The sequence below is a fragment of the Leuresthes tenuis genome, unplaced genomic scaffold, assembly GCF_036924035.1.
Source record: "Leuresthes tenuis unplaced genomic scaffold, fLeuTen1.0.hap1 SCAF_17, whole genome shotgun sequence".
Lineage (NCBI taxonomy): Eukaryota > Metazoa > Chordata > Actinopteri > Atheriniformes > Atherinopsidae > Leuresthes > Leuresthes tenuis.
The window spans coordinates 2,479,387-2,547,479 of record NW_027325371.1 but is presented as its reverse complement, the minus strand read 5'-3'; the positions used below and the strand labels follow the sequence as shown (position 1 = coordinate 2,547,479).

Below are 68,093 nucleotides of genomic sequence, written 5' to 3'. Positions count from 1 at the left end.
CCTATGTTCTTCAGACCTGGTTCTACTCGATGACGCCCTCAATGTCAAAGCCACCTACATTTCTGGAGAGGAGGTTTGGAAAAACGGACCATAGAAGAAGAAGCAGCCTGCAGATGGGAGCGGGTCCTTCAGCTGGGACACTCTGTGCCTTCATTCTGTTTTATTGTGGGCTTTACTCTCTTACATCCAGACTCTTTACAGTTTCTTTTCATGAACTTTTTTGGTATTAAAGAGCAGCTACACAACACAGCTGAGATGATTTCCTTTTTTGTTTTTTTTACTGACAGATATTACATTTCCTGCTCTCAAACAGCCACAGTTTTCTCTTTATTACCTCCCCGGGGTGAAAATCAGGCTCACAGACACGGGATAATCCATCAGTATGTCTGCTCTGTTGAAGCCGCTGTTTGTGCAGATTAAAACAGGACGATTCTGCATCGGCTCACCAGGAAGCAACAGAGACAGCAGGAAAATGTTCCTGCAGATCTTTTTCCATCAAAGCAGAGTTACTTCCACTTCTGAGAGGAGAAAAATCAGAGCAGGTCTGCGATGATTCAGAAAGAAGTCAACAATAACAAGTTGCCATCAGCGTTTATTTCTAAGCACAAAGAAAGAGATCACTGACACGCGTCAAAGTGGGCAAAAGGAAAAGTAGTTATTAAAAGGGTCACAGGTACAGAGGGAGGGCCCCTGAGAAAGAAAGAACTTCCTGTTCAGCCACAAATGGAAGCTAAACACAAAGAAATGAACCCCAAACAACCACAGAGATGCAGGAAAAATCTGAAAGTGAAGTGAAGCACAGCAGCAGAGAGATTATCTGTCTGCACAGATTAAAAGTTAGATGAAAAAATGTATCCCAAAGGAGATGATGTAAAAAAAGATCTAAAACGATCCTAAAACACATACAAAGACAGAGAGGCAACGAGTGATTACAAAGAGATGCGAAATGATTTCAAACGGACACGAAACAGCAACACAGAGAGGTCTCAGGAAGTCAGAAAACATCCCTGAGATGTAAGAGTCGTGCAAAACAATGAAAAATGAGAGAAAAATGAGATAAAAAGCAGTGGCAGAGACAAAGAAAATGTCTCCAAACTGACAAAAACAACCACAAAGAGACTAAATGAAAGAAGCAGAATCAGTAAAGTAAAGATGTAAAACAGATTCAAAAGAGACAGAAGACAGATTTTAAATTACTGACTAATAAAAACCTAAAAAAGATAATTAATTAACCTGAAGACGAGCACAATGATGCAGAGACCCTGAAAAAAACAAAAGACTCAAAACTAAATACAAAAGTGAACACGAACGGACACAATAACTGCAGGAGACTCAGAAGGGGCCTTCTTCATGGTTCTTCTTCATGGTTCTTCTTCATGGTTCTTCTTCAGGGGCCTTCATGGTTCTTCTTCATGGTTCTTATTCAGGGGTCTTCTTCGTGGTTCTTCTTCATGGTTCTTCTTCAGGGGCCTTCATGGTTCTTCTTCATGGTTCTTCTTCAGGGGCCTTCTTCATGGTTCTTCTTCAGGGGCCTTCTTCATGGTTCTTCTTCATGGTTCTTCTTCGTGGGTCTTCTTCATGGTTCTTCTTGTGCTCAGGGGCCCGCTGGCTCTGTCTAACACACACAATAATCTCTGAGACGTATCATCGTACTTTAATCTCAGATCATTGGACCGTTTTGTGAGTTCCTCACTGTTGTTGCACTCTTTCAATAAATGTTCTATTTGCAGCTGAAAAGCTTGTTTTTCCATCACTGACGCCACATTTTGTGTTTGTTCTTCTTCACTGAAAGCGTCGTATTCAGGCTTTTATCTTTACATGTTGTGGAGGAGATATTAAGATGATCGTTGTGTTTATTCATCAGCTCATGTTCTGATTTGCTGTCTCTCACTGTGGATCATTAGAGAGAACAGTGACTTCCACACAGATCTGTTCAGAGAGCTAAAAATACTCATATCCTCCCAAACATTAAAGAAAGAGTCCTCGCTTTCATCACTTTTGCAGACTAAAAAAAGGAGGATTTTGACAGAAAAGTCATGACGACTGAATTACGACATAAAGGATAAAATCTGTCTTAAATTATGCTGATCAGCTAAAGAAATAAACAGTAAAGAAATCAAATGATTGCACATAATTTACCACAGAATGTTGAAAAGGTGCAGAACTAATAAAGAGAATAAAAAGCAGAAACACAGAGAACATACTATGCTTTACCAACTCAGTCATGCTTTGTTTTTAGGTTTAGTCTTTGTTTGGAGGACTGGACTGTTGGGTTTCAGGTGTCATCCTCCAGCATCTGAACCACAGAAGAAGAAGAAGAAGAAGTTCCTCTCAGCTCGGTGAGAGTCCCGGAGGAGAAAGACGAGTCCAGCAGCTGAAGTTCTGCCAAAGAGGAAGTGACGACTGATGATCCTTTGATACCACGAGCAGATTTACCTTAATTAGCAAGAGTTTGGTTGATATTATTTCATCAAAGTTTGATAAAATGACAGATTTGGGTGTGTTTGATGAAGTGAGAGCAGAAAGGTTTAAACTTTGAAACCTTTCTCTTTGAAACTCATCTTTCAGAGTTTGTTGAGCTGTTTTTCTGGAAATAATTTTCTTTTTAGATCTCAGAGCTTGTTTTGAAAATATTGGGGCAGTTCAGTCTCTTATTTTGGTGATTTTCTGTCTCTCTGCAGTGGTTTTGTGACACTCTGGGTTGTTGTTTCCTGACACTTTCTGCCTTCTCCAGTCATTTTATCTGAAGTTGTGTCTCTTTGTGGTCGTTATCTGATAGTTTTGTCTCATCTTCAAGGTTTTTTTTCAATTCTTCACATTTCTTTGTGTCTTTTTCTGTAACTTTTTACTGTTTTCACGTCTCTAAAATCACTTTGTGTCTCTTTGTGTTCTCGTTTCTGTTCTTATTCTTTATTCATCTCTTTTTCTTACTTTCTTAGCTCTTCTGGCAGATGCTTCTTTGTGGCCGTTTTTTTGTATTGTGATGATTTTTAGCCTCTTTTGTGTTGTTTTGTGACCCCTTTTTCATAATTTTCTCTTATTCTTCTGTTGTTTTGAGTCTCTCTCAGCCCTTTCCAGTCATTTTGTCTTGAATTGTGTTCATTTTGCTTGTCTGTTCAGCTGTTTTGTGTCTCTCTGATCATGCAGCAGCACATTTAGTTGAATTTAATCATCCCGTTTCCTCTCTGAGATGCATTGGGACTGAGAAGGTAACTATCCCTCCAGGAGGAGGTAAGTTGGATATTTACTGGATTCATCCTGTGAAAACTCTCACCACATGGTCTGAATATAGATTTATATAATGTAGATGATTTTTAAGCACTTTATTTACACTTTATGAAAACACATTTCACAACTTACTCAACAATAAAAGGATCAATAAATTATTTTAGAAAATGTGCAAATTGTAGTTCTTTTTCAGCCACCTGGCATAAAATCAAACCCAGTGATGTGCAAATTCAGCAATGTTGCCGGTGACTCTGTGGAAGCAAAACTCCAGCCTCAGTCTGGCTTTAACTCCACAGAGTCACAGCATCCAGGGTCGATCCTCCCTGCAGTTTGTCTCTGCGGCTCAGATATATCGACAGTTTGGCTTCTCCTACGAGAAAATTTAATAGTTGACACTTTTGTTTTTCAGTTTTTCTATATCTGACACCACAAATAAAACCAGGGACAGTAAAAGTAGCACCAAATAGGTTAAAAACACGAGTTAAAACGATAAAAACTCTGTTAACCTATTGCACTCAGTAAAAACATGAAAAATGTTTTCTGGCAAACCACAGAAAGGGCACTCGTTTAAAACACTTTGAGTAAAAACAGATAAATAGGCATTTGTGGCTATGGCACCATGTAAAATCCTCCACTGGAGATCTCCAGTAATGTAGATGTAATGACCTGCCAGGGTGGATCCACCTCTGGCCTCTTTCTGAGACAAATAAGTGGGGTAAGGAATGTGGGGTAATGACAAATATAGGTAGAAATAAATGAGTATCAAGTCAAAAACACCATGTAAACGAACAATATGAACGTAAGAGAAGAAAAATGCAGTTTGGATGGTGTGAGTATTGTCAGGATGTGCAAATGAACAGCAAAGTGAGTCGCTACATATGCAATAAGTTGTCTTAATCCATCGTTTATTAATGAACAGATTTTGACTCCTGTTCATTTTAGAGGTGATGATGTAACCACCAGGTGTGAGTCAGAACAAAGAAGCACCTTTATCTTCCCAGGAGTGACCCTGAGGAGGGCCTTGAAGCTGAAATGTTGATCTCTATGGATACATATGGAGCCTTTTTAAGAGCTTTTTTCATCTCTCTGGTCCACACCTCCATCACTGAGTCCATCACACAGAATAAAAGCTGAACAGTCACCTGAATATGTTTAAAGTTAGTGTTTGTTGCTGTGTTTCAGGGTAATTAGACATGCTTTTGAATGATTTACAGTCAGTGGGTGCTGTGATCTGTTTGGTATAGTGGGGTTTTATTTTGAACTTCCTGACAGGAAGTCGCCGTGCCTCCCTGCAGCTGGACGGCGGAGCAGCCAGTGGAGCGGCGGTGACGGCGCACATCGTGCATCGATCAAAGAGGGCGCATGGAGACCTCCGACAGCTGGCAGGAACATCCGTCTCCCCGCTGCACGAGCCGTCCTCCCCGCGGTCAGGTGAGTCCAGGTGTCCTCTGCTGCCGCCGCGCTTTGTCGTCATGTCCTCGTGCTGCAGGTCCAGCTGTACTGCAGGTGCGCCAGGTTGCCCAGAGTCAGTGGGAAGTTCAGCATCAGCAGAGCAGCATCTGCAGTGAGGCAGGGGACTCTCACACAGCTGTTCGCGTGTCACAGCTTTAGAATGGATTTCTCTCTTTTATTATAATTTTTGCTGCTGTGTAGAAACGAGTCAAAGACACAGCGGGATGAAAATGAGATTTTCGGTGAATCAGGGGAGAGTTTTTGTGGAGAAGATGTTCCCTGCAGTCAGTTTGTCCCGATGATGAGCGCCTGAAGCTCCAGACTGTCTGAGAGACTTTGAGTCCTTGTTCAAGGACAAAACTGTAGACTGAGGAGGACGACATGAGGCCACCAGGCAGGCAGCAAACCCAGGAGATCTGCAGAGTATCCACACACAGCCCTGCATGCTGCTGCTCTTTGCAACTTAACTCCACCTGTACTCAACTGTAGTCATTAAGAAGGCATATGAGGTATGTCTGAGGGAAAATGAGGTGGGATGCATCCATGGACTCTGTTTGAAGTTCATAGATCTGAGTCGGTTCGGTTTTAAGCTCATCACTAAATTCTCAGCTGATCCCAGAACCTGTCGTTGTAATTTGTCACCTTGTGAAATTCATGTTTGTTTGCATGAAAACAGGATTTGCATTTGTTAAAGGCAGTGAAGCTGCATAAAGATGCTTTAAAAAAAACTAGAAATGATTCTTTGATGTGTTCAGGTACGCAGCGGAAACCCGGGTGTTAATCTCAGAGCTCAAACTTCCCACACTGAGTGTGACTCTGAAGCTTCCGGTGACATCTCTGACCCTGCTGAATTGTTCTTTTTTTGCTGAGGAACCTTCCAAACCGAGCGAAATGACCCAGATATATGTGAGCGGCAGCCAAGATGAGATCTGTTTGAACTCTCCCAATGCTAAGCCTTCAGAGCTCCAGCTCTTCCTTAATTATCTCCTGTAGCAGAGCACACGCTGAACCATCCTTTATGAGAAAAAGGAGATAATTCTGTCCCACAGTTCCCTTCATAGTGACTCATTTTCATCCAGTCAGTTAAATAGGAAACATGTGGATAATTATCAGAATGAGGGGTTGAGTTAGTAGCCTGTGATGACTCTGTATTTCACTTTTAATCCTTTTTTTACTCATCTCTAAGATGAGAAACCTTCGTGTAACTGTGGGATAAAACTGCACTTTTTGTAGAATATTTACTGAAGGTTTAGTTTCAGAGCTGCAGACCCACATCAGAGCTGAGTGTGGTCGCATTCTGCCGACATCTTTCCTCAATCTCACGACATTTTCCAAAGACCTCAGGAAAACACGACGCTGTCACAGATGGCGGATGAGTTGGACCTAAAGAGCAGACTACTCTGGAATACCAGAAACCGAACAGAGAAACAAAACCAGGAACAAGAAGTAAGAGTGAGAGTGAAACACGAGGAGAAACGTCCAGGATCTGGGAATCAAGAGAGAACCAGAGCTTAAATGCAGAGGAGAGCGACTGATGGATGAGAACAGCTGAGGAGACGGAGCACGGGTGGAAAGAGTGGAGCTAACAGCCCGAACTGAGGGAAACCACTGAAAGAGACTGTGAAACTAAACAGGAGCAACAAGAAGACAAAACAAGACATTAAAACCCAAAAGACAGAGCACAGAACCACAGAGCATGACAGACAGAAGGTCAGTGTGTTTTTAGCAGGGCCGGTTCCAGGCTCAGGCGTTTAGGGGGGCCCTGCCCACAGTGTTCTGTTTAAATACTTTAAATCAGCATCAGATTCATTTACGGAGCATATTTTAGAACTAAAACGGCTGATTACTGCTGGAAAGTGTTGAAATGTTGTCAAACCTTCAGTCTGTGGCGTCACATAGTAATAGTTTGGACTGAATAATCAACATATTACCATATAAAACACCTGTTCTATGGAAACGTTCGGCAGATATGAGGAGATGGTTTCTGTCTCTGAGTTCACGGCTCATCAGTGAAAGGAGCTTCATTTGAAACAGATGTGTGCAGCTGAGCAACAAGTAGACGGGTCAGATGAGTTTTTAAATGATTTCCTGAAGCCTCTCCGGATGATCAGAGAGCTAAACGTTAGCACCGGCTGTTGTTTTTCCCTCACACTCTCGCTGTTTCCCCAGGGCCCCTCCACCTGAGTGTGCCGCACCATGGGAAGCTCCTCCTCCTCGCTGGTTGAAGATGCAGAGGTCGATACGGCGCCCCGGGGTGCGGCTCTGCCTCCGTCCCCCATCATGGGATGTCTGAGGAGCAGCCAGAGCACCTTCATCCCGCGACAGCTGCCCAGACCGGGTCGACACAGAGAGCGCAGGTGAGACATGAAAAGAGGCGTGGCCTCTTCTCCAGCAGTGGAGGCTTTGTCTCCCCCTGCTGGTAGCGGGGCTAACTGCACTAGCTCTGCAGGTGCCTCGCTGCTAATGGCTTCCTTTTTAGATCATTATTCTATCCCAAACCTTTCTGTTGCTGCTGCTCCTTTCTCCAGCTCTGGTAAACCAATCATTGCTGGTGGACGTAAAAGACATAAAAGACGTAAAAGACTTCTTTCCAGACGTGCCATCATGGAGAAGTCGACTTAGCCAAGCAAAGGAGCTCCACTTCCCTCATTATCTCCTGTAGCACTGATGCACTGAGGCATCAACCCTGAGAGTAAGGAGATAATTCCATCTCTCTACAGTAAAGAGAAGGGCTTAATCAGCACCTCTTTAACTTGTTTGAGATTTATCAAATAGGTTGTTATTAGAGTAAAATTAAATGCAAAATAAATTAAATCGGGAAAATACGTTTTTTTTACAGTCCCACAGATTTCATTTGAAGTCAGCAGGAAACAGAAAAATTTAAGCCCCAGCAGCAGACATCAGAGCCCTTTAAACCTTAAAGGATTATTAAAGGAGTAATAATTAAAGAAATTACTAAACCTACACTCATTTGAGAACCTCGAGGGAGTCTTTAAGGAGCAAAGATGTTCAGAGGATCTCTAGTTTGACCACAAATGTGAGAAAATCATTGAAGTGATTAAAAACAATGTTTCTCAGAGAAAGACTGGAAGGGATCTGCATATTTCTGCCTCTACAGAGCAGAATATCATGAAAGCATTCAGGGAATCTGGAGGAGTTTCAGTGTAAAGGACGAGGGAGCAAGCCTAAGCTGGACCCCGTGACCTCTGACCCCTCAGACGCTGCATCAAGAACCGTCATTCATCAGCAGCTGATAGAAGCACCTGGACAAGGGATTACTGTGGAAACCTTTGTCAAGCACCACAATACAGAGTTCCATTCACAAGCTTTACTGTGCAGGAAAGAAGCCTGATGTTAACCTCGTCCACTTCTCTGGGCTCGGAGGCGTCTGGGATGGACCGTCACACGGTGGAAACGTGTGCTGTGGTCAGACCCATCAGTATTCCACATCTTTGGTGGAAGAAATGGAGCAAAGAGCAAAAGCAGCATCCAGCCTGCTGTCAGCAGCCAGTCCCTGCAGCCAGGCTCTGTGATGGTATGGGGTTGGATCAGGGGGCAAAGCTCATTTCCACTTCTGTGACGGCAGCATTAATGCAGAAAAGCTCCCTGAGATTTTACAGCAACATATGCTGCCTTCAAGGCCACATCTTTTCCTGGGACGTCCCAGCATTGTTCAAGCAGACCATGGAAAACCACATTCTGCCACAGTCCAAAGGCCTGGCTGAGGAAGAAGAGGTACGGGTGCTGGACTGGCTGCCTGCAGTCCTGACCTGTCCCCAGCAGAGAAACAACCACCCCCCCCCGCACTGCTGCACACCTTAACACCTGTTTAAGGAAGAATGGGACAAAATAACAGCTGGAACTCTGCATCACCTGGTTTCCTCAGAGTCAGAACGGCTTTAAGTGTTGGCAGAAGGAAACAAAGTGTTTGGTCATTATTTGGTATATTTGGTCATTATTTGGTATATTTTGATCATTATTTGGTCATTATTTGGTATAATTTGGTCATTATTTGGTCATTATTTGGTGTAATTCGGTCATTATTTGGTATATTTTGGTCATTATTTGGTATATTTTGATCATTATTTGGTATAATTTGGTCATTATTTGGTATATTTTGATCATTATTTGGTATAATTTGGTCATTATTTGGTGTAATTTGGTCATTATTGGTATTCAGACCTGTTTGCAGGAAGAATGGGACAAAATAACAGCTGGAACTCTGCATCACTTGGTCCCTCAGAGTCAGAACGGCTTTAAGTGTTGGCAGAAGGAAACAAAGTGTTTGGTCATTATTTGGTATAATTTGGTCATTATTTGGTCATTATTTGGTGTAATTCGGTCATTATTTGGTATATTTTGGTCATTATTTGGTATATTTTGATCATTATTTGGTATAATTTGGTCATTATTTGGTATATTTTGATCATTATTTGGTATAATTTGGTCATTATTTGGTGTAATTTGGTCATTATTGGTATTCAGACCTGTTTGCAGGAAGAATGGGACAAAATAACAGCTGGAACTCTGCATCACTTGGTCCCTCAGAGTCAGAACGGCTTTAAGTGTTGGCAGAAGGAAACAAAGTGTTTGGTCATTATTTGGTATATTTTGGTCATTATTTGGTATATTTTGGTCATTATTTGGTATATTTTGATCATTATTTGGTATAATTTGGTCATTATTTGGTATATTTTGATCATTATTTGGTATAATTTGGTCATTATTTGGTGTAATTTGGTCATTATTGGTATTCAGACCTGTTTGCAGGAAGAATGGGACAAAATAACAGCTGGAACTCTGCATCACTTGGTCCCTCAGAGTCAGAACGGCTTTAAGTGTTGGCAGAAGGAAACAAAGTGTTTGGTCATTATTTGGTATATTTTGGTCATTATTTGGTATATTTTGGTCATTATTTGGTATATTTTGATCATTATTTGGTATAATTTGGTCATTATTTGGTATATTTTGATCATTATTTGGTATAATTTGGTCATTATTTGGTGTAATTTGGTCATTATTGGTATTCAGACCTGTTTGCAGGAAGAATGGGACAAAATAACAGCTGGAACTCTGCATCACTTGGTCCCTCAGAGTCAGAACGGCTTTAAGTGTTGGCAGAAGGAAACAAAGTGTTTGGTCATTATTTGGTATATTTTGGTCATTATTTGGTATATTTTGGTCATTATTTGGTATATTTTGATCATTATTTGGTATAATTTGGTCATTATTTGGTATATTTTGATCATTATTTGGTATAATTTGGTCATTATTTGGTGTAATTTGGTCATTATTGGTATTCAGACGTGTTTGCAGGAAGAATGGGACAAAATAACAGCTGGAACTCTGCATCACTTGGTCCCTCAGAGTCAGAACGGCTTTAAGTGTTGGCAGAAGGAAACAAAGTGTTTGGTCATTATTTGGTATATTTTGGTCATTATTTGGTATATTTTGGTCATTATTTGGTATATTTTGATCATTATTTGGTATAATTTGGTCATTATTTGGTATATTTTGATCATTATTTGGTATAATTTGGTCATTATTTGGTGTAATTTGGTCATTATTGGTATTCAGACGTGTTTGCAGGAAGAATGGGACAAAATAACAGCTGGAACTCTGCATCACCTGGTTTCCTCAGAGTCAGAACGGCTTTAAGTGTTGGCAGAAGGAAACAAAGATAAAAATGGATGTTTGTTAACAGATGAAATGAAGCTGATGAAACATGAAGTGTGCTCAGATTGTAGCAGTTTAACTGGTTTTATACAGAATCTGAGGACCTTTATAAAGCCAGACAAACACAAAGTTACGTAAGAGTCGTTTCTGGGCTGAAAAACACGCACTTCCTGTCAAATACGACCCAGAAGAAGTCACTCAGTCCTCCTCTTCTTCCATCCTAATGAGTTATTATGAAGTGGCAACAGACCGGTGAGCACTGAATTTATGCTCCAGTCACGTGGACGTCCTGGACTCACTGTCATGAATTTTTCATGAATTGGTCGATATAAATTAAACCAGAGCCTCCCTTATTAATTATTACTGCATCTCTGTCTCATATACTGTGTATATCCCCCCCCCCCACCTCGTAAGTCTCCGCTCAGCCTCCTTCGGGCTCGGCACGGAGTCGAGTTTCTAGCTGACAGGAAATGTAACGACACTGGGGAAATCCCCGATGATTGAACTGGTCTGGAAAAGCACTCATGAGCCTTCTGCTGGGAATTCAGATCTGATGGCACAGAGATCAAATCCCTCTAAAACACTGTAAAGCAGGAGAAGGAAACGGAACAAAGGAAGCTCGAGATGTTCTCTGCTTTTATTTGTTGTTCATGTCGCGGTCAGAGCTTCTTCTTCACATAAATAAAAGAATTTATCAGGACCTCCAGCATCTCTGCAAGTGTTAAACTTACCAGGTAAACTGGGTTAAATTTCCTCTTCATAAACCAAACATCCATCTTTCCTAAAGCTAAACAGTTGGTTTTACACTGAAAAGCAGTTTTAACAGGTTTAACTTTAGTTAAACGGCTGCTGGATGTGAGGTTTGAAACAGCTTCATCATCCAGGAGGATTCATGCTGCCATGCAGACTCATGGCCCTGAATGAGAGAAAAGGAGGGACGTTTAGGAGATTTGATCATGAATTTGGGAAGACTGTGAGTTTCGTTGGCATTTAAAGTTTCAGAGGTCTGTATTTTCACAGAGAAAAGCTCCCGATGCCTGAGCTGCAGTCAGAGTTTGTATCTGACCAAACGGATGGAAAACAGTGAATGAATGAAAACCAAGAAGCCGAAACTCCAGTCTCCTGCTGTTTGGAGCCATGGACTCAGGACGCAGATGCAGGATCTTTTCGGAGTCACAGAGGTCTTTATTACTTTAACAAAGCACAGCAAGGCAGGGCAAAATAACAGGCTGTGGAAATCCTAACCGCTCTCCTCAGTAACTAAGCTGAAAAGTAAGCTCTGAAAGTTACCAACATAAATCTCTCCAAACTGGGAGGAAAACAGAAAAGCTGTGAACAGTAACAAACAAACGCACTCTTTACAAAACAGAGGCTCTATGAAACTTTAACGATAAACTTAAAGCTTTTCTTTAACTATGAAAGGTTGCAACAAAAATCTCTAAAGGCTATGAAACTTACCGTATTAAGATAAATAAACTAAGGCTATGAATAAGAATAAATAACAAGTCAAGATAGCTCTGCAGGAGGATCTCTCACTGCAGGCTCGTGGAAACTATGGGTCAAAGTAAGGCTGGGAGTGATGCTCATGGGGAGAGACAACAAACTGGCACAAGACCAGGGAAACGCAGACTATTTGAACTCATGAGGGACCAAGAGGAACCGGTGGAAAGACTTTGGGAATCAGGGAAGACAATGAGACGCCTGACATGGGAGGAAGGGCAAGATACCTGAAACGAGAGGAGAAGGTCAGTGCTTTCAAAATAAAACAGGAAGTGACGAGACGTGGAACAGAACGTAAATCGTGAGTAATCAGGGTCCGGTTCTGCCCAGAGCTCCAAAGAGCTCCATGGATGAACCCGTGTGCTTTGACAGAAGAGAAGAAGAGTCCTGCTGCCTCCATCTTGGCTCTGACATGGATGAAGAACCAGACCTATCAGCAGCCTCCCTGAAACCTGAAACCTGCAACAAACGTCCAAGAAAACAAAGCAACACATCTCTGATTAAAGTTCAGTTAGTTTCCAACGAAAGAAGAGAATCATTTTATTATTATTATTACATGTTACAGAAGAGTGTTTCCTTCTCTTTGCTTCATTCATCTGAGTTCAAATCTGAATCTTTAACATTGAATAGAAATATATTTATGAAGCAAACATCATCTGTGTGAAATTAATATAAAAACTGTTTGTATTGTTGAACGACTCTTTGGCAACAGAGGCACAAAAGACAAGGATACAAGCTAACTGGTCTCATGTTAAAGCTGTGAACTGGTCAGACTGGTGCACTTCCTGTAGCTAATGTCTGACTGATGGAGGAGACGGAGGTCGTCGTTCTGCTCGTCATTAACAGAGAAACGGGGTTGAGTGGAGGTGTCGAAGTGTTCCTCTCAGCTTTTAAATGTAACTGCAATCACAAACAAGCTCTGACAGCTTTGGTCTGCAGCCCGGGTCTCTGACTCCGGTCGCTCAGCTCTTAATGGGTCCAGAAAACCCAGAGCTGAAGAAGAAGAGCCAGATGTCAGTGTTGTGTTTCGAAGTCATGGAAAACTGTGGCTTTGCACGCAGTTAAACCCGAGAACAGTTAAGCAAAGTTAAATGTCTCCTTCTGCAACTGTATGTGTGTCAGGCCTGAGACCCAGAGAGTCCAGGCCCGGTTCTGACCTTGAGAAACAGCAGTTTTTGATGACTTGTCTGCTTTGGTATGCGTCAGCTGGCAGTCAGATGTTGCAGTCGTTAGCGGCGGGTTCGGCTAACGAGGAATCTTCTGCAGGGTTTCTTTGTTGCTGCATTGTAAAAGTGTTGTGGCTGAGCTGGTTTTCTCCACAGCTCCTTTCATGTCGTGTTCGCAGGATCGTGGCACGGTTTCTGATACCTCTGTTAGCCGTAGCAGCACCGTTAGCATCAACAGCAGAAGCTGCATGTTACAGCTGATCAGGTCCACTTACAACAAACAGCAACACACTTTAATTCAAAGGTATTCATTGGTCCGTTCTCTTACCTTCACGCAGCTTCTTGACCTTTTAGGAAATCTGGACGCGATTATTTGATGTGGATGTCAATATATTGTGTTTGAACATTGATTTTTGATGCCAGTTACAGTTGGTTTATCTCACAGGTGCAGCTTCCAGGGTGAGGTCTGGAGCACCTGAGCCCCGTGCCCCTGGGCCCCGTGTTGGTTATGGATTTCTTTGTCATAAGGTGTACAAACACTTCCTGATATTAAAATCCAAGCCTGAGTATTTCATTGCCCAGCCCTCCTCTCAGGTGAATGAGACACGCTCTGATTAGATCTCAGCATGGAACCAAATTAAAATGAGACTTTTTCATGTTATGCTTTTAGCCATAACATGGCTTTAAGTAAAAATAACCAGCTGGATGCACTGTGAGGGAGTATTTTATTCTCATTAGGGAAAGCTTGCTGTACAGCACATATGTCAAAGTCCGGTCCTGGAGGGCCGCTGTCCTGCAGGTTTTAGATGTTTCCCTGCTTCAACACACCTGAATCAGATTAAATGGATCCCTTCAAAAGATTGTTAAGTTCTGCACAAGTCTGCTGATGAGGCATTGATCTGATTCAGGTGAAGCAGGGAAACATCTAAAACCTGCAGGACAGCGGCCCTCGAGGACCGGAGTTTGACATCCCTGCTGTACAGGGAATTGGAGCAATGTGTGGAGGTCAGAGGTCACATGACGCCGGAGTCGTTGGCTTCTGTTGAGGCTCCATCTGAAGACGTGAGATTTAAAAATGTATTTCGCCAAATCAGTGACGATATGATTAAAGTTTGTGGGAAAGAAGGGAAAAACCCAGTGAAATTGATCATTTATCAAAGCTTTATTTTCACAGGATAATACGAGTATTTATTGTAGTTTAGTTCTTATTTTTTCCTTCTACAGTCTCACACTTTACAGGTGAACAAATCAAGCACAGCGTGAAGGTTTGAGTCCAAACGTCGTCCTTCCTAACAGTAAATCCTCTCATTGTAGCAGAAATGTTTAACTTTGTCTTCAGCGAGCTGGAGGTGGAAGTCAGGTTACAGGCTGGAAAAGTCCAGTTTTACTCTTTAAGGAGTTCAAAGTGAACCGTTTATGTCTAAAAAAGTGAGATTGGGCTGTGCAGGAAGTTTCAGGCTTGATGCCAAACTATTTAGAGAGCAGTGAGAAAATGTGGGACAGCCTTCACCCAGATGTGGTCCCAGAGGTTCCTCCAGCCGGACGGCACAGAGCAGATAGTCTGACAGCAGGGCAGGAGCATGAATCTCAGATGGACTCCATCCCTCTTTGCTTGGTGCAAACTCAGCCTCAGTAAGATTAAATCAGCCTGCGATGCACCAGAAGAAGAGCAGTTATTGTTACTGTGCTGCAGCTTCTTGTGTCATTTCCATATTCATGCATTTTAATGTCCTCCCTCCAGGCTACGTGGAAATGTTGGGTTCATCCTGTTATATTTGGGTTTCTCTCATATCCTTATTCTGAGGCTTTTTCGGTGACATGAAACAGACTTTGTGCATCATACGTGGGATTAACTGGCGTCTGTGATGTCACAGAAAATGAACCAAACCGGATCAGACCGTGTCGGGCTCAGAAAGAGGAGCCACAGAATTAAAGCTCATCACTTCGATCAGTAATTAGGCAAAAATGCCTCATGTGAATATTTTTATCCATTTACCAGAATCAGACAGTTTGTATGGAGGGTTAAACAATGTTAAACTAAACACTGAAATTATATTAAACACAAAGTTCCATATTTCAAAGTATGTTTTTATTTTTATAAACATAAAACATTTTTCTCCTCTTTATTTTAGTCTTTATGTGTTATTTATTTAATTTAATTCTGATTCTTATTGAGCTGTTTTATACTGCATCTGGGCTGCTTTCAAACTCGGTTTTAGACTTGGATCTGATCTTGGTTTGATTTTGAGAGGATTTATGCTGTTTCTGGACCAGATTTTGACCGTTTTCAGTCGTTTTTGGAGCTCCTTGCCACAGCTCTTCTGTGGATCTCACCTGATTTCTGTCTGTTCAGATCATCTGAAACTGATCTGTTCTGTTACTGATCTTTAAAGGCTGTGATCTCACACCTGCTTTTGGTTTCAAACTCGGCTTTTCAGCTCATCTTGAAGCAGATCTGTCTCATCTCGTCATGGCAGGTTCCTCATATCATTCAGACTGAGACCTTGATGTTGAGTTCAGGGTTCACACCTGCTGAAAGATCTTCTTTCAGACGGTTCTTCGTGACTTTGGTTGGATATTGAGGCTCGTTCTGCTGCTACAGAACTGTGGGACATCGACTGCCTCCTGATGGTGCTAAACACAGAAATGTTGAGGTTTTAGAAGTGACATTTAGCTTGAATTGAATTTTTCTTCTGATTCAACCACAGCAGACGTTTAACATATTATATTTTCTTTCCTGTTTTTTTCTTAAATTCGCCATTTTTCAGCCTCTCTTTGAGCTTTATTCAACAGTAAGACTCCAGCTGGATAACATCTGTTGTGTTTTCTCTGCAGTTTCTCCTCTGGTTCGATGCCCCTGCACAGGACCCAGTGGGCCTGTGGCTGCTGTACTTTCCTGAACGCAGCCGGAGCCCCCCGCTGCTCCATCTGCGAAGCCCCCCGGCGGGGCCCCGACCCCCGCTGGGTGCTGCCCGGGACCGGCAGGGGGGTTTCTGGATGGTCCTGCCCACGCTGCACGCTGGCTAACTCCCGTGGAAGCCCGTCCTGCTCTCTGTGCGGCTACACCGGACCCCTGGACCCGCCCCAGGACTCGCCCCGACCCCAGCGCTCCAGCAGCTGCTCCGGGCCCCTGAGGGCCCCGTCGGCTGAGAGCAGGAAACAGGCGGGAGATGCAGATAGGAGCAGCCTGGCTTGGGACTGCTTGAGGTGCACACTGCAGAACACACCTACCTCCATGTCCTGCTCTGCGTGTGGCGGGCCGCGCAAACTGTCTCTCCCCCAGATCCCCGCCGAGGCGCTGCTCATGCCTGAGCTGTGCGACGAGGCGGGGGCACAGCAGCCAGAGGCTGCCGCGGGGGCGCTTTCTCTCTCCATATCGGCCGGGGGGCAGTGTTTACCTGGGGAAGCTTCATATCCAAACACAAACTCTGCTGCGCCCAGTCGGCCGCCCCCGGGCCACAACAACCCCGTCCCCTGCAGCCGCAGGGAGGTGCCCCCTCCAGATGCTGGCCTCACGCAGGCCCACAGCACAGCAGCTTCCCCTTCAACGCTCACTGCTCCACACCAGAAAGAGCTGCTGGCCGGGAGGAGGCTCAGCATCCTCAAGGAGGAAATGTCCCTGCTGCCGCCTGCATCAGACGCCGCCGGGTCGCTTCCTCCCGCCGCCGCCGCCCTCTCAAAGACAGAAGAGTGGTCGTGTCCGGCGTGCACTCTCATTAACCAGGTCAAAGCCAAACACTGCCTCGCCTGCCACACCCCCCAGCATCATGTGGCACATCAGAAACCCGCGGCGTCCCCGAAGAGGAAGGAGAGCATGCTGGTGGAGGCGCTGCGGCAGAGCGATGAAGGCGAGGCCAAAGAGCTGTGGGAGAACATCGTCAGCTTCTGCAGAGAGGTTCGTGTTCGCTGGCTTTGAGTTGCACTGTGCAGAAGGACGTGTCTCCTGACAACAGCATGGTTCAGTTTGTGTTCCATGCCAAGCACTTTGAATCAGTGTTTAGAACTTTTGTGGTAAAAATCCAGGAGATCAGCAGCTTCAGAGCATTTAAAGCAGCCTGTCTGACTTCAACACGTTCGTTTTAATGTGGTTCAGTCGTGTCTTATTTCCTGTCCCAGAACTCTGTGACGTTCGTGGACGACAGCTTCCCTCCTGGTCCCAAGTCTGTGGGCTTTCCGTTGGACGACAGCGTCCAGCAGCGGGTCAACAAGTGGCTTCGTCCTCAAGAAATCAGCTGCGCCAACTTCAGGGACCGCGGGGTGAGGTGGTCCGTTTTCCGCACGCCGCGGCCGTCTGACATCCTGCAGGGACTTCTGGGTAACTGCTGGTGAGAAAAACACACAAACAGAGCCTTGATACCCAAAAATAACATCCTTGATTAAGTGTAAAAAGTCCTTAAAGCAGAATGCAATGAAAATGGAAGAAATATCAAATGTTAAAACTTAAAAAAAAAAAAAAAAAAGGGTGGAATGCTCTCTCCGGGTCGGGAATGAGATCTTTCCCCAAGTGGAGGAGTTCAAGTATCTCGGAGTCTTGTTCACAGTGAGGGACGAATGCAGCGTGAGATTGACGGCGGATCGGTATGGCGTCTGCAGTGTTGCTCTGCACCGACCCGTCGCTGTGAAGAAGGAGCTGAGCCAGAAGGTTCCTACCCGCACCTATGGTCATGAGCTGTGGGTAGAGACCGAAAGAACGAGATCGCGAATACAAGCGGCCGAAATAGGCTTAGGTTTCCTCCGCAGGGTGTCTGGGCCTCCCTTAGAGATAGGGTGAGAAGCTCAGTCATCCGGGAGGGGCTCAGAGTAGAACCGCTGCTCCTCCGCATTGAGAGGAGTCAGATGAGGTGGCATCTGGTTAGGATGCCCCCTGGACGCCTCCTTGGTGAGGCGTTCTGGGCCCGTCCCACTGGGAGGAGACCCGGGGAAAGACCCAGGACACGTTGGAGAGACTATGTCTCTCGGCTGGCCTGGGAACGCCTCGGGGTCCCCCGGAAGAGCTGGAGGAAGTGGCCGGGGACAGAGACGTCTGAGTTTCTCTGTTAAAGCTGCTGCCCCCGCGACCCTCGGATAAGCGGCAGATGATGGATGGATGGAAAACTTCAAATATTTGCTCTTTTTTAATTAAATGTTGGGTGGAAGTCTGTTTGTTTTAAAGGAAGAATCCACTAAAAGTATCCTCTCTGGAGAGCAGGTTCCTGAGTGCCCTGGCTGTTCTGGCTGAGCGGCCCGAGCTGGTGGAGAAGGTGATGGTGACGCGCTCGCTGTGCGCTGAAGGAGCGTACCAGGTGCGTCTCTGCAAGGACGGCTCGTGGACCACGGTGCTGGTGGACGACATGCTGCCGTGTGACGAGAACGGACACCTTCTGTTCTCTCAGGTGAGAGTGCGCCTGGCCATGTGGAAACGCTGCCCAGTGAGAGGTGAGAAGGAACACTAGAAAAAAAGCTGTTCCTGCGAAACAGCTGTGAGAATGCTTTTTAAGTTGAATGGATCAGTTGAACATGCTCAAAAAGCTGAATCTAGTGAAAATTTAGCAGAAATCAAGTGAGTGATAGTTAAAATGGCTTCAGTGTAATATACAGCAGGGAGTGGAAGAGTGATGTCAAGGACAAGTGTACCTACATTTTAAGTTAAAATGATCAGTCTGCCACTCTAATCTTCTCATTCATAAAAATCAAGAAGGAGCAAAAATGTTCATGTTTTTAAACTGTCATATTTCAAAATTGGCTTAATATTTTAAAAAGCTGAATCATTTGGTAGTAGTTGAATGTCTTGTGAACATTTTAAAGTTTGAATGGTGTCTCTAGATGAATGTATGCTGAACTAGTTAAGTTGGAAAGAGGAGGAAGTTTTTGAAGAGTTGAAAGAAATTTCTATTCATTTGAATGACGGGAACATTTTAATGAAAAGTTAGATAGTTTAAAAAGTATAAAAGATATAAACACCAAAAGTCATAGCATAAATCACCTGAAGGAGCTGACCGTTTTGATACCAAAATTGTTGAAATCGGTGAAAGATTGCAGGAGTAGTTAGGTGCCAAAAAAGATAAACTGGAAAACAATAGTGAGAATGCCTTAAAGCATTCTCACTATTATATATCTGTGCTGAGTTACAGGTTTAAGGTCAAGCTGCGAGTTTCCAGACGGCACAGATTAAAAGTTTAATCAGAGAGGTGGTACTGTCACGGTTTGTTGGAGAGGTAGGACCCAGATGCAGTTCTTCCAAGTAAAACTTGATTTATTTTCAGGGAGCAAGAACAAAAACAGCCGGATCAAAAATACTTAACTATGAAACAAAACAAGACTATGAATAACCAAAGGAACATGACTAAACAAGACTATGCGGCAAAACGAGACTTATCTGTGTGGCAAGGCATGAAGGGTTAGTGAGGATTCTGCAGTGACTGAAAGGAAACAAGGAGACTAAATACTGTGGAGGGATCAGTGAATGAAGTGCAGCTGTGAAAGAAGCAGGTGAGGTGAGTGAAACTAGGTGGCAGGACCAGAACAGAACCTGAAAACGTGACCAATAAAACATAAACTGTGACAGGTTCAGGCCATCAGGACATGTGACTTTAGGTGTGACCCTGAACCTCTTCCTCTCCTCCCTCCCTCCAGGCCCAGCGGAAGCAGCTCTGGGTGGCTCTGATTGAAAAAGCTTTGGCCAAGCTCCACGGCTCCTACTTTGCTCTGCAGGCAGGCCGCGCCATCGAGGGCCTGTCCACGCTGACCGGGGCCCCGTGCGAGTCGCTGGCCCTCCAGGTCAGCACCACCAACCCCAAGGAGGAGCCCATCGATACGGACCTGATCTGGGCCAAAATGCTGAGCTCCAAAGAGGCGGGGTGAGGAGCCGGCGCCAACCGGGCTGAGGAGGTTCTGTTGGTTTGTCACCTTAATGCTCGCTGTGTTTCAGGTTCCTGATGGGGGCGTCCTGCGGGGGTGGAAACATGAAGGTGGATGACGTGGAGTACGAGTCTTTGGGTTTACGCCCACGACACGCGTACTCTGTCCTGGATGTGCGCGATGTGGACGGCCACAGGTGAGCATGCGCCTGTTCTGGACCCGGTTCTGGGGGATTTATTGCTTTTGTTCGTACCGAGACGTCTTCAGAAGAGCTTTATGACCTCAAATGATGTTAAATCCTGCTTCAAACCAACAGGCTTGGGGGGTGAATGTGTCTCCATGAATATTCTGTTGATGAAAGTCGTCCCAGATAGAAAACCTGCAGTCAGATAAAGAGTTAGACGGTGGAATTTCTCCATATATTTTAGACAAGAAAATACTGCTGAAAACAAATAGAATTACTTCAAAATGACCAAATAAATACTTTAAAACACTTTTACTTGTGCTTTAATTTCTTTTACATTTTTTTTCTTTTACTATTGAAGATGTTGGGATTAAAAAAAAGATCTAATATATGAGATTATATTTAAAAATACATATTTTGTTGTAAATAAACCATAAATTTGTTTTTATATTTCCACATTTATTAATCTTTTTACTTTAATTTTTGATTACTTCATTTATTAGATCTTTTTAATTTATTAATTAATTATTTTTATTGATTTACCAAATTCTCGTGATGCTTATTCCATAAAAGATATAAAATCTAAAATAAAATGAATTATTATTATTTACTTCTCATAGAAATAAATGAAAAAACATAGAATATTGTCTGATGTTTGAATAAATACATAAAATTTTTTCTTTCTTTTTTCCTCTTTTTAGTTTTAAATGTATTTTCAGGCCAGTTTAATGATTTATTCTTTTAAATCCTTTTAAATCCTTTTAATTAGTTTAACAGGTGGATGAAAGCTGTGGTGGTTTTAAAGTGAATTTTATTTTATTTTCAAAAGCATTGATGTCAGAAGAAGGAAGCGTAGAAGGATTTTGCACGTACGTGCACGTGTAAACCTCCAGGTTTGCACGTACGTGCACGTGTAAACCTCCAGTTTTGCACGTACGTGCACGTGTAAACCTCCAGTTTTGCACGTGTAAACCTCCAGTTTTGCACGTACGTGCACGTGTAAACCTCCAGTTTTGCACGTGTAAACCTCCAGTTTTGCACGTACGTGCACGTGTAAACCTCCAGTTTTGCACGTACGTGCACGTGTAAACCTCCAGTGTGACCCGTGTGCTGAAACGTGTTTCAGACTGGTGCAGCTGAGGAACCCGTGGGGTCGATTCTCCTGGAACGGCGCCTGGGCGGACGACTGGCCCCGCTGGCCTCTGCAGCTGAAGAGGGAGCTGTGCACGCAGCGAGCCGAGGACGGCCTTTTCTGGATGGACTTCTGGGATTTTATCAGGTGCAAACCTTCACTGTTCCAGGCTAACTGCTGCCTTTGGACTAAAGAAAGCCTGAAAGCAAGAAGTTTGATCAGATTTTTATGTCTGAGTCGTTATAAAACTCTTAGTCTTCATTTCTGTTGCATTTTCATCATTTAAACACACAGTTTGAGTTCTTTGTCATCATGAAATAAGACAAACGGGTAAAACTAACCAGGTTTGTTGTAAAAACCTTCATTTGACAGTCATCTGACGTTTGACAAACTAATGAACAATGCTGTCGGGACTAGTTTTTTCCAGCTCCTGGCCAAAGTTAGAATGTTTTTAAGCCTCCATGCCCTAATAAGTTCAAGGTCAGACTGCTGTAATGGACTTTATGTCGGCGTCTCCCAGACTTCTCTCAGTCGCCTTCAGCTGGTGCAAAACACTGCTGCTGCCCGTCTTTAACCAACACTAACAGATGTGTGCACATCACTCCTGTTCTTAACTCCCTTCACTGGCTTCCTGTCCTTTATAGAACTGATTTTAAACTTTTAATGTTTGTTTTTAAAGCTCTTAACGGCCTCACCCCATCGTATTTATCTGAGCTTTTAACTGTAACCCTGGCAGAGCTCTGAGGTCAACAAATCAACTTTTGTTGTTGGAAGTGTTCAGGTCAGAATAAAAGCCCTGGGGTGACCGAGCCTTTTCTGTTGCTGCCCCCAGGCTCTGGAATAAGCCCCCCCCCCCCGAGATGCATCTTATTTCTGACCTGGGCCTCTTTAAATCTAAGCTAAAAACATATTTATTTCAGATGGCTTTTAATACCCAGTAGTATGGTGACACTTTTATATTATCTTATTAAATTTTGCTGTATTTTATTGCGTTTACTGTTATTTTATTGTTTTGTACTTATTCTTTTCTTTATCTATTATCTGCTGTAAACCGAAATGGATTGTTATAAAGGGCTGTAGTAATAAATTACATTTACATTTACATTTAAACTATCTTCTCAGATGACTGGAATCAGGTGTATTCACCTCCAAAATGTTTAATTTCTGAAACAGAAACACGTTAACAGACTCTTGTGTGTTTTAACGCAGGTACTTTGACTCGGTGGATATCTGTAAGATCCATTCGGACTGGCAGGAGGTTCGTGTTCCGGGCGTCTTCCCCCGAGGAGCCAACGTCCCGGTGATGGTGGTGTCCATGACGGTGCTGGAGAGGACGGCCGTGGAGCTGGCTTTGTTCCAGCAGGGCAGCAGGTGGGACTCTTCTGAGGAGGAGAAGCATCATTTCACCTCCTGCTTGATGCTGTGCTGCAGTCTCAGAGGACGTGTCGGGTTTCTGTTCATTAAAGATCCTGATTGATCCAGCTGGACATGTTCAGTTCTCACAGAGACATTACTGTGATGAAGAAGCAGCTGCATCTGTTTCTGTCATGACATCAGGTTTGTTTAGGAATGGAGGATTTATATCAGCGATGTAGGAATCCTGGTTGAAAAAACAAACATAAACCCGGAATCTGAGGCAGAAAAAGAGTTTTTCTCAGTTCTCAGCAGCTTTAAAGTGAATCTCTGGTCTGAGCTCCTTTATTCTCCAACACAGCCTGAACCCTCTGAGACAAGCTTTCTGTCATTTCTTTAAGGAGTCTTCAGGAATAGTTCTCCAGGCTTCTTGAAGGACATCCCAAAGCTCTTCTTTGGATGTGGGCTGCCTTTTGTTCCGTTCTCTGTCAGATGATCCCACACTGCTTCAATAATGTTGAGGTCCGGGCTCTGGGGAGGATTCATCCCTCCATAAGACCTGTTGCCACTGATTTTCAGTCCACTTCTTGTGTCATTTGGCACAGCTCAGCCTTTTCTCCCTGTTTCCCTTCCTTAAGAACGGCTTCTTGACAGCCACCCTTCCATGGAGACCATTTCTGATGAGGCTTGGGCCAACAGTAGATGGATCAGCTGAAGGTCCAGATGCATCTCTCAGGTCCTGTCAGGTCACAGCTGGATTTTTTCCTCTTTCTTAAGGACATCACTTTCAGATCCTGTTCATCTGCTGTAGATAGTTTTTTAGGCCTGACACTTCTTCTTTTGTCCTCCACTTGTCCAGTTTCCTCAAATGTTTTAAGGACACACTGCACACCATGCTGAGATATGCCAAGTTTTCAGCTAATAGCTCTTTGGGAATCACCTTGTTGCTGCAGAAATCCTATTTTCTGTCTGTCAAACTGTGTTTTCTTTGCTGTTTTTCATAGATGCAGCTAAAGAAATGGGAACAAATGATGTGTCTTTGTGACAAAGTGCCTAAAGATCCAGTTTAAAATGGCTTCTTTGCTAAGTTGTCTGTTCTGTGTCGACACAACACTGGTTCATCCCTTGAGTTAGGAGCCTTTTTTCTACCTGATTGGGTCAAAGGTCAGAGTTAAGTGGCTGAACAAAGAAAAAACACATTCCTCTGAAAATGCTCAGGAACAAGGACTGAAGATGAGGGGAAAAGCAGAAAATGTCCAAATAAAAACTCTGAAAGAGCTTCAGAAAGCTGCAGAAATATAGAATATTTAGAAATAAAGATAAGATAAGAGCAGCGAAACACTGAAAGATAACTTCTCGTCGCCCACATGTTTGTAGCTGCTGAACAGTCTGTTGATCCAAGACTTCAGGAAATCTGAAAGGTCTTCAAACCCAAACTGAGCCTGTGTCTTTGTGCTGTTTCTTCAGGCGTTGGGACACAGCAGAGAGCCACCTGCTGGATCTGTGTGTGCTGGTTTTTCGGGCCGCCTACGACAGCTCCGGCACTCTGACACTCGGCCGACTGCTGGCCCACAGCCGCCGCTCGGTCAGGAGATTCGTGGGCTGCGACATCATGCTGGAACCAGGCGAATATGCTGTGCTCTGCTGTGCCTTTAACCACTGGCACTCCTCCGCCACAGAGGGCACAAGTAAGCAAGCCAAAAACCTGGTGCTGCCTGCGTTTTATTAGCAGTATTTGCAGAGTTTGACTCACAAATATGCTGATATCCATGAGGTCTAAAGCCAAGTTTGAGCTCAGATAAAAGACTCCTTCCTGAATGATGAATGATGTGTTTTCAGCGACTTGTGGCAGATCCGAGGCACCTGGTTACATGCTGGCCGTCTACAGCTCCAGACTGGTGATGGTGGAGCAGATAACCGCCTCCAACACCACCATCGCCGACGCCGTCACCCAGCTGGCAGAAACCAAAGGAGAGCGGCACGAGGTGATGCTGCATTCACTTATCAGATCATAAAAAATGACAAAACGGCGCTCCAAAGTCAACGATTTCCCCCTTTAGAGCCATTTAGACCCTTTAGACCCTGGGGTTAAGTATTTATTTAACCATGATTTAACCACGTCCCTGAATACTTGGTCCTCTCAGGGTCGAGAGGGGATGACCTGCTACTACCTGACGCATGGATGGGCGGGGCTTATCGTCATGGTGGAAAACAGGCACCCGAGACATCACCTGCACGTTTCCTGCGACTGCAGCGACAGCTTCAACGTGGTGTCGACGCGCAGCAGCCTCAAAACCCTGGACAGCATCCCTCCTCTGCACAGGTTCAGCACCACACACGTGCACGTGTCTGCAGGTGCACGAGAGGAGCGAGCACCAGGCAGAGATTCGGTTCCCCCAAAGCGACCAGAACAGACGCGACGATGTGATGCAGAATCCGTTTATAAAAGATCGTCATTAGTGAGAAGTTTGGAGGTTTTGGAACTACTGGAACTTTGTTCCGACATAAAACTTCAAACTAAATTTCCTCACAACATCTTCTTAAAGTTGTTTAAAGAAAAAAAGCATTTATGGATCCAAAATCTGAAATATTTGAGTCGAGAGGCAACGCAAATAATCTGCTGAGGGTTTTTCTTCAGTAGAAGTCAGAAAAGACAGAATAATCCAAATAATATCTGAACAAAAAGTCAAACTAATCAACATACCTGTTCTCTCCCCCTTCTCTGCTCTAACTTCATGGTCTGCTCCGGCCAGATGATAAATCAGGCAGTTTAACTCCTGCTTAACTCACCTTAAAAAGAGAGAGATGCTCGTAGACTTCCAGAATAATCTAACAGCAAATAGAAAAGTCCTAATATATGCACATTTTCACCTTAGTGAGAGCGATGCTGCAGTAGAAAATCAGTAGAGAATATACAGACGTAAAAAACCAATCTGAAGCACAAGCAGTGACGGGAGACGGCACCTGCTGTGTCTAACTGTGGGAAATAACGGCTCCTGAACACACCACAAAGTTCAATGTACACGTGCACATTTACCGTGCAAAATGGAGCAGAAAAGGTTATCCAGCATCAGTTATAGACACTTATAATGTGTTAAACTAGCACCTCATGTGGATTATTTTCTACATTTACGCTTTTTTCAGCTTTAAACACTAAAAACTAACAGTTAAAGTGCCGTTAACTCACCGCAGGGTGCATGAACGACTCCATTCAGAGCGACGTCTGTCTCTGCCCAACCCGGCAGGGATTTAACGTGACGGATCGGCTGAAAAAAGCCTCAGAAAGCCTCTAAAAGGAGTCTTTTTGGTGTGTACGCAGAGACAGATGGTCACAGATGCTCCTGAAGTGTGTGAAAAACTCCAAACATCTTCCTTTAACCCCCTTTATGAAGCCTCTCACTGGCAGCTTCTGTTGGTCTTTAAAACAACTTGTGTGTTGATCTCATTTGGCCTCCTGGTGCAGCACAGGATACCGATCCTCTGCCTCCCCACAACACTAATTATAAAGATTATTAAACTAATTTGTGTTCTGTGGCATGTTGGTACACATTCCTAAAGTCAACACTGACCTTTCTACATCGTGTTATGAAGCCTTTGGAGGTTCTGTGGGATTTGGACGACTTCACCTGGAGATAAACGCCTCTCAGGTTTATGGAAACGCTTCATTTGCTTTAACTCTGTCGGCCCAAAGCTAACATTAGTTTCTGCTGTTCTAACCGGTTGTATCCTTCATCCAGAGTTCCCCCTGCAGTTAATCCTGCATCTTTCTGTCTTTTCAGACAGGTGCTTGTAGTTTTGTCTCAGCTGGAGGGAAACGCCGGGTTCTCCATCACGCACAGACTGGCTCACAGGAAGGCGGTCCAGGCTTCTTTGGGGAACTGGAGTCCCTTGAAGGCAACGCACAGTCCGGCCCTGAGCCCCGAAACTGCAGGTCTGCATCAGCCTCGACCGCTATGACCCCCAGTCAGAGGAAGTGGGAGGAGCCAGAGGACAGGCAGCTCTGGTCAGACTCAGAAAACAGGGTTATTTCCTTTAGATAAGGGACTGTTTCCTCAGACACAGCATCACACTGAGCACAGCAGACGTTTCTTAGAGACAGAGCTCCTCGTATCAGAAGTACAGTCAGAATGAAATAACCACTTTCTATCATTAAGATGTGACCAGAGGTGCAACGATGTGCGTTACTGTCCAGATGTTCGTGTTCCAGACGTGCACCTCACCTCCTCTGAGGCGAGAACTCCATAAACAGGACATTTTTATTGTCATCTTTTCATCAAATAACCTTTATTCTTCACCCTCTGGTCGTTGTTCGAAGCATCATCAACGTGCACAGTTACACCAGCTGTTCTTCCAGACATTTAACTTGGAACATGGCTGGAAATCTCTGCTACAAGATGTTTATATTCTCACATTCGAGCCCTGTAGAACAACTCATTAACATTTCAGGCTGCAGTGCCTCTGCAGAAATACTTAGATTTTCTGCTCAGAAGCAGGGAAGGAGGGGGCTCACTTTACCATCTGAAGGGTAGGAATGGTTTATTGACCGAAGGTAGATTTAAAACTAACATTTATTCAACAACTTTACTCATCAAAATCATCACTGAAATATAAAAGATTTCCTTTTTTTCTCCTTCCTTATATGAGTGAACAGCTCGTTCAGTTCGCTGTGAGCTGACATTCATCTTATGAAGGGTTTTAAAGATTAATTCAAATCATTAAACAACTAAAAACCCTTTTGTTCAACATTTTAGAGTCTGAAAATGAACAAAAAGGCCTCTGACTGTTAGAATCTGTTTGGTCTTTATTTGGTACAAAGATCATTCAGAACAGAACCAGAACCAGGATTAAATGTGACAGAATGAGACGGGTTCTGGTATTTTAATGTTTAGTTTTTTTTTTAATTTTTGGTGTCTAATATCCAAAGTTAAAAAAGAGGCTGAAATAAGAACACAAAAAACAACTAAACACATCATGATATAAAGAATAAGGAGAATAAATAACGTTTCAGAAGACGATAAATCAAGAAAAAAACCTAAAATATCTGAAAAAACACAGCATTTAAAAATATTTATCAGTTTTTAATAAGAATGACGTGTTTTCTGAAATATTTTGTGTTTTCTTTGCGTTGTTTTTGCACCTCAGGGCCACCGTAGGTGTGATTTAGGTTAAAAATGAAGCTGATTTTACAGAAACCGGACCAATCACGGCGTCTTTCACCTTCTACGTTACGTTTCCAGCAGCTTTTAAAAGAAGTTTAACGGAGTTTGGCCTCATAGTTCCGACTGTGGGTTTTTAACAAAGAGTTTTATAAATAAGAGGATAAATGTAATGTGTGTTAGGAGCAGCTCTGCCTCTGAGAAATGACTCTGAAGCTGCTCATACCTCCACAAACACCAACATGTAGAGCTAGAAAAGACATGATGCACTTTATATCTCACACCACAGGGAGGTCTTCAGGTCCAAACTGTCTTAACTGCACTGCTGATGGATCTAATGAATCCTGGGGAGGCGTTTACTGTCCTCTGTATAATTCACTCTTATTACATGTAGACCTGTACATAAAGTGTTTAGACACACAGTGGAAACCTGCTGCATTAGCACTTTATGAAATTATGCTGGATTATCTTTCATTTTAAAGACGTTAAAGTTTTATTCTCATGAATCCATTTTAATAGAAGATGAAAACTATGCAAATGTTTGAATGCTTGGATTTATAAAAAAGTCTTGCTCTGTTGGTTTATCTGATGCATCTAGATCTTTTTGTTTATTGTGATTGGTGATATATTTTCATCTTTTATCATTCAGGTTTGACTCTTATCTGTATTTACTGTATTAATATTTTATTAGCTGAATGTACAGGGAATAAGACGAGGAAAATAAACGTGAAAGTTACATTTCTGTCATGAAATGGTGCTCCTTTAATTCACAAAGGGAGGAATATTTACAGCCTCATCCCATTTCTTCTGTAACTACTGTTATTAATGTACTTTTTATATGTACCAATAGATAAGTGAATCCCTTTAAAATACTGAGTTTTACAACCCAGAGTTCTGTTGTCCTGCTGGAGGTGAACGTTACATATGCTGCATTCAAAGACTTCTACCTCTTTTTTTCACCAGGTTCACTTACTTTATGTGACTTTGGGTCACATTTATGGGACTTTTGGCTGTGTATTTTTCAGGCTTGTTGCTGAAGTGTAACTTCCTTTTTGGGATTCCTTTAAAGACGCATTTTGCTGATGGACTCTGGTTTTATTTCCATGAAACTTAAGAAACAAAAATAAGAATTTGAGAGAAAACAAACCAAATATTTGCCTCATTGTATAAACTGTTGGACTTTTATAGCGGCTGAAGGTCCATCGCACCATGTTGCGTGCTGGAGTTGTAGCGCCGCCATGGTTATTTCAGCTAGTTTTTGTTTGTAGTTGTAGTTGAATTGTGCTGCCAGATGAAACTTCTGCTGAAATAATACGCTGGTATTGTGTCATGGTACTGGGAGCCTGTCCCAGCTGCTGTCAGGCGACAGGCAGGATACACCCTGGATAGATTGACGGGATGTTAAACAACACCTGTGGTTGTTCCATTTAAGACTAAGCAGCTCGTTTAGTTCGCTGTGAGCTCACATTCATCTTATAAAGTGTTTTAAAGATTAATTCAAATCATTAAACAACTAAAAAACGTTTTGTTCAACATTTTAGAGTCTGAAAATGAACAAAAAGTTTAGGTTTTTTTTATTTTTGGTGTCTAATATCCAAAGTTAAAAAAGAGGCTGAAATAAGAACACAAAAAACTACTAAACACATCATGATATCAAGAATAAGAAGAATAAATAACGTTTCAGAAGACAATAAATCAAGAAAGAAACCTGTAATTTTCAGCATTTAAAAAGATTTATCAGTTTTTAATAAGAATGACGTGTTTTCTGAAATATTTTGTGTTTTCTTTGCATTGTTTTTGCACCTCAGGGCCACCGTAGGTGTGATTTAGGTTAAAAATGAAGCTGATTTTACAGAAACCGGACCAATCACGGCGTCTTTCACCTTCTACGTTACGTTTCCAGCAGCTTTTAAAAGAAGTTTAACGGAGTTTGGCCTCATAGTTCTGACTGTGGGTTTTTAACAAAGAGTTTTATAAATAAGAGTTCTGGTAAATAAGGTTCTGGTATTTTAATGTTTAGTTTTTTTTATTTTTGGTGTCTAATATCCAAAGTTAAAAAAGAGGCTGAAATAAGAACACAAAAAACAACTAAACACATCATTATATAAAGAATAAGAAGAATAAATAACGTTTCAGAAGACAATAAATCAAGAAAAATAACTGAAATTTTCAGAAAATATCTGAAAAAACACAGCATTTAAAAAGATTTATCTGTTTTTAATAAGAATGACGTGTTTTCTGAAATATTTTGTGTTTTCTTTGCGTTGTTTTTGCACCTCAGGGCCACCGTAGGTGTGATTTAGGTTAAAAATTAAGCTGATTTTACAGAAACCGGACCAATCACGGCGTCTTTCACCTTCTACGTTACGTTTCCAGCAGCTTTTAAAAGAAGTTTAACGGAGTTTGGCCTCATAGTTCCGACTGTGGGTTTTTAACAAAGAGTTTTATAAATAAGAGTTCTGGTAAATAAGGTTCTGGTATTTTAATGTTTAGTTTTTTTTATTTTTGGTGTCTAATATCCAAAGTTAAAAAAGAGGCTGAAGTAAGAACACAAAAAACAACTAAACACATCATCTCTGAGGACATTTAAAAGAAAACAGAAGAACAACCAGATATGATATAAATAATAAGAAGATTAAATAATGTTTCAGAAGACAATAAATCAAGAAAAATAACTGAAATTTTCAGAAAATATCTGAAAAAACACAGCATTTAAAAAGATTTATCTGTTTTTAATAAGAATGATGTGTTTTCTGAAATATTTTGTGTTTTCTTTGCGTTGTTTTTGCACCTCAGGGCCACCGTAGGTGTGATTTAGGTCCACCAATCCACCAAGCATGCACCACAGGCCGATCATCACCACCATTTTAAATTAGTTAAAATACTTCCAAATACAAAACAAGTATGTCGCAGGGTATCGACTCCATCCTACCTGCCTGAACAGTTTCTAGACTCAGGGTCCTGAAGGCCCTAAAGCAGGTGAACCTCCACAAAGTATCACCGAGGGGCCTAAAGAGCGGCGCTCAACAGCTAGCAGGTGAGAACACTGACATCTTCAACCAGTCTTTAACACGTGCAGAAGTCCAACGCACTTTGAAAGCATCTGTCATCATTCTGGTTCCTAAGAAACCAGCCGCATCCATCCTGAATGACACCAGGCTGGTGGCACTACTGGCCATGAAGTGCTTTAAAAAGCATCATCTCTCTGGTCTCTGATGCCTTTGACCCTCCACAGTTTGCCCAACAAATGGGTGGATGAGGCCCTCCACCACAACACTCAGACAGCAGCAGAACCTACGGCAGGATGCTCTTCTGTCTGGCTGACAGGGAGTCCCGACCTGCAACTGGATCTTGGACTTCCTCACAGACAGGCTGCAGGTGATGAGGATAAGAAAAGATCCTTTATCAGTCACACAGTGGGGAAACTCCCAGTGTTACAGCAGCAAGGATTTAAGATAGAAATAACAGCATGAACATAATTTAATGTTTGTGAATGTGCAGATGTTGTGCTGTATTGGTTATAGACAAATGAAAAATAAGAAACCATATTCAATATGGAACAAATCCCTTCAGCAGCCAGAATATATACAAACAGAATAAGGATGGATTGATATTTACAATGATATGTATCTACAGTGATTCTACATGGAGATATTCCACAGGATCGGGGTGAAATTGTGCCGTTTTTAACTGGTAAGATGTAAATGTAGCCTGTCAGAGAGGATTATTAGGACTCATCTACCATCAATGGACTCGTGTGTGTGTGTGTTGCAAGAAAAGAGCACAAAATATCATTAGAGATGGTCATCATCCAGGCCACACCCTCCTCAGACACAACAATCAGCAGTCTGACAGTCTGAGGTCGGACACACACAACAGACTAAATAAAGACCAAAACACATGAATCTACCTCATTTCAAAGTGTAATACTGAGCATATTATAGTCATTTAGGTGCAATAATAACACGAACAGTGCCATATAAACAGCGTGTGAATTACTGTCTTTTATCTCAGAGTGAACTTGGTTTTATATTGTAAATAATTAGAAGTTCTGCTTTAAAAATGCATCACAGAGTTCCTCCACAATCACCGATATCACAGGCAGGTCCAAACTGTCCTGACAGCACTGCTGATGGATGAGTTCAAAGCTGAATGAACACTGAAGGGGTGAAAACATCAGGGTTTTTACGTGTTTATATGAAAGCTTTTCATATTTGTTAATGCAAGCTAATTCTGCAACTTGGACACAGACTAATCTTGAATTAACACAATTAAATGTTTTGTCACATGTTCGGTGGACTCAGCAGTGCCTGTGAACATTTATTTGGCTCAAATGGAGTATTTTTTACAGGAAATATGTGGCTCAGGGGGAGTTGTGGCTGATCCATGATGCATTCCTGCTGATGGTGAGATAACTGCAGCTCAAATCGTCAAGTTTTACCACTGCGTGGCTCACAAAGGTGAGCTTGTACCACCAAGGTTGCAGCTGTCATTTTTCCTGAGATAGATTTTTTAAATAATGCACATTTGTTTAGTTTTTACCACAATTAGCGCATATTTTCTACCCTTGTGGCCTGTTGAGTGTGTTAGAAGTTAGACATAATACACGGTGTTAAACTATCTGTTACATATAACAGCAGATATTAAAACTCAATGACGACTAGGCTAATTTGTGCCTCCTCCGTAAGCAGGTCTCTGTGGCGCAATCGGTTAGCGCGTTCGGCTGTTAACCGAAAGGTTGGTGGTTCGAGCCCACCCAGGGACGAAGCTCGTTTTTTTAATTATTGAATTAATCATTACACACCACACACCTGGATTGGCTGGTTTATGGAAAAGCCGAATGTCAAAATAAGCGTTTGTTTATAACCCAAACATGTATTTTGGGATTACCTTGATAGATTTACATGTTTGTTTCTGTAACTAAATCTGATAACATTGTCCTCTTTGATGTTCAACACTAAGCCTATCCTTGTACATTTATAGAATTAAATGCCTTATTTTAGTTACGTTAAATTTAAAGCTCCCAGTGTGCAGCTTTTTTTTTTCTCGGTAATTTTGTGCAGTGAACGGGTCAGAAATAATAATTTCCCTTTTTGCGAGGTACAGCGAATGCAGCATTTTCAAAAACAAAACATCTGCTAGCTGCATCAGAGCTACTCGCAGCTAGCTGTAGTCAGATAGCCTCCTTTAAACATATCAGAAAAGCTGCTCAGTTGTGTTTGTGCTACCTGCCCGGTGAATATACCCGCTCCACGGTCCAGGTGTTAAGCCTTCAGCATCTCTCAGGTACGTAATTCAACAGGGAAATAAGTGCGTCGCATTAGTTGGTTATTTAGCTAGCTCTCAGTCAACAATGTAACGACACAACTGTAAGATTAATGTGCCAGAGAGTGGCCTTTTTATTGTTTACTAGCTTTATAATTACTCACAGTTTGTTTTACTCACTGCAAATTTGATGAAATTGAACGTAAAACGACAGGAACGGAGCCGTTAGCATGCTAACGTTAGCTACATGTTAGCAGTGATTTAATAAAAGCTGTTATTGGCGCATGTTAGCCTGATGGAAATATGTCAAAAGGCTGCAAAAATGAGCAATGTTGTAAACGTGCTCAATGAAAATGGCTTCTTGGAGTATTTTAGTATGTTAAATAATTAGGTTAATGTTTGTGTCACATCGGAAGTTTAGCTGATTTTGTGTTTTGTTGACGTGTTTCTTAACGTAAAGGAACCGTTTCGGTTTGTAAAAAGTCCAAACCTTCGAATGTAATCAAGAACTTTAAATACTTAAGAATTTAAATGGTCATTGTTTTTTTCACATATCTGTACAGTTTGGGCCTGGTCCACTTTAAACACCACAGAAATTAGATGGAATCTGGATGGGATTAAGCTACAGAAGATGGAGATTCCTTAAAATTTAATGTGATTCTGGAAAACTTTATTCATGAAAGTTAGACAAAAGGCCATTGTCCTGCTCTTTTTTAATCTAGGCCACAATAGATGAGGTCCAGATGAAAAGCTGCTTTATTTAGTCCAGTCACATCTGCACCTCATGATCTTTTACAGACTGGAAAAGTTCTTTTATCCTTTATTTTGTTTGTAAAAATAAAAAAAAACGAACCATTAAGTTGCCTTTTTTTCACAGCGAGATCACTAAAGACCAGATCCAGATTTAAAAAGGGTCTTTTCACTGTTTTTTGGTGCATATTTAAAAATAACATGACTTATATTATCCTTCAGACACTGAAGACTCTTTGCCATTTGAATCCTTTACTTTCACTTTAGAGTCTTTGTTGTTTGCAGGATAATCAAGTTCAGGTTTGACTGAAAAACACAAACACTGAAATGGACTTTTTCTGCATTTGCAGCTGTTTGTGAATCAGAAGCAAACGTCAGCTTTGTGTCATGAATGTTAGGTTTCAGTTTGTTTCCTGTTTTCATTTCTTTCCTGGTGTGTTTTGTCATGTTTTACTTCCTCCACTTTTTTCCACCTTTTCTTTTCATTCCTCTGCTCTGCATCTCCTCCGTTCTCCTTTTCTTTGGTGATCTACGTATCGACAGACATGACAGGAATCTGCTGTTTCTGTCTCTGCTTTAATTTACTGTAAAAATTTACTGTGACAGATTATTTCACATACAAGGCATCTTTCAGAATAAGATCTGTGAAAAAGCTGTTCTTCAAACACTGAACTCCTTCTCTGTTTAACAGAGTTGTTTTCAGCCCGGCCTGCTGGATCTGAAGCTTCAGGATCGGGAAGCACCGTAAGGAGGCAGCTGCCGGCGGCGCAGCGGGCCTGGTGGACAAGATGTCCGAGAGTCCGGAGAAGAGTGCGTCGGTGTCGGCTCAGGAGCTGAAAGAGCAGGGCAACCGGCTCTTCCTGAACCGCAAGTACTCAGAGGCTGCGGCTTGCTACAGCCGAGCTATAGTAAGGACCATGTGATGGGGAACGAGGGTTAAACTTTACCAAGGGGCTTTATTTTAAAGGCTGACACAGTTGATTAGTTGGTTGTGATTTACAGATTATACATTTATACACAGAAGGAAGCTAGCAGAGGACAGAAGGAAGCTAGCAGAGGACAGAAGGAAGCTAGCAGAGGACAGAAGGAAGCTAGCAGAGGACAGAAGGAAGCTAGCAGAGGACAGAAGGAAGCTAGCAGAGGACAGAAGGAAGCTAGCAGAGGACAGAAGGAAGCTAGCAGAGGACAGAAGAAAGCTAGCAGAGGACAGAAGGAAGCTAGCAGAGAACAGAAGGAAGCTAGCAGAGAACAGAAGGAAGCTAGCAGAGAGCAGAAGGAAGCTAGCAGAGAGCAGAAGGAAGCTAGCAGAGAGCAGAAGGAAGCTGAGGCAACTTGTGTTTATCGTGTTGGACAAATAGTGGCTAATTTCTGTTGAAATGTCACCAGAACTGCCCCGTTAGCACAAGCACACCATCCTTAATGTGCCTCTGCCCATCAGAGCAGCTTCCTGTAAGCTGTTAATGTGAACTAATATTCTGAGTCCCATCAAAGTCCAACCAGAATAAAAACAGCTCATTCTATCAGACCGTGTTGTGTCTAACATCAGAAACTGCTGGTTAAGGTGTCGTGTTAACTGCTGTTATTCTGAGTCACTGTGTTGTCTGATAACAGAGAATAAAACAGGAAATAAGAGGCTTTATGAGGATTTCAGCTGCATTAAAATACAGTTAATGAAAGCAGAGACAGTAGAAGAGAAGCTAACAGATGTTAGCACAGCTGGATGTTAGCTTGAAAGCTAATAGCTGCTGTTCTGTTGTCCTGTTATCAGTATCAGGAGGAATGTTGTGTTTCCAGCCTAACTGTGGCTGCATGTAAAAACTGGTTCAGATTTTCCTCTTCTAAAGAGTTATTGTTGTAAAAGTATTTAATATCCGATTAATAGATGAATCGATAGAATACTTGAATGATAGTTTGGGTGTTCGGTCCCCCTCCAGAGCCTCTGTCCCTCGGTGCCGGCTCACCACACCAACCGAGCGCTGTGCTACGTGAAGCAGCAGCAGTACGACAAAGCTCTGGCTGACTGCAGACAGGCTCTGGAGCTGGACAGCCAGTCGGTCAAAGCTCACTTCCTCATGGGCCAGAGCCACCTGGAGATGGAGAACTACGACGAGGCCATCGGCAACCTGCAGAGAGGTAAGAGAAACTCTGCTTTCATTGCATTAATGCACACTGTTTAAAAATGTCAGCACAGGACTTTTAGTTAAGTGTAAGACTGTGATATAAAAGCTTCCTCTTGGAGAACGATCTGCATGGCAGATGCTAACAAAAGAAGCTTCAATGCCTCCTTTAATATCCCCTTTAGCATCAGAAACACTGGAGCATTGTTTAAGAATTTAACCTGTTTCCCTCTGGGATCAGTAGAGCTGGAGTGTTTCTGGTCTGACTGGAGGAGCAGCTTCATTCTGTCTGTGTTTCTGCATTAAATCTCACAGCAGCTGTCCAGGTGTTGATGATATTCAACCTCTGACAGGTTGCATGTCTCAGCAGCTGTAAATGGCCCCCAGGCTTCTCCTCGGTCACTTCTTCCTCCGAGCTCTTAAAGGCTTTATTAAAGACTCTATTTAAAACAGAATTTCTTCAGACGGCATCGTGTTGTTTCTACCAAATCTTGAATCTTTTCTAATCTCCTTTGTGCCACATCTGGAACATCTGGTACCGTATTGTGGTCATGTTTTTGATGATGGGATTGGAGGCGAGCGCTCCGAGTCCGTTTCTGTCCAATGCAGGATGTCTCGTTGCCAAATAAAACTTAACTGATGGAAGTCATTTAAAGGGCATTTAAACCCTCCTTCATCATATTGTAAGTGCAGTTGGATCAGTCCAATTCTGTTGCTTTTCCACATGAACGATTGAATGATTTGCTTTTGGAGCGTTCTGGAAAGAATAAAGTATTTTTGTTTGTTTTCAGGGTGTTTATTCTTCCAATCAGAGATAGAGGCAGGTTTTATCTGCTTATGGGTGATTCTCACGAAATGTTGACGTGTCTGTAAGGATTTGATAGCCTAAACGACTAAAACAATCAAACTTTTGTATTATATATCAAACTATGGTATGTACTAATTGTAGGACTACTGTTGTCATTGCATTTGATGGATTCCTCTATATTTTATGACAACATTTCAACCTTAAAAGTCACATTGAATGTTTACATTATGTGACTATTCTGAACTATTAATAGAACATGCATGAAAAAAATAAAAGCTCTACCTTTCATACATATTCAGTTACCATCAATTGAAAATGTGTTACGGTAATGAATTTATTTGGTCAACGACTCAATAAAACATTCCGAAAATGTAGTAAAGAACGTGTATTGATCACTAATTTTAATTGAGACCCTGCTTAATACTAATAAGAGAAAAAAATAGCAAAATTTACATTCATTTGTTTTTGCAAAGGTTAGGACAGTTTCGTGAGAATCACCCTTAAATGTTCGTTGATCAGTATCCAACCAAAGAAACGTCTTCTGTTGATTTAATTCTAACTGAAGCCCGCTCACAGCTGCACTTCATACAGCCTGCAGAACAGAGGTAGAAACCACTGTGATAAAGATTCCAATGTGAAGTAACCAAGGCAACAATGTGTCCGACTTAAGCAGCAAAACAAGCCAGAACCTAACAGGCGGTTCTTCCTGTTTTTCTCCAGCTTATTACTTGGCGAAAGAGCAGCGGCTGAACTTCGGCGACGACATTCCCAGCGCTCTGCGGACGGCCAAGAAAAAGCGCTGGAGCAGCATAGAGGAGAGGAGGATCCACCAGGAGAGTGAGCTGCACGCCTACCTCAACAAACTGATCCTGGCTGAGAAAAAGAGGCAGGTGGAGTCTCATTTAGTGCTGATCAGGACCCAACTCTCTGTTTAACAGCGGCTGCTTCAGTGTTTGGTTCAGACCAAAGTCACCTGCAGCTCAGCCAGATGCTTCTTTAATGTTCCTTTGAATAAACTGACCTTCTCAACGTGTTAAAGGGTTAAACTGGAAGGAGGATCCTTTGTGGAAGTCACATAATCATCATCATCGTCTCCCTCAGCTCTGAATTTAAAGTAACTGGATACTTTTGAACCAGAAAAGAAACAGAATTTAAAGTAAATGGATACTTTTGAACCAGAAAAGAAACATTTAGGATGCAAACAAACAGCAGATGATCACCTCAGATTTAAAATGACACTCATTTGTCCCTCATTTTGTTAAATTCTGGTTAGCTCTACGTGTCTCTTTGGGTCCACAACAAAACCTTCTCCTGGTGTTTGGTTCCCGCTCCAGAACCATGGCACTTAGCAGCTGAAGGAACTCTCTCTTCAGTTCTTTTCAGTTTTATTTAAACAGTTCGAAATCACACCAAAGATGCAGCTCAGTCCGATCAAAGACAATTGATTACTTTCCAAATTAGTCCAGTTCATACAGAACCAATAAAAAACAGGTTAAGGAAACCAACAGATTGTACTGAAACCTCTCTGATCCTGAGCTGCACGAGGCGACTGTGGAGAGAACAAACTCCCTTTTAACAGGAAGAAACCTCCATCAGAACCAGAACCAGGAAGAAACCTCCATCAGAACCAGAACCAGGAAGAAACCTCCATCAGAACCAGAACCAGGAAGAAACCTGCATCAGAATCAGAACCAGGAAGGGTCCATCTGCCTGGACCAGCTGGGGCTGAGAGGACAGGAAAGAGGGGACAACAAGCAGCGTAACACCAGGCCAGAGACACCTGCTGAGAGAGAGAAACACAAGTTAATGACAGCAATGATGTCACAGGGAGGAGAGGTGCATCATGGGAGCTCCCCCAGCAGGCTGGGCCTATAGCAGCAGAACTATGGGATGTTTCAGGCTTTCAATGATGTCATATGTTCATGGAGGGAGGAGAGGTGCATCATGGGAGCGGTCGAGTGACGGCAGATAACTTTTCTTTCTCCATTTTAGCTTGAAAGCAGAAGACCAGGCTCGATCCTCCCTGATTGGACCGAGGGTCACACTCACAGGACGTGTTCCTCACAGAAATCCTTCTTTTCACTTTGATTTGGTTCAGATCTGAAGCGATTTGATCCGCAGTCACACACACTTCTTTGCTTTCACGCTGAAGTGTTTCAGGGTTAAAGTTGAACCTTTCTGTAAGTCGTCGGTGTGAGAAACGTGCAGACGCTGAGCGGCGGTCGCTCCAGACGGCGCCTCAGAGTCGTGTTGCATCAGGAGGTCTCAGGTGGAGAAAAGCTGCTGAAATCACACCTTCCTGAAAGCAGCTGCTGACTTTAATCTGTTGAGTTTCATCTGTTTCCCAAACCAAGCGTGTGCTCGTCCCCTCAGAGAGCTGGAGGGCTGCAGACAGAAGCAAGACGACAAGTCCGACGACTGCAGGATCCACCACAGCCTCAACGAGATCCACACAAAACACGTAGGTGGTGTCACTTCCTGTTTCTCCTCCTGTGTTTGACTGCATGCAGCCAGCAGGTGGCGTTGTTTCACCCCAGAAATAAAGACCAGTCCTGTTCAGTCACATTTCATTTCAGCTGGACTTTTTGCACCAGTTTTGCAAACACAAATCAGCAGATTTGGCACAGACCGGCCCATAGATTCCCAGAAGGTTCGGAACATGTTGTAAAAACTGGCTCATTATTGTGGGTTATGATCTGTGATGGAGCCTTTGCATATTCTGTGTTCTGAGTCGTTTTAAACTGTCGTTTCTTCCATCTTCTGCTGAACTTTTGGTCCTTTTGTGGTTGCTTTATTGTTTCTTTTCTTGTTTTCGTTCATCAGCCTCTGTTATTAATGCTTTTAGAGCTTTTAGAGTGTATCGTTGTGGAAATGTTGAGTTTATTTAGTCTCTGGGATGAGACTAAAGTCAGTCGCTGCAGGATCCACCACAGCCTCAACGAGATCCACACAAAACACGTAGGTGGTGTCACTTCCTGTTTCTCCTCCTGTGTTTGACTGCATGCAGCCAGCAGGTGGCGTTGTTTCACCCCAGAAATAAAAACCAGTCGTGTTCAGTCACATTTCATTTCAGCTGGACTTTTTGCACCAGTTTTGCAAACACAAATCATTGCTTGTTGGGCAGATTTAGGGGGAAATTAGACCCACAGAGACCGGCCCATAGATGCACAGAAGGTTCAGAACATGTAAAAACTGGCTCATTATTGTGGGTTATGATCTGTGATGGAGCCTTTGCATATTCTGTGTTCTGAGTCGTTTTAAACTGTCGTTTCTTCCATCTTCTGCTGAACAAACAAGCTTTTCTTAGATAGCTGACGGTGCTTTTGTGGTTGCTTTATTGTTTCTTTTCTTGTTTTCGTTCATCAGCCTCTGTTATTAATGCTTTTAGAGCAGGGGTCGGGAACCTTTTTGACTAAGAGAGCCATGAAAGCAAAAAAATTGGAAATTTATTTCAATCAGAGCCATATGATATATTTTAAAAGAGAATTCAACTAAATGTCAGTATAATAAGCCTCTGAATTTATTCTCCGAAGTGCCGCTTTACATTCGACCGTTTCATCGATGTAATTTTGTCTTTGCAAATTAGACACACCGCAGAATTTGCTCTCTCCACAGAGGCGAATTCTTCAGTCCATTCGGCCTGAAATGTACGATACTCTTTTTTTCTTTTCGCCATCTTCTTGGTCGAAGGGTTAGCTTTGAGCTAATGACCGAGCAGACTGATTCAAAAGGGGCGTTTACCTGTTTTACGCTGCAACGTAGTCCAGTATCATCCAATTAAAATCATGGACAATTGCTCCTGCAGCCCTGAACAGGACATAAGCAGAGAAAAATCGATGGATGGATTAAAACAAGTGAGAATATTTTGTTTTATCTGCGAGCCAGATGCAATCATCAAAAGAGCCACACCTGGCCATAGGTTCGCGACCCCTGTTTTAGAGCTTTTAGAGTGTATCGTTGTGGAAATGTTGAGTTTATTTAGTCTCTGGGATGAGACTAAAGTCAGTCGCTGCAGCTTTGTTCACCTCAAGGAGTTTATTCTGTGAATTGTTCCTTAAATAAAGTTTAACTCATCATCTCATCTGATGAATAACTGAAACAGTTGATTTATTTTGTTAAATGAAGCTTTATTCTTTCACAGGACAAGTATCTCTCAGACCTGGAGGAGCTTTTCTGCCAGGTAGACGAGAAGAGAAAGGTCAGTGTTGGCGCCGGTGTGAGATTTGAGTTTCCTGTTTGAAATGGAGCTCAGTTTGTGTGTCTGTCGGACAGAAGCGGGAGATCCCCGACTACCTGTGTGGGAAGATCAGCTTTGAGCTGATGAGGGAGCCCTGCATCACCCCGAGCGGCGTCACCTACGACCGAAAAGACATCGAGGAGCACCTGCAGGTGAAATCTGAGCCCAGATCAGCACAGTTGATTTCACAGCATGTGGGATAAAAACATCTCCTCTGTTGCAGAGAGTCGGCCATTTTGACCCGGTGACCCGCACCCCTCTGACCCAGGATCAGCTCATCCCGAACCTCGCCATGAAGGAAGTTATTGATGCTTTTATCTTAGAGAACGGCTGGGTGGAGGACTACTGACGGCCGGGGGCGTGGCACCAGCCAGAGGGGGCGGGGCTTCTGTGCTGGCTGACGTGGCGTGAAAACGGGTCGCTGTGAGCTTCACACGTGACTGCGTGTTATTGAACGTGTGGGACGCAAACATGGACTAAATGTTATTCTGGGTCCTTTAAAGTGTCCTGATCTGATCTGAGACCAGCTGATCAATCAGGGGACTGTATTGATAAGTCGGTTTTCTTTTAAAGTCCTGATCTGATCTGGGACCAGCTGATCAATCAGGGGACTGTATTGATAAGTGGGTTTTCCTTTAAAGTGTCCTGATCTGATCTGGGACCAGCTGATCAATCAGGGGACTGTATTGATAAGTCGGTTTTCTTTTAAAGTGTCCTGATCTGAATCTGGGACCAGCTGATCAATCAGGGGACTGTATTGATAAGTGGGTTTTCTTTTAAAGTGTCCTGATCTGATCTGGGACCAGCTGATCAATCAGGGGACTGTATTGATAAGTCGGTTTTCTTTTAAAGTGTCCTGATCTGATCTGGGACCAGCTGATCAATCAGGGGACTGTATTGATAAGTTGATTTTAAGTGTCCTGATCTGATCTGGGACCAGCTGATCAATCAGGGGACTGTATTGATAAGTTGATTTTAAGTGTCCTGATCTGATCTGGGACCAGCTGATCAATCAGGGGACTGTATTGATTATCAGCAGCAGCTCTGAGAATCAAACTGCTGACGACATCACAGTGAAACAGAAAATCTGAACATTTCACGGGTAAAAAGGGACAAATTTGCTGGCAAACGGAAGAATATGGGAACAGAAAGCTGTAAAATGTGGAGTGATCAGTTTGGATGATCAGCTGTTTGATCTGTAAATGTAGATGTTGTCGGTTCTGATTTGTTACAGTTAGATTTTCCAGTCGTTTGGTGTTCTTAGAGCAACATTCACTTACAGGAAGTGACAATCGTAACCAAGTCGGTTTATTTTCATTGTAGCAGCTTAATGAAGTTTTTTTTTTTTTTTTCTTTCTGTAAATTTGTTTTCAGCATTAAATCAGTGAAGATGGAAATTATTTCCACTATTAAATCATTTCACTACATTCAGGCACATTTGTGAGATCTGGAATCATCAATCTGCAATTTTTTTTGACAATAAAAAGTCCAACCCGTCAACTTCAGGTGTTCCAGTCACTTCCTCAGGTGCATAAATCCGAGCAGCTCGGCGTGCAGAACACAAACATCTGTGAAAGATCGGTACTAAATGTACTAAATGTTCCCCAGTCAGCTGTCAGTGGTTTTATAACAGAGTGGAGCGACTGCAGCTCAGCCAGGAAGTGGTCGGTCATATAAAATGACAGAGTGGGGTCAGAGGTCGCCGACTTTCTGCAGAGTCAGTCGCTACAGACCTCCAAACTTCACGTGGCCTTCAGATTAGCTCCAGAACAGTGCGTAGAGAACTTCATGGAATGGGTTTCCATGGTAACTGCATCCAAGCCACACATCACCAGGTGCAATGCAAAGCGTCGGGTGCAGTGGCATAAAGCTGCCGCCGCTGGACTCTAGCAGTGGAGACGCGTTCTCTGGAGGGACCAATCACGCCTCTGATGGAGGAGTCTGGGTTTGGCGGTTGCCAGGGGAACGGTACTCATCTCACTGCATTGTGTAAAGTTTGGTGGAGGGGGGATCATGGTGTGGGGCTGTTCTTCAGCAAACCAAGAGATTTTGGACCATTTCATGCTCCTAACGTTGTGGAAACAGTTTGGGGATGGACCCTTCCTGCTCCAACAGGTTCCTTCTCCGCAGATGGAGGCGGTTCCTTCTCCACAGATGGAGGCGGTTCCTTCTCCTCAGATGGAGGCGGTTCCTTCTCCACACTGATGGAGGCGGTTCCTTCTCCTCAGATGGAGGCGGTTCCTTCTCCACAGACATGAAGGCGGTTCCTTCTCCGCAGATGGAGGCGGTTCCTTCTCCACACTGATGGAGGCGGTTCCTTCTCCACACTGATGGAGGCGGTTCCTTCTCCACACAGATGAAGGCGGTTCCTTCTCCACAGATGGAGGCGGTTCCTTCTCCACACTGATGGAGGCGGTTCCTTCTCCACACAGATGGAGGCGGTTCCTTCTCCGCAGAGATGTGGAGGCGGTTCCTTCTCTTCAGATGGAGGCGGTTCCTTCTCTTCAGATGGAGGCGGTTCCTTCTCTTCAGATGGAGGCGGTTCCTTCTCCTCAGAGATGTGGAGGCGGTTCCTTCTCTTCAGATGGAGGCGGTTCCTTCTCTTCAGATGGAGGCGGTTCCTTCTCTTCAGATGGAGGCGGTTCCTTCTCCTCAGAGATGGAGGCGGTTCCTTCTCCACACTGATGGAGGCGGTTCCTTCTCCACACTGATGGAGGCGGTTCCTTCTCCACACAGATGAAGGCGGTTCCTTCTCCACAGATGGAGGCGGTTCCTTCTCCACACTGATGGAGGCGGTTCCTTCTCCACACTGATGGAGGCGGTTCCTTCTCCACACTGATGGAGGCGGTTCCTTCTCCACACAGATGGAGGCGGTTCCTTCTCCGCAGAGATGTGGAGGCGGTTCCTTCTCTTCAGATGGAGGCGGTTCCTTCTCTTCAGATGGAGGCGGTTCCTTCTCTTCAGATGGAGGCGGTTCCTTCTCCTCAGAGATGTGGAGGCGGTTCCTTCTCTTCAGATGGAGGCGGTTCCTTCTCTTCAGATGGAGGCGGTTCCTTCTCTTCAGATGGAGGCGGTTCCTTCTCCTCAGAGATGGAGGCGGTTCCTTCTCCACACTGATGGAGGCGGTTCCTTCTCCACACAGATGGAGGCGGTTCCTTCTCCGCAGAGATGTGGAGGCGGTTCCTTCTCTTCAGATGGAGGCGGTTCCTTCTCTTCAGATGGAGGCGGTTCCTTCTCTTCAGATGGAGGCGGTTCCTTCTCCTCAGAGATGTGGAGGCGGTTCCTTCTCTTCAGATGGAGGCGGTTCCTTCTCTTCAGATGGAGGCGGTTCCTTCTCCTCAGAGATGGAGGCGGTTCCTTCTCCGCTGATGGAGGCGGTTCCTTCTCTGCAGACGTGGAGGCGGTTCCTTCTCCGCAGATGGAGGCGGTTCCTTCTCCGCAGATGGAGGCGGTTCCTTCTCTGCAGACGTGGAGGCGGTTCCTTCTCTGCAGACGTGGAGGCGGTTCCTTCTCCGCAGATGGAGGCGGTTCCTTGTCCACTGATGGAGGCGGTTCCTTCTCCTCAGATGGAGGCGGTTCCTTCTCTGCAGACGTGGAGGCGGTTCCTTCTCCTCAGAGATGGAGGCGGTTCCTTCTCCACAGGTGGAGGCGGTTCCTTCTCCACACAAATGGAGGTGGTTCCTTCTCTGCAGATGGAGGCGTTTTTTTCTCCACAGATGGAGGCGGTTCCTTCTCCTCAGATGGAGGCGGTTCCTTCTCCTCAGATGGAGGCGAACTGCTGACTCAGGACCTGAGGACCTCTTCTTAATGGCTTGTCCCCCATGCTGCTCTGAGCTGTACATCAACAGCCCTCAGCCTGTGTTTGGCTGTTTTCTGTTTCACCCAAAACAACTCTGTCGGCTCCTCTGAGGGTCTGGAAATGTTCTGATCTCAGACACTCCTGTAACATTAGGAATAACACTGTCTGGCTGCCAGAGATCCACAGCTTTGAGCTGCTTTCCTGCTGCTTTCCTTCTCCCTCTGATGTGGTGAGTTAAACAGCAGCTATCGGTTTAACCTTTTTCAGTTAAAGTCTCCCACGAAGAAAAGCGATACGATCGGAGTGCAAACGGCCTGTTTTTATCTGCTGCACCTGATGGGTTTCATGTTTGTTTTTGGGTGTTTTCATCTGAGTTGCTGCTGCTCAGTTGTTTCTGAAGCTAACGAATGAGATGTTTTGCAGCGTTTTAGGCGACTGATCTGCTTTGTCTTTATCTTTGTGCATCTTTTGGAATCTATTAATCCGCTGCTGTTAATATAAGACAAACAGTTTTCTTCTTCTGTGGTTTTTGTAGACAGTCTGACTCAGATTCTGTCTCTGACCGGTTTATAACAGACACATTAACCTTGTTTTCCATCAGAAGTAACGTGCATTCTGTAGGAGGTGATCAAACTGATTGATTCCTGTTCACTGTTGGCAGCTGACATTCCCTCAGGTACCAGCAGCAGATGGACTCCTTCACTGTAGAAACCATAAACTAAAGACACAGTTAAACAAACCACACCATGTGGGTCACACCGTGGTCTTGTGGCGTCCTTCTGTGGGTCTTAACCATCTCAGGTGAGTTTTCCAATATTCACCATCTGAGTTATTCTGAATAAAGTCAATTAAGTCTGACTTAAACAAACATTTAATGGGTTCAGGCCAAAGAAAAGTGTAACCGAGTCATTTATTAAACAAGCTTAGAAGGGTCAGAGTGAAAAACTAAGTGAACCCTCACAGAGGGTAAGAGGCAGCCAGGTGCTGCTGATCAATGCTCTGATTAATCGATCTGTTAAAGCTTTTATTGTACTTCAGAAAACTTTCCATCTTTCCTGTTAATGTGGTTTTTATTTAACCAACCAGGTCACATTTAGTGACTCAACATTTCAGCTAAAAATCCTTTTCAACTCGTGTCTTTTCTTTCTCTCCAACAGGAAGTGACGCACAGTTAAATGGTGAGTTTTCCACCATTTCTGTGCATTTTATGCCAGAGTCTCTTCATGTTTTCAGCCTAGTTTGTTTATCTGTGTTGATATTTCCTCATTTTTGTGCCACGTTCCTTGATGTTTGCTCTCGTCTGCATGAAGGATCTTCTTTTAGACCCACATTTTTAGCTTTGAGTGCCTCTTCAGAGCCATTTAACATCAGATCTGAGGTCTAAACGAGGATCTGGGGCTCTCCTCTGTACATATGTGTCCTGTTCAGCTTTTTTATGGACCTATAGTAGCTTTGCAGTTTAAAAAAGGATATCTCAGAGTTATTTAATCTAATTTATCTTAGATGGGACATAAGGAGCGAATGTTTGTGGAGACACTTTCTAAACTCTCTCTATAACAACAACACTTCATCTTACTGTAGTTTGATGAATGCATTAAAGCCACAGACGGTCCATCGTATGTTTTTCTTTATTCCAGTTAAACAAACCTAAGGAGACATCATCGGTCTATCCTACTTCGAGCATTAATGGGTTCACAAACACCAAAGACAAACCACAGTTGTTGAGATAACACATAATGTAAAGCATTCTTGCTTTAAGTCTGACTTTCACAGAGCTCATTCTGGAGAAACGGCTCTTCTTCGATTGACCTCTGTATGACCTCTGATGCTGCTGACCATCACATTATGGGCTGAGACACAGTCAGGATCTGCTTTGGTTGCCCTCACATCTATCTGAACCATCATTTTCTTTGGCTGCTTCTAAGTACAGCTCCTCTTCCACTTCTCTTTCCTACGGTGTGCCACAGGGTTCAGTTCTGGGGCCTTTATTGTTCCTGTTATATCTGCTCCCTCTTCAAAGACACATCCTTTCCCTGCTATGTTTCAGCTGTGTTTCTCTGTTCTCTACATGTTTCTAAGCTACTTAGACTCTGTTAAAAGTTGGATGTCTGACAGCTTTCTCCACGTCAGTGAATGGAAAAATCAATAAAAAATGTGTCTAAGCTCATAGAAACTCTGGGTCCTCTTGCCTCTTCTGATTAATCTTCTATCAGGAACATTGGGGTAACTTTCCTCTCAGCTTTCACTTTGGATGCTCAAATCTCTGCTTAACTCTTGTTTTTATCTCTTCAGAAATATTTCAGAAAACTCTTCTTCCTGCATTTATTCCATCAGATTATCGTGATTCTTTGTAAAGCTCCTTATGAAGCAATTTGTGATATTTATCTTGAAGGTTGCTGTTCAGATAACATTTCACTGACTTCTTTACATCCAGGGATGTGTCTCATGGTAGTTATTGGGGTGTCTCACGGTCGTTATTGGGGTGTCTCACGGTCGTTATTGGGGTGTCTCACGGTCGTTATTGGGGTGTCTCACGGTCTCATGGTCGTTATTGGGGTGTCTCACGGTCGTTATTGGGGTGTCTCACGGTCTCATGGTCGTTATTGGGGTGTCTCACGGTCGTTATTGGGGTGTCTCACGGTCGTTATTGGGGTGTCTCATGGTCGTTATTGGGGTGTCTCACGGTCGTTATTGGGGTGTCTCACGGTCGTTATTGGGGTGTCTCACGGTCTCATGGTCGTTATTGGGGTGTCTCACGGTCGTTATTGGGGTGTCTTATGGTCGTTATTGGGGTGTCTCATGGTCGTTATTGGGGTGTCTCATGGTCGTTATTGGGGTGTCTCACGGTCGTTATTGGGGTGTCTCACGGTCGTTATTGGGGTGTCTCACGGTCGTTATTGGGGTGTCTCACGGTCGTTATTGGGGTGTCTCACGGTCGTTATTGGGGTGTCTCACGGTCTCATGGTCGTTATTGGGGTGTCTCACGGTCGTTATTGGGGTGTCTCACGGTCTCATGGTCGTTATTGGGGTGTCTCACGGTCGTTATTGGGGTGTCTCATGGTCGTTATTGGGGTGTCTCATGGTCGTTATTGGGGTGTCTCACGGTCGTTATTGGGGTGTCTCACGGTCTCATGGTCGTTATTGGGGTGTCTTATGGTCGTTATTGGGGTGTCTCATGGTCGTTATTGGGGTGTCTCACGGTCGTTATTGGGGTGTCTCACGGTCGTTATTGGGGTGTCTCACGGTCGTTATTGGGGTGTCTCACGGTCGTTATTGGGGTGTCTCACGGTCTCATGGTCGTTATTGGGGTGTCTCATGGTCTCACGGTCGTTATTGAGGTGTCTCACGGTCGTTATTGGGGTGTCTCACGGTCGTTATTGGGGTGTCTCATGGTCTCACGGTCGTTATTGGGGTGTCTCATGGTCGTTATTGGGGTGTCTCACGGTCGTTATTGGGGTGTCTCACGGTCGTTATTGGGGTGTCTTATGGTCGTTATTGGGGTGTCTCATGGTCGTTATTGGGGTGTCTCATGGTCTCATGGTCGTTATTGGGGTGTCTCACGGTCGTTATTGGGGTGTCTCACGGTCGTTATTGGGGTGTCTCACGGTCGTTATTGGGGTGTCTCATGGGCTCACGGTCGTTATTGGGGTGTCTCATGGTCTCACGGTCGTTATTGGGGTGTCTCATGGTCGTTATTGGGGTGTCTCACGGTCGTTATTGGGGTGTCTCACGGTCGTTATTGGGGTGTCTCACGGTCGTTATTGGGGTGTCTCATGGTCGTTATTGGGGTGTCTCATGGTCGTTATTGGGGTGTCTCACGGTAGTTATTGGGGTGTCTCATGGTCGTTATTGGGGTGTCTCACGGTCGTTATTGGGGTTTTATTTCGGTGTATATTACATCAGAAGCTGTTCTCCTGGTCCGTCCTGCTTGGAATGAAGAAAATCAAACCTGTTTATGACCTCTCTGACCTCCGGTGGCTTTATTTGTGCGTCTGCCTGCAGTTTGTGGCACCGCTCCGCTCAATACAAAGACGAGGATCGTGGGCGGCGAGGACGCTCCTGCCGGGTCGTGGCCCTGGCAGGCCAGTCTGCACAGGGGGTCACATTTCTGTGGAGGGTCCCTGATCAACAACCAGTGGGTCCTGACAGCTGCTCGGTGTTTTCCCAGGTTACTATCCCTCACTAAAGGGCCATTCCCACTGTTTAGAAAGGAAACTCCTGGTGATGGAACAGGTTGTAATTTACATCTGCAGGCTGACTTTGGTCCATATGTAACCACAGTGTCTGGTTTTCTCAGCAACAGCACTTCAGGTGTGACTGTTTACCTCGGACGAGACACTCAGGAAGAAAGTAATCCCTACGAAGAGTCCCGGTCGGTGTCCCGGGTCATCAAACACGCCGACTACAATGAGAAGACGAAGGAGAATGACATCGCTCTGCTGGAGCTGTCCTCACCCGTGGAGTTCACCAACCACATCCGGCCCGTGTGCCTGGCTGAGGGAGAGAGCTTCTTCCCAGACGGGCTGAGCTGCTGGATCACTGGCTGGGGAGACCCCCTGACCGGTGGTGAGGGTCACTTTTTAATGTGTTGTTACAGTGAAAAGCCCGAATATAGCCCTCAACTTTTTATATAATTGCAGGAAAACAAGGATTAGTTGCAGGGAGACATGATAAACAGCTCTACAAGTCCTGTGCCTCCTCAGTTAGGTCTGTTCAGTTCAGTCAGATCCAGCCCAGTTTTTCCACATGTAAACACAGTAAATAAGGCAAAACAGGTTAGATCTGAGCTCCTGACCATCATTACTCTGGTGTGAACAGAGCAAATAAAAATGCATTTTCATGTATTCCAGCCTCGTGTTAACACCCCCTTTCTTGTCCAGCTTTTCTTCCGTTCCCCCAGAGGCTGCAGGCGGTCAACGTTCCCATCGTGTCCAACATTGAATGCAACGCCGCCTACGGCTCCATCACGACCAGCATGATGTGCGCCGGTCCGAACGTCCGGGGGAAGGGCTTCTGTGAGGTGAGCTCCTCGCTTCCTCACTCACTTCCTCACTCTTTACCCGCTCTGAGTGTGTTAATCACCTGTTGGGGATGTGAACCACGTGTCTGCGTGCAGAAGGACTTCGGCGGCCCGTTGGTGACGTTAAACGACACCAGGTGGGTTCAGGCTGGAGTGGTGAGCTTCGCGGAGGGCTGCGGTTATCCCAAGTTCCCCGGAGTCTACACCCGAGTGTCAGAGTACCAGAGCTGGATCAACAGCTGGATCGGCGGTGACCGGCCGGGCTACATCACCTTCTTCAGCTCAGCCACCACTTCGGCTCGCTTCACCGCCCTCTCGGTGCTTCTGCCGCCGTCCATCCTGACCGCCTTCTTCCACCAATGAAGGTCACCTGCTCAAATGTCTGCGTTTCTGTGGCCTGAAGCTGTAGAAGGAGGCACCGGCTGATCAGAACCTTCAGATGGGTTCTGGTTCTTTGTGAACACTGCTGACGCAGCCTGTTTCTGACTTTGTTCTCGACCTTGTGAACATTTCTGAGTGTCTTACATCAGAATAAGAGCACAACTGCATTCACATTTCACTTTATGAAGGTGTGACGGTTTCTCTTCTACCTTAAATGAGTCCAGATTGTAGTTTTTAGTCTTTTATTTTCAAGCATTCGCTGTTTTTCCTCTGGTCTCCACAGAGATATTTCCTGCTTTGGTCTTTTAATACACAGTATTATCTTTATATTGAAATCATGGTTGCGTTCAAGGGCAACAGTTGCTAAAAGTTCCTGGAATTACGTGATTTGTGAATCATTTAAGATTAAAACATCATAAAAAGAAATAAATATCGCAGCTTGTTGTTCCCCTGGAGGAAACGTTGGTCCTTCTGCTTGAATCATCGTCGGTTTTCCTGTCTGTGAACCTGCTGCAGAACACAAGATGAGCAAAGAGGCTCTGAGAGTTGCTATAAAACGTCAGCCCAGGAAGGTGGAGATGAACACGCTGGTGTCCAGGTTGAGGGTGGCGTGCCACCAGCGGTCAGGAAAATACAGCACCTGAAGAAAAGAAAACCACTTCTGTAAAAATGTCACTTCGGTCAGCAAAACAACCATCAGTCAATTCAACAGAAAACTGAGAGTAGGAGATTCGTTTGGAGTCTAAAGGTTTAGGCTCATTACAACACAGAATTAGCACTAAATGTGCTATTTTAGGGCTGTTGGACCCGAGTTCAGCTTTTAACACTTGACCAGATTATTTTTTTAAACCATCTCTGGTTTAAATCGGAGAATTTCTCCTCCTTCATGGCTCCAATTACTTATGGAGTCCCTCAGGGATCCATTTTAGGGTTAGTTTAGTTTGCATCGTCTGTAATGATTAGCAACCTTCCTAACAGAGGGCAGCAAGGTTCCTGGTTGAAATCCCCGCTGGGTTCTTACTGTGTGGACTCTCCAGGTTACAGGCTTCCTCCCAAAGTCCAAAAACAGGTTAGAGTGCATGGTTGTTTGTCTCTGTGTGGCCCTGTGATGGACCAGCAACCCATCTGCAGCTGTTGCTTCTGGTAGCAGAACAACAGGCTGAATTTCTCCAGAATCAATTGAAAGACTGTTTTTTTTTTTAAGCTTTACTGCTCCTGATTGATTGTCCTAACTCCACCACCAGACCTCCTAAATCCTCTGAACAGCTGCTTTAAACAGCTTTGTGATCGAGGTTAGTCTGAAAGGAAGCTCCTGTTGGCTGCCTCAAAGCTTTGCAACAGTCTTCTTCCATCTAAAGATGCACATGTTCATGCCTCTGAGGTATCTTTTAATATTGATACCGCTTTATGTCTTATTATTTGGTATCGTTTCTGTTCTCTGCTCCATTCGTTCTGCTGTTGTTGCACCTAACATTCCTCCTGATGTGGTAGCGATGACTTCAGATGGAAAAGACCCCAGAACTGGAGCTTCAGAGTTTGGTTTGAGGGGGAAACTGCGGACTAAATATCCCAAGAAGAACATTCACACCAGAGTCCAACCTCAAACTGCTCGTCTCACCTCTCCAGGTCTGATGGTGCACTCCAGCGGAGCCTCCTCCTCTGGCAGGTGGGGGTAGGTGTCTGTCAGCCAGGACAGGGTGGTCCGGTTCGGGTGGAAATGAGGCTCCTTGTGGGGCGGGTAGAGGAACCAGCGCTGTGTGATGAACAGTGAATAACTCGGTTAGGAAGAGAAGCTAAATACAGTTCAATGTGTTGGAAGATTCATACGTTCAAAAGCAACTCTGAGGGTTCATTTTGTGTCAGGAGGGTCATCAAATACAGGATGAAGATCTTTCATCGTTCAATGACTTTTATTTAAGAAGAGGAGCCACCCTGAAGTTTCCTGCTGAGACGCTGAGCCGCTTCAGGGTGACACACCTGCAGCCTTCTGCACAGCTGCCACCTGATTGGCTGACTGATTAAACACAGCTGCCACCTGATTGGCTGACTGGATTAAACACAGCTGCCACCTGATTGGCTGACTGGATTAAACACAGCTGCCACCTGGTTGGCTGACTGGATTAAACACAGCTGCCACCTGATTGGCTGACTGGATTAAACACAGCTGCCACCTGATTGGCTGACTGGATTAAACACAGCTGCCACCTGATTGGCTGACTGGATTAAACACAGCTGCCACCTGATTGGCTGACTGGATTGAACACAGCTGCCACCTGATTGGCTGACTGGATTAAACACAGCTGCCACCTGATTGGCTGACTGGATTAAACACAGCTGCCACCTGATTGGCTGACTGGATTAAACACAGCTGCCACCTGATTGGCTGACTGGATTGAACACAGCTGCCACCTGATTGGCTGACTGGATTGAACACAGCTGCCACCTGATTGGCTGACTGGATTGAACACAGCTGCCACCTGATTGGCTGACTGGATTGAAACAGAAGATGAGGGAATCGTTACCTTTCTGCCGTAGATGACCTCTGAGTACCCAGGACCGTGCCAGTGGAAGGGAACTCCGGTCCCAGGCCCTGAGGAGGAGGAGGAGACGGTTCGTTTAACCCTCACTGACAGCTGACATGTGACAGCTGATGATAACACACAAACTGATGTTCGACTCAGTCTAAGATTTAAATGCGTTCTCAGGAGGAAGTTAAAGTGTTTGTTCGCCCTCTGACCTGCGATCCCGAAGCTGAACGCCCCGCTGGTGCGAGGAAGGACGTACGGCGGAGACTCGTACCGCTCAAACAGACTCTGCCACTCGGTGAAGTTGTTGTCTCCAAAAAAATACAGCGTGTCTGTGGAGAACAAGACGTGATCACCATCCGATCCCCAGAGGAAGAACCCTGATGGTTTTACTGCTCAAATTCCAGAAAACTGCCTGAGAAAACTGAGTATTTATCAGCCTTACAGAGAGAGGTGAAAAGCAAACTGATGCAGGTGAAGTCAGAGCACAGCTGGGGGCAGAAAAATAGGATTGAAAACTTTCAGACACTTATTTCAATTTAAAAAAGTGTAATTTTTAAAGGAAATGAATAAAAGTAAATTAATGGGAGCAAAGAACAACTGAACAAAGCGTGAAATGAAGGAATAATAAAGAGGAAACTGCAGATTAATTCATCCTAATTATTTCATATATGACAAAAGAAACAGAGAGAAGTCAGAAAGTATCAAGTAACATAAACTAAATTTATAAAATATATAGAAAAATCTAAACATTCAGTCAAAAGAAAAAAAAATCAACTGAACGAGGGCAAAAGAGAAAGTTTAAAATAATATAAAGAAATAAGGAAATACAGACCGAGAAGAAAAGTCTGTTTCAGTTTGATAATTAACCAAAAGAGGAAGAAATTAGGAAGATAATGTCAATAAATAGAAAAATAAAATGTTTTAAACATCAACTTTAACTGTTAAAGGAGTTCATTTTGTCCAGTTTCAGACAGATGTTCAGACACAGATGTTCAGACACAGATGTTCAGACACAGATGTGCAGACAGATGTGCAGACAGATGTGCAGACAGATGTGCAGACAGATGTGCAGACAGATGTGCAGACAGATGTGCAGACACACATGTAGACAGATGTTCAGCCTGATGTGCAGACAGATGTTCAGCCTGATGTGCAGACAGATGTTCAGACAGATGTTCGCAGACAGATGTTCAGACACAGATGTGCAGACAGATGTGCAGACAGATGTTCAGACACAGATGTTCAGACACAGATGTTCAGACACAGATGTTCAGACACAGATGTTCAGCCTGATGTTCAGACAGATGTTCAGACACAGATGTTCAGACACAGATGTTCAGACACAGATGTGCAGACAGATGTTCAGACACAGATGTTCAGACACAGATGTTCAGACACAGATGTTCAGACACAGATGTTCAGACACAGATGTTCAGACACAGATGTTCAGCCTGATGTTCAGACACAGATGTTCAGACACAGATGTTCAGACACAGATGTGCAGACAGATGTTCAGACACAGATGTTCAGACACAGATGTTCAGACACAGATGTTCAGACACAGATGTTCAGACACAGATGTGCAGACAGATGTTCAGACACAGATGTGCAGACAGATGTGCAGACAGATGTGCAGACACAGACAGAGTGACTCTGCTGTGACTGCAGAATTGAACCAGCCTCCACACCACAGAATTCAGACCTCCGGCCGGTCCCTGATGGTCGTCCTTTACCTTCGACTTCAGGTCACATTGTTCTCCTGACAGAAAGCAGGTGTTCAGCAGAATGAAAGCGGGCCGGGCTGAACTCACCGCTGCCGAGGGCGTCTGCCGGCTGAGGCCTCAGGAACTCGTCCACGTACTGCTGGAAGGGAACGTCCACTGGAACAGACGGAACCAGAGTCAGGGAGGCACCTGTCGGCAGGTAACGAGGCTCACAGAGAGTTAGACACGCCTACCTTTCCTGTACGAGAACGTGTTGGCGGTACTGAGCCTCACCCTCCGGGAGCCGTACTCTTCAAGCAGCTTCGGCCTGGAGCACAACAGCCTGAATCTCTACAGCAAAGAGGTGAGCAGGAGGTCGTTATCTGAGCCGAGGACTCGAGTCGGGACAGTTTCTGCTGTGTTGTGCACAATTAAAGGCCGAATTATGCAGCTCACAGGCAAATATCCGAGGATTCATTTTCAGTCTGAGGAAACTTGTCCTGATACGCACTGAAAAACCCGCCCTGAAAGACTTCACACCTGATACCATTTCTTCTGTTGCCATAGAGATGAGTCTGACTGATGAAGGATCACTGCGTGCACGTAGCAAACTCAGAATAAACCACGGAGACACGAAAAATGACCGTAAACAGACAAAAAATGACAAGATGAAGACATTCACACCTAAAAATGACCACAAACATGAAGTAAGAGACACAAAATCACAATAAAGGCTCAGAAAAAGAATACAGATGCAAAAAAAGAGCACAAACGGACACAAATTGACCATGAAAAGACACAAATGACAAGAAGCCAACTCACAATTACAACAAAAGGACAGGAAACGGCTACAAGACACCAAGCAGAGGGAGAAAATGGCCACAAAATGATTAAAAAGAGAAAAACAGACAAAGAAATTACAATTTTAAGGCTCAAAACAACAACAAAAATACTACAAAAACACTCAGAACAAATAAATAGAAAAGCAGAGACTCGACAGAACCACAGAAACACAAACTGACACTGATATTTATGAGCACAGCACTAAAATCAACCACAGGAAGGCGCAAGACAACAACGGAAAGTCAAAATATGGCGAGAAACTGACGACAAAAAGGACACTGAACAGCTTCAAGAGACAAAACAACAAAACAGAGGCTAAAAACAGCCACTAAATGAACACAAAGGTGCAAAAAATAAGCGAGAAACAAACAGAAAAAAGACAAATATGAGACACAATTAGCCTGAAAACAACAGACTCTCTAAGCTGAAAACTAAACCAACTGGACCCTGAGGCCCGCTCTGACCCGGCTGCCTTTAAAGAAGCTGAACCATCACTTCGCAGCTGGGTCACAGACTGAGGGAAACTGGTGACTCTCAGGCAGGTTCTGGACTACCTTCTGGAGCTCTGAACCCACAGTGATGTCAGCCAAACCACGTACCGAGTTATCCGTGAGGCCTCTGATGATGACCGGTCTGCCGTACGCGTACCTGCAGGTGGAGCAGATCGTTTTAGCAGAATAACTGCAGCGAAACATCATGGAAAACATCTGGATGCCGACTGTGCAACACTCTTTATGAGACATTTTAACATTTTTTAACACATTTTTTTAGCTTCCACCGTGATTTAAAACCCAAACCTGAAGCTTCCTGTGCTCATTCTTTTAAAAAAAGTCAACTACGGTTAGTTTTTGAGGGTTTATTTCGCCTAAAGAAGACGTAAATAACTCATAAATAAGCAAATAAAAACTAAATCTAGAGGATTTCTGGGGCATATTTTCACTGGTTGTCATGGTGACTGGAGAAAGATTCAATATGTTGGATTTGAAACACGATCATTCAGGTTCTGTGCACCGACAGAAGCTGATGGAGCTTCACTGATCACTTTCATTGATCTTACGGACTCACCTTTCCATGAACTGCTGATGGGAGAGGGCGGAGGCCTCCAACACGTCGATGTTACACGGACCTTCATCCTCCAACCGGAAATCTGAGTCCTGGGACCTGAACACATGGGAAGGTCGGAGCGTGTCCGCGTTGGCATAATGAGGCGTTCAAAGGCCACCTGGGGTCTGTTAAACGCCATTACAAGCGTCTGGTGGCGTCCAATAATGATCTCCAGCCTCAGCCAATGAAATTGAATGTTTTTAATGGACAGAACTTATTGATCCGGAGCTGATTTAGGTGTCAGATATCAGATATTAAATCCTCCGTATGACACTGACTCGTGTTTCTCCAGTTTTAGCTTCTCTTCATTGGCTCCCTGTTAGATTCAGAATTTAAGCTTCTTCTCCTCACATATAAAGCTCTTAATGACCGAGCTCCATCACATCTTAAAGATCTCACAGTTGGATATTTCCCCAACAGAGCACTTTGCTCTCAGGCTGCAGGTTTCCTTGTGGTTCCCAGAGTTTCTAAAAGCAGAATGGGAGGCAGAGCCTTCAGTTATCAGGCCCCTAAAAGCAGAATGGGAGGCAGAGCCTTCAGTTATCAGGCCCCTAAAAGCAGAACGGGAGGCAGAGCCTTCAGTTATCAGGCCCCTAAAAGCAGAATGGGAGGCAGAGCCTTCAGTTATCAGGCCCCTAAAAGCAGAATGGGAGGCAGAGCCTTCAGTTATCAGGCCCCTCTCTGTGGAACCAGCTGCCAGTTTGGCTTCAGGAAGCAGACACCCTCTCTACCTTTAAGATCAGGCTGAAACTTTCCTTTCTGATAAAGCTTATAGTTAGGGATGGCTCAGGTGAGCCTGAAACATCCCATAGTTCTGCTGCTACAGGCCCAGCCTGCTGGGGGAGCTCCCATGATGCACCTCTCCTCCCTCCATGTACAGATGACATCATTGCTGTCATTAACTTGTGTTTCTCTCTCTCAGCAGGTGTCTCTGGCCTGGTGTTACGCTGCTTGTTGTCCCCTCTTTCCTGTCCTCTCAGCCCCAGCTGGTCCAGGCAGATGGACCCTTCCTGGTTCTGGTTCTGATGGAGGTTTCTTCCTGTTAAAAGGGAGTTTTTTCTCTCCACAGTCGCCTCGTGCAGCTCAGGATCAGAGAGAAGTTTCAGTGCAATCTGTTGGTTTCCTTAGCGAGGAAACTTTTTTAATCTGCTCTGAATGAATTCGACTGTATCTTTGAGATGCCTTCAGGTAACATTTATAAATTAAACTTAACTATTTCCTTTAGGGATCAATAGAGTAATTATATCTAGAGCTGGAGTGTGTTTGGTAAGACTGGAGGAGAAGTTGCTGACCTCACCAAAAAGGCGGGGTTAAATCTCCAAAAACAGACTGTAAAAATAAGGGCTGAAAATCAGGTGAAGACGCACTGCGCTCTGCCCAAAGCCTGTCAAAAATCTGTGCAAAAGGGCAGAAAATCTCTGGGTTATTGGAGTCTGTGACCAGCCCGGGTTGGAACCAATAGAACCCAAACTATCTTACTGTGTGTCCATAAACTTCTGCTAATTCTACGGTCTTGGCTGGGTCAGTTATTCCGTGTTGAATCTGTATGTTTGCAGTTGGTTTTTCACCTTCCTAACACTTCACAACATTAAATCCTGAGACCAAAACATCCTGTAAGTTTGTCCAGGCTGCAACCAAACTGCAAAGTTAGCATTCAAGCTCACTGGCTGAGGCTCGGGATCATTATTAGACGCCACCTGGTGTTTCAGTGATAGGAGGAGTAGTTTAATTGAGACCCTTTTAGCTTTCCATGTTCACATCTGTAACAGCTGGCTCTGAGCACAGACTGCTCTCAGCTTCCTCCACCATGCCAGGTAAAACAGCTTCAGTGTGTGGGAGTTCTGTGATGAACCAGGTATTGAACTCACCATCCTCCTCCGTCCTCCGCCGTGAGTGCGCCGCGCGCACACACCACCACACACACCACCACGCGCCACGCAGCCCCGCTGTCCATCCAGCTGCTCCTGATGTGCATTTATCTCCGCTCAGAAGAAAACTTTCTGTTTAACTCTCACATCTCCAACAATCACCGACTGTGAGCCGCTGCGATTCAACTTCCGGCCTGGCAACCAATCAGAAAGCACCACATTCATCTGACCCGTGTGGCGTTCACGTAACATCGGAACCACCGCTTCTATTTTTATCTTGATAAACTTTACCTTTATTGACAAAGAAGAGGATACATGAAGACCAGATTCAAGAACAAAACACTGAAGGATAACAAAAACTAAATATTTAAGCAGAAAAAGGTTCACACGAATGTATTATAATACAGATTGAGGCAGGATTTTCAAACAAAATAAGTTGATTACTTCACTCAGGAGACAACAAAGCACTTATTATCAGGATGTTGAATTTAAAAACTATGTTATTACTTTATTATTATAAATGTTTTACTAATTAAAAGTCTTTAAACAGTTTCATGACATGTTCTCAGACGTTTTTGTTTCGTTTTCTTCAGAGTTGCTGGTTGCAGATGCTTGTTGGGACGCAGGGTTCCTGTTTCCCTCCCCTTCGTCTCTCCTCAGACCTGCTGGGTCTGCTGATGGTGGGTTACTCTGAAGGAAAGTTAAAGTATATAATTAATGAATTTACATTCAGTTATTTGTTGTTTTTTACCCTGAAAGTTGGAGCTTTTCATGATTTTTTTCCACAAACCTGGGTCATATTTGATGGTGAGCACCAGAGTTGAGGGATTCTCTATCGTACGTTCAAAAACATCATCATCATCATCCAGCTCAGTCTCCAAACTGTCAAAGACCCCCAGGTGTTGTTCAGCTGGGATCTTAAACCTTCCTTTCACTGTGTGTGGGGGGGTAAGCACACATATGAGCAGAGAGATCATGGGATATCTGAGGATTATACTTTAATTAATGTGTGATGAAAGTAAAAATCATTCACAAACATCATCCATCGTCTCACAGCTATAAAAATAACAGTTTGTCCCTAAAATGACATTTTTATCAGGATATTAACTCAAATAAAGTTGGACATGAAGAAGAAAGAGGTGCCAACTATTGTATAAGTGCAGTAAAGGTTTTATCCTAAATACACACAAAGTAACATGACAGAAAAGTCTTTTCAGTCTTCACCAGAGATAAAAACTCACCTGCTGTGAAAAACGCCTCCAGTGTTGCTTTAGTTATTTTAACGTATTTCTGCTGATCACCAAACTTTACTGGGATCATGATCACTGCAGAGTTAGAGAAGAAACAACAGATCATTACGGTTAGTTTTAACCATTTACCCACTCAGATCTTTATATAAATGCTCCATAAACTCCAGGTAAGAAGCTGTGGAACCATCTTCATTTCCTGTTTTCACACTACAGCAGGGGGCTGATGACCTGAAACAGCTTTTAGTGTTTTAACTGAGCATGTTGGAATAACTCAATGAAAGATAAAATATGTCGTAAACCTTTAAAATAATTGATTAAAAGTCTATAATGGACTGGAGTGACTTTTTTCAGCTAAAAAATCCACATTAATAATCCATCGATAACAAACTACGACCCACTGAGTGAAAACTGACAGATTTAAAGTTATGAATGAATTAACTCACATTTTAGTTCATTGTACCAACATTTAAAATAACTCACCTCGTTCTGTTGTGTGTCTTAAATCTTCCCAGTGTTTAGGGTTTGTCCTGCAGAGGAAACAAAGTCAGAGTCGGTTAATTTTCAGGAGTAAAGGTCACATAAAAAGGTTTGACAGTGTGGTCATACCCCTGAAACTGATGCTAACTGTTCCCGTGTCTCAGCTCAGAGGTTTTTCTCCTCTTTAAAACGTAAAAACTCTGAGCTTTTAGTCTTTGTTCTGGTCAGTTTCTCTGCTGTTTCTATCCCCAGATGCCCTCAGATGCCTCTTGTCATGTGATCACCGTGTTACCGTCTGTTCCCTGTTCTTTTTTCTCACCCATCCCAGTATATCTGCTGCTTGTTCTGTCCTGTTGTCTCCTGAGTTTTTATTTGTTCTTACTTCTTTAGTTCAGTTCCTTCCTTTTCTTGCCTCAGCAGCAGCTTTAGTTCTATGAAAATCTTTGTTTCTTCTGCCTTTAATCCTGCATTTGGGTCCATTTCTGTCGGTTCTAACCTTGAATCATGACCTTGAATCAGCTAAATGCACCAACCTGTAACTTAAAGACTTTTCATGACTTAAAGGGTTCCCGTCACACCCTCCAGTCTCTGCCTGTTAATCAGTTCTGAGAAAGACATGGATGAGACGACTGACCTGTAACACTTCGGGTCATATTCACATAAAGGTCGTTTGTCTTCAGCAGATTGATCAAACTTTTTTCTGAAAAAAATAACAAGAAAAGTTATGAGACAATTTCAGCTGAAAACCACATCGACGGGATGTTTTCCTGCTGAGGTGAGAAGCAGGAAAACATCTGATCAGTTCATCAGAACATCTCCTCATCTTTGGTGGAAATAAACAGTGAAAGCCTTCCAGTAGGAGCTGAACTTATTCAGAGTCATTATTCAACTTTCAGTCATCAGAGGTCAACGTACGTTTCGCCCTTCTTCCCATCAGGACCTTGTTGGGAATTAGACGCAGCAGCTTCTTTGTGTTTAGTCTTCTCCTCCTCTTTATTCTCAGAGCTGCTGGTGGCAGGTTCCTGTGCTGAGGTGTTTGTTTCTGCCTCCTCTTCATCTCTTCTCTCCTCCTCTTTATTCTCAGAGCTGCTGCTGGCAGGTTCCTGTGCTGAGGTGTTTGTTCCTGCCTCCTCTTTATTCTCAGAGCTGCTGGTGGCAGGTTCCTCCTGAAAGTTAAAGGATAATTTCAGCTTCTTCAGTCTGTAAATACTGGAGAAAAGCACTGATGATGCCAGCAGCTGCATTTATCTTTAGTTTTTCATCTATTTCCTGACAGTGGGAGTCTTTCACGCCCTGCACCGAGGCGTGAAACACAACCTGTTGGACTTGTGTCGACTGGTTAAGTCCTCGGTTAACCAGTCAGAGCCCTTAAGTCTGACAGCTTTCCTTTTCTCTGCTCTTCGGTTCGATCAATGATTCAGTCTTTAAAAACCATCCTGGTTTTAACTCATTCTGGAGCAACATTAACATGCTGCTAAACCCCTTTTTAAAGGTGCTGCATCCACAGACTTCACATGTTCATTAGATCCCTGCAGGTAACTCATCTTTAAATATGTAATATCTGCTTTACAGAACTACCCAGGAGGCTGATTTTTACAGTTTAAACTAATTAAATTGTTGCTGACTTTGCACATCATCCTGAGTCGCCGTTGGTTTGAAACAACGTTATGAAGCAAAGAGGTTTCACTGAGTTAAACCTGTTACCTGGACTCCTTCCTGCAGCTGACTGGCCTCCACTTTAATGATTACATCTGAGGGTGGAGGGTCGTGTTGAGGAATCAGCCTCTTCTTTTCCTCCATCTCTCTGGACTCGTCCCCATTCGGTGCAGATGTTTCAGTGGGCGGAGCTAATGCTTTGGGTAAAAACAACAGACAGTGTCAGTAAAGCAAAGTCTTTCTCAGAACATTCTCTGACAGGGAGATAAAAGCTCTTTAAACACTTGGAAGATAACTAACTCTTTATATTTCACACAGTGCTACAGAGACAAAGGGTAAAGCACAGGAACAAAAGCATCAAATGTCAGTCACTAGGTCTTCTGAGGCTGGGTTTTCTATGCTGATGGTGGGTTTCTCTGAAGGAAGGTTAAAATATAAAATTCCTGATGATACTTGATGAATTTACATTCAGTTATTTGTTAATTTACTCTGAAAGTTGAAGGTTTTCATAATTTTTTTTGTACATGATTAAGATGAAGTAAAAAATGTATCGAGGCTTTGAATTTGACACTTTTCTCACTTAATCCTGGTGTAATTAATAATATGATCATTAACCAAGTTCTGCTGAAACTAAACGAAGGATTGAATTAATGGATTTAACTGAAACAAACCTGGATCATATTTGATGGTGAGTGCCAGAGTTGGGAATCTCTCTATGATACGTTCAAAAACATCATCATCATCCAGCTCAGTCTCCAAACTGTCAAAGACCCTCAGATGTTGTTTAGCTGGGATCTTAAACCTTCCTTTCACTGTGTGTGGGGGTTAGGCACACATATGAGCAGAGAGATCATGGGATATCTGAGGATTATACTTTAATTAATGTGTGATGAAAGTAAAAATCATTCACAAACATCATCCATCGTCTCACAGCTATAAAAATAGCAGTTTGTCCCTAAAATGACATTTTTATCAGGATATTAACTCAAATGAAGTTGGACATGAAGAAGAAAGAGGTGCCACCTATTGTATAAGTGCAGTAAATGTTTTATCCTAAATACACACAAAGTAACATGACAGAAAAGGCTTTTCAGTCTTCACCAGAGATAAAAACTTACCTGCTGTGAAAAACGCCTCCAGTGTTGCTTTAGTTATTTTAACGTTTTTCTGCTGAACACCAAACTTTACTGGGATCACGATCACTGCAGAGTTAGAGAAGAAACAACAGATCATTACGGTTAGTTTTAACCATTTTAACCATTGTGCCAACATCTAAAATAACTCACCTCGTTCTGTTGTGTGTCTGAAATCTTTCCAGTGTTTAATATTTTTCCTGTAGAGGAAACAAAGTCAGAGTCGGTTCATTTTCAGGAGTAAAGGTCACATAAAAACATCACCCAGAATGGCGCCGCCCTGCTGGCAGCAGCCTGGACAGACTGAGTCTTTCTTTGCATCTTCTTCAGATTTTCTCCCCTAATCACCCTCCCAGTATAAATGCTGCTGACTCTGTCCTGTTGTATCCTTTTTTTAAATTTCTTCTTACTTTTTTTGTTCAGTTCCTTCCTTTTCCTGCCTCAGCAGCAGCTTTAGTTCTATGAAAATTAGGCCTGGGCAAATATTAAATAATTTAATCGCATTAATTTCATGATTTCCTGTGATTAATCACGAATAATCGCATTGTTATAGCAAAATCCAATCATGAATTCAAAAGCAGCATATAATGCACTTTTATTGGAACTGTGCAGACATATGATTGTTGATAAGACAATTCAACGTTGCAGCGCTTACAAATAACTTTGGCTCTGTCGACCTCGCCGTCTGGAAGAATTTTGAAATAGTTCCCGTAACCTTCTCTATGTTTGTTTAGCCTGCTTCATCCGGCAGTCTTTTCTTTTCTGACTGTTTTCTGACTGTTTCCAGCAGTAAGCAACACACACACATATATATATATATATATATATATATATATATATATATATATATATATATAAAACAATACTAGGCTCGCTCTCGATTGGCTTTTTCAAAATAAAAGCCAGTGAGCAACAGTAATTTACAATAAAAATAATAAATAATAAAAACTACCTTAATGGGAGACTAATAATTGTCGGCGATAATTAATTAATTGGTTAACGCAAAATAACGCGTTACAGCCCTCATGAAAATCTTTGTTTCTTCTGCCTTTAATCCTGCATTTGGGTCCATTTCCTTCGTCGGTTCTAACCTTGAATCATGACATCAGCTGAATGTGCCAAACTGTAACTTAAAGACTTTTCATGACTTAAAGGGTTCCCATCACACCCTTCAGTCTCTGTCTGTTAATCAGTTCTGAGAAAGACGTGGATGAGACGACTGACCTGTAACACTTTGGGTCATCAGGACATAAAGGTCGTTTGTCTCCAACAGGCCCTTGAAAAAATAAGAACAAACGGTGTCAGTAAAGCAAAGTATTTTACAGACAGAGATATAAAAGCTCTCTTTAAATACTTAGCCAGAAGATAAGAAAACTGTTTCATTCACACTGTGTCAGTCACTAGGCTGGGTTTCCTCTTTCAGAAGTGGCTCCAGCTCTTTTTCATAGATCACTACATTTTTTATGTCGAGGGATTTGAGTGCCTCAGGGGTCCCAGGAGCTTTGTTGTTGGGGCAGTGGTATGAATGAGCTACGTGGGACCTCTCTGAAGTTGCTCTGGGTGAGAAGCAGTGGCTGGGGTGTGGGCTTACAGATAGCCCCCATTTGATATACCCTCATTTGATATACCCCCCATTTAATATACTCTCATTTGCGCTCTCAAATGTCAGAGTTTTCCCTCATTACCGTGAGGGTGGTCTCCTTAAGCCTTTGGGTCAAGGAAATGGTTTTGACTGTTGTTTTCAGCTTATGCACTGAATGAATGGAGGTCTGGGTCACTGCCTCTGGACTGGAAGTCTGGGGTGGTGGGACCAGTTTTTAAAAACAGGGACCAGAGCGTTGGTTCCTACTACAGAGGGATCATACTTGGGAATGACTTTGCAGTGGTGCTGGAGAGAAGAGCAGATAAACCTCAGACTCAAGAGGAGCAACCAACTCTTTATCTCTGCAGAGATGCTGAAGCACGTCCAACCATTCTTTGTGTGTTTTTGGACTTAGAGAAGACTTATGACAGTGTCCTTTGTGGTGTCTTGTGGGAGGTGCTTAAGAGAATGGGACATGAAGAACCTTTCAGTCCCTGTACAGTTGAAGTGACAGCTTGTTTTTTTTTTGGCAGCAGTAAGTCTGACTAACTCCTGTTTGCTACTAATTCTTTTCAAAACTTTTCTGAACAGAATTTCTACGTGCTTCCCCATGAGCTGTTACCTTACCGTGGTGGGGGAGTTTGCGTGCCCAAATGGGAGCTATGTTGCCTGGGGCTTTAAGCTTCTGGTAGGGTCACCCAAGGCAAACAGATCCTAGATGAAGGATCAGACAAAGAACAGCTCATAAGACCCTAATGAACGTAAAAAATGATTGGATCACCTTTGCCCAGACGCGGGTCACCAGGGTCTCCCCCTGGAGCCAGACCTGGGAGTGGGGCCTGGTAGCAAGCATCTGGTGGCCGGGTCTGTGCCCATGGGGCTCAGTCGGGTACTGCCCGAAAATATGATGGGTAGCAGCCGAAGGCGGAGACCTTGGCGGTCTGATCCTCGGCTATTGAAGCTGGCCTTTGGGATGTGGAATGTCACCTCTCTGTTGGGGTGGGAGTTTGAGCTCGTGTGCGAGGTTGAGTGGTTCCGGCTAGATATAGTCGGACTCACCTCGACGCACAGCTTGGGCTCTGGAACCAGTCTCCTTGAAAGGAGTTGGACTCTCTTTCACTCAGGAGTTGCCCCCCGGCTGTGTGCCTGCACATTGGGGTTTACCCCGGTGGACGAGAGGGTAGCCTCCCTCCACCTATGGTTGGGTGGAGGCAGGTCCTGACTGTTGTTTGTACCCACCCTTTTTGGAGTCCCGCAGGAGGCTCCCTCGTTCTGCTGGGGGACTTCAATGCTCACGTGGGCAATGACAGTGAGACCTGGAAGGGTGTGATTGTGAGGAACGCCCCGCCCCTGATCTGAATTAAAGTGGTGTTCTGTTGTTGGACTTCTGCGCTCGTCAAAGACAGTCTATAACGAATACCTTGTTCAGGCATAAGGGTGTCCATATGCACTTGGCACCAGGACACCCAAGGCCGCAGTTCAATGATCGACTTTGTGGTTGTTTCGTTGGGCTTATGTCTGTATGGGGCGGAGCTGTCAAATGATCACCAACTGGTGGTGAGTTAGCTCCGCTGGTGGGGGAGGGGCTCTGGTGATCTCAACTGGGGACATTGTGAGTCGTGGGGGGGGGTAGAAAGGAGCAGATGACTGACAGACTGATCAGGGTAGCATATGCATATGTCAAGAGATGAAGAGAGCCCTGAGTAAGAAGATGAAGCTGTTGATTTACAAGTCCATCGAGACCTGTAAATCAGTATTATAACAGTCTAAAGGGACGGGTTGAGGTGGTTCGGACATCAAGTTCAACCTCCCCTAACATCTCCCAGAGGAGGTGTTCTGGACATGTCCCACCAGGAGGAGGAACATGTCCGAAGGACTTTGGATGAACAAACCGTGCAACAAACTTTGTGAGCAGCCATTGCATCCCTGGAATCCTGAACTGGATTGAGTGGTTATAGAAAATTGATGGATTGATGGATGGATGGACAGTGCTTCTCTGTTTGCAGACAATAAAACTTGGTAAACTTACATTTTGAGTAAGATTCTATATTCTATATATACTGGGAGTGTACATGTCAGTCACTCGGCTGTCCTAAGTTGAGGTTTCCCTCTCAGCGGTAGCTTCATAAATTGTTGACTTTTTGCTGTAGAGCTTTAGGGATCCCAGGAGCTTTGTTTTTGCTACTGCCTACTGTGGCACGTTGGTCCTGGTGAGGGGCCAGACAAAATGTGATTCAAATACTCTAATGGTGATGGAAAATAGTTCCCTCGCCCACATTAGGGGGACCAAGGCCTCACCCTGGAACTAGGCCTGGGGTCTGGACGGGGAAATGAACTCCATGGTACCACCCTCCTTTGGAACCACCACCTGCTGGAGGCGCCATTATAATCCGGTGTATTATGATTTGACAGATGGTCCTCTGTGATCCAATCCCCGACTGAAACTGGCTACAGAGTAACAGACTTTATTTTCACTGATGGCAAAAGAGCCCCAGCTTGTGTGAGATATCAGAAACATATAGTTGGGTTCTCCCTGATGCAGAGCAGAAGTTCTGGAGCTGATCTCCTGGAGAGAGGCTGGACTCCACTCTGGAGTTGCCCTGGATGGGAGGCAGTGAGCAGGGGGAGCCTTACAGATAGCCCCCTATCTTTCTGCTCTCAAATATCTGAGTTTTCCCCCGGGGATGAGAGGATGGATGAGAGGATGGCCTACCTGCACCTTTGGGTCATGGAAATGGCTCTGACTGAACAGGACTGAGCAGGATTAGGAAATGGATGGATGGACAATAAAACCTTTAAACTTGTATTTTGAGTAAGATTCTGTAGTTGGGCTCAAGTTTACTGCAAATCTCCCCACATATAAATAAACTAAATCCCTAGATAAGTAAACAGAAAGTAGACTTCGTATTTCACAATGAAACACAATAAATCTGTTATACTGATGCACATTTATTGCTGCAAAGCTTCAGTAGATTCTTACCTTTAATGCATTTGCAGCTGATGATGAAAAGGCCACAAATGAGAAGAATCAGTAGTATGAAGCTGCACAGTATTGCATAATGATATCCTACATAAAACATTAAATTATAATCAATAAAAGGTGTGAATAGTCAGAAACAATACTGAAAATAAACTGCTACAGTCAGGATAATGTCACAGAAAGAGAATATTTACGAACCTCTGTTGAAAGGATTCGGGACTTGTTCACTGGTTTGGCTGCTGACTGGATTCACCAACATGCACCTGAACCATTTCTCTTTCTCCTCCTAGAAGGTGGAAAAACAACAACTTTGTCAGACACACAGACAAACTTCTTCTTTAACATCTGGCTGGTACTGTGCAGAGCTGAGCCTGTCATCAAATATAACAGTTAGACTCAGACACAGTTTTAATCCATTCCAACCAAAGGTCCCCTCAGTTAATTGCCAGATCATCCGTGTCTGTTAGCCTGTGGACCTCTGTCATCATTTCTGGTGTCAGTCCATCCATCTGTCCAGCCTTTGCACCCCTTTAGATTTGTTCTTGAAGTTTTTATTCCTGTCTTGGCGGTGCCTTCATCTTGGTTTAAAGCTTCAGTTATTCTCCTCCTTCAGTCCTCCAGCATTTGGGTTCTCTTGCTCATGAATGGTTTCCTCCTGCCTGCTCAGTCCTACATCTGGGCCCTACTTGAAATATGTGTGTGCTGAAGTAAAAGCATGCATGTGAACCTTTTAGTTCACCTTTAATGTTGATTTAGTGCACGCTGTGTATGGTTAGGGCCGTGTAGTCTGGTGTTGTACCTTTGTTATGTTTATCTCCTTGTCTGAACCCAGCCTGCTGTCACCTGACGTCCATTCATAGCTGACTGGTTCAGCACCTGTCGTGTTACCTTCACAGGTTAAAACACAG

General features: G+C 43.8%; 6 protein-coding genes and 1 non-coding gene across 10 annotated transcripts in view; 5 read left to right on the top strand and 2 right to left on the bottom strand.

Moving 5' to 3' along the window:
- The window catches only part of amdhd2 (amidohydrolase domain containing 2), a 7,663-nt gene extending 7,414 nt beyond the window's left edge, over positions 1-249 (top strand). For both annotated transcript variants that reach the window (XM_072369451.1, XM_072369450.1), the window contains exon 12: positions 15-249. In XM_072369451.1, coding sequence (XP_072225552.1) covers positions 15-94 — 80 coding nt within the window. In that variant the 3' untranslated portion in view covers positions 95-249. The remainder of the gene's footprint in view (positions 1-14) is intronic.
- Positions 250-4,569: 4,320 nt separating this feature from the next.
- LOC140273798 (calpain-15-like) lies at positions 4,570-27,037 on the top strand. Its single transcript, XM_072369464.1, has 13 exons — positions 4,570-4,659; positions 6,850-7,037; positions 15,858-16,917; positions 17,139-17,347; positions 18,211-18,394; positions 19,635-19,858; positions 19,930-20,055; positions 21,170-21,322; positions 22,385-22,546; positions 23,996-24,216; positions 24,368-24,513; positions 24,673-24,851; positions 26,308-27,037. The coding sequence occupies exons 2-13, from the start codon at positions 6,877-6,879 to the stop codon at positions 26,483-26,485; spliced, it is 3,003 nt and encodes a 1,000-aa protein (XP_072225565.1). The 5' UTR covers positions 4,570-4,659; positions 6,850-6,876; the 3' UTR covers positions 26,486-27,037.
- Positions 27,038-32,375: 5,338 nt separating this feature from the next.
- Positions 32,376-32,449, top strand: trnan-guu (transfer RNA asparagine (anticodon GUU)). Its single transcript has one exon. It is a non-coding gene; the product is annotated as a tRNA-Asn (tRNA).
- Positions 32,450-32,793: 344 nt separating this feature from the next.
- LOC140273790 (E3 ubiquitin-protein ligase CHIP-like) lies at positions 32,794-42,890 on the top strand. Of its 2 annotated transcripts, none has more exons than XM_072369454.1 (8): positions 32,794-32,970; positions 34,391-34,607; positions 35,634-35,832; positions 37,345-37,510; positions 38,998-39,085; positions 40,766-40,822; positions 40,897-41,013; positions 41,085-42,890. In XM_072369454.1, exons 2-8 carry the CDS (start codon positions 34,488-34,490, stop codon positions 41,208-41,210), a joined length of 873 nt encoding a protein of 290 aa, XP_072225555.1. In that variant the 5' UTR covers positions 32,794-32,970; positions 34,391-34,487; the 3' UTR covers positions 41,211-42,890. The 2 variants fall into 2 exon arrangements, with proteins under 2 accessions (XP_072225555.1, XP_072225556.1); XM_072369455.1 differs by having other exon boundaries at positions 37,345-37,514; positions 39,002-39,085.
- Positions 42,891-44,532: 1,642 nt separating this feature from the next.
- On the top strand, positions 44,533-50,307 carry LOC140273789 (trypsin-like). 2 transcript variants are annotated; one of them, XM_072369453.1, is made up of 6 exons: positions 44,533-45,461; positions 45,818-45,838; positions 48,663-48,828; positions 48,964-49,226; positions 49,541-49,680; positions 49,777-50,307. In XM_072369453.1, the coding sequence occupies exons 1-6, from the start codon at positions 45,407-45,409 to the stop codon at positions 50,041-50,043; spliced, it is 912 nt and encodes a 303-aa protein (XP_072225554.1). In that variant the 5' UTR covers positions 44,533-45,406; the 3' UTR covers positions 50,044-50,307. The 2 variants fall into 2 exon arrangements, with proteins under 2 accessions (XP_072225554.1, XP_072225553.1); XM_072369452.1 differs by having other exon boundaries at positions 48,958-49,226.
- A 304-nt stretch (positions 50,308-50,611) lies between these two features.
- On the bottom strand, positions 50,612-58,333 carry jmjd8 (jumonji domain containing 8). The gene is made up of 9 exons (XM_072369456.1): positions 58,108-58,333; positions 56,201-56,296; positions 55,735-55,783; positions 54,547-54,643; positions 54,401-54,469; positions 52,799-52,918; positions 52,584-52,651; positions 51,680-51,814; positions 50,612-50,701 (listed from the first exon to the last, which is right to left on the bottom strand). Exons 1-9 carry the CDS (start codon positions 58,212-58,214, stop codon positions 50,621-50,623), a joined length of 822 nt encoding a protein of 273 aa, XP_072225557.1. The 5' UTR covers positions 58,215-58,333; the 3' UTR covers positions 50,612-50,620.
- A 422-nt stretch (positions 58,334-58,755) lies between these two features.
- On the bottom strand, positions 58,756-66,589 carry LOC140273200 (uncharacterized). The gene is made up of 10 exons (XM_072368716.1): positions 66,504-66,589; positions 66,398-66,412; positions 64,025-64,179; positions 63,848-63,899; positions 62,777-62,823; positions 62,609-62,692; positions 62,162-62,302; positions 59,349-59,432; positions 58,898-59,041; positions 58,756-58,797 (listed from the first exon to the last, which is right to left on the bottom strand). The coding sequence occupies exons 1-10, from the start codon at positions 66,587-66,589 to the stop codon at positions 58,793-58,795; spliced, it is 813 nt and encodes a 270-aa protein (XP_072224817.1). The 3' UTR covers positions 58,756-58,792.
- Between the last annotated feature and the right edge of the window lie 1,504 nt (positions 66,590-68,093).

What these genes read in the sequence shown, in the direction of transcription:
- LOC140273798 (XM_072369464.1), top strand. Translation starts at nt 6,877, where the DNA reads ATGGGAAGCTCCTCCTCCTCGCTGGTTGAAGATGCAGAGGTCGATACG. An exon ending in CTCCGCCACAGAGGGCACAA is followed by an intron (nt 24,217 to 24,367) that starts GTAAGCAAGCCA and finishes ATGTGTTTTCAG; the next exon opens with CGACTTGTGGCAGATCCGAG. An exon ending in CCAAAGGAGAGCGGCACGAG is followed by an intron (nt 24,514 to 24,672) that starts GTGATGCTGCAT and finishes TGGTCCTCTCAG; the next exon opens with GGTCGAGAGGGGATGACCTG.
- LOC140273789 (XM_072369452.1), top strand. Translation starts at nt 45,407, where the DNA reads ATGTGGGTCACACCGTGGTCTTGTGGCGTCCTTCTGTGGGTCTTAACC. An exon ending in GCTGCTCGGTGTTTTCCCAG is followed by an intron (nt 48,829 to 48,957) that starts GTTACTATCCCT and finishes TGGTTTTCTCAG; the next exon opens with CAACAGCACTTCAGGTGTGA. An exon ending in GGGGGAAGGGCTTCTGTGAG is followed by an intron (nt 49,681 to 49,776) that starts GTGAGCTCCTCG and finishes GTCTGCGTGCAG; the next exon opens with AAGGACTTCGGCGGCCCGTT.
- LOC140273790 (XM_072369454.1), top strand. Translation starts at nt 34,488, where the DNA reads ATGTCCGAGAGTCCGGAGAAGAGTGCGTCGGTGTCGGCTCAGGAGCTG. An exon ending in CTTGCTACAGCCGAGCTATA is followed by an intron (nt 34,608 to 35,633) that starts GTAAGGACCATG and finishes GTCCCCCTCCAG; the next exon opens with AGCCTCTGTCCCTCGGTGCC. An exon ending in ATCCTGGCTGAGAAAAAGAG is followed by an intron (nt 37,511 to 38,997) that starts GCAGGTGGAGTC and finishes TCGTCCCCTCAG; the next exon opens with AGAGCTGGAGGGCTGCAGAC.
- jmjd8 (XM_072369456.1), bottom strand. Translation starts at nt 58,214, where the DNA reads ATGCACATCAGGAGCAGCTGGATGGACAGCGGGGCTGCGTGGCGCGTG. An exon ending in CATCAGCAGTTCATGGAAAG is followed by an intron (nt 55,784 to 56,200) that starts GTGAGTCCGTAA and finishes CTCCACCTGCAG; the next exon opens with GTACGCGTACGGCAGACCGG. An exon ending in GTTCAGCTTCGGGATCGCAG is followed by an intron (nt 52,652 to 52,798) that starts GTCAGAGGGCGA and finishes CCTCCTCCTCAG; the next exon opens with GGCCTGGGACCGGAGTTCCC.
- LOC140273200 (XM_072368716.1), bottom strand. Translation starts at nt 66,589, where the DNA reads ATGGCGCCTCCAGCAGGTGGTGGTTCCAAAGGAGGGTGGTACCATGGA. An exon ending in GATGACCCAAAGTGTTACAG is followed by an intron (nt 62,824 to 63,847) that starts GTCAGTCGTCTC and finishes TTTCCTCTACAG; the next exon opens with GAAAAATATTAAACACTGGA. An exon ending in GGAGGCGTTTTTCACAGCAG is followed by an intron (nt 59,042 to 59,348) that starts GTGAGTTTTTAT and finishes CCCCACACACAG; the next exon opens with TGAAAGGAAGGTTTAAGATC.